The 61,065-nt window shown below is 40.7% G+C and overlaps 4 protein-coding genes and 1 pseudogene across 4 annotated transcripts; all 5 read left to right on the forward strand.

Annotated features, from left to right (window-relative positions):
- Window positions 1-1,161: 1,161 nt before the first annotated feature.
- Window positions 1,162-3,777, forward strand: LOC139464160 (uncharacterized). The gene is made up of 4 exons (XM_071245688.1): window positions 1,162-1,458; window positions 2,165-2,375; window positions 2,702-2,843; window positions 3,393-3,777. Exons 1-4 carry the CDS (start codon window positions 1,162-1,164, stop codon window positions 3,775-3,777), a joined length of 1,035 nt encoding a protein of 344 aa, XP_071101789.1.
- Window positions 3,778-3,867: 90 nt separating this feature from the next.
- LOC139464162 (uncharacterized) lies at window positions 3,868-6,647 on the forward strand. The gene is made up of 4 exons (XM_071245689.1): window positions 3,868-3,892; window positions 4,169-4,432; window positions 5,237-5,362; window positions 6,490-6,647. Exons 1-4 carry the CDS (start codon window positions 3,868-3,870, stop codon window positions 6,645-6,647), a joined length of 573 nt encoding a protein of 190 aa, XP_071101790.1.
- A 2,807-nt stretch (window positions 6,648-9,454) lies between these two features.
- On the forward strand, window positions 9,455-16,202 carry LOC139463394 (uncharacterized; annotated as a pseudogene).
- A 3,374-nt stretch (window positions 16,203-19,576) lies between these two features.
- LOC139464163 (uncharacterized) lies at window positions 19,577-29,386 on the forward strand. Its single transcript, XM_071245690.1, has 7 exons — window positions 19,577-19,846; window positions 24,795-25,011; window positions 25,385-25,528; window positions 25,956-26,324; window positions 26,801-27,031; window positions 27,718-27,843; window positions 29,037-29,386. Exons 1-7 carry the CDS (start codon window positions 19,577-19,579, stop codon window positions 29,384-29,386), a joined length of 1,707 nt encoding a protein of 568 aa, XP_071101791.1.
- Window positions 29,387-46,331: 16,945 nt separating this feature from the next.
- Window positions 46,332-55,877, forward strand: LOC139464164 (uncharacterized). The gene is made up of 7 exons (XM_071245691.1): window positions 46,332-46,622; window positions 51,872-52,076; window positions 52,454-52,597; window positions 53,106-53,432; window positions 53,902-54,129; window positions 54,715-54,840; window positions 55,525-55,877. The coding sequence occupies exons 1-7, from the start codon at window positions 46,332-46,334 to the stop codon at window positions 55,875-55,877; spliced, it is 1,674 nt and encodes a 557-aa protein (XP_071101792.1).
- Window positions 55,878-61,065: the final 5,188 nt, after the last annotated feature.

A 61,065-nucleotide genomic window follows, 5' to 3' on the forward strand; every position in this document is an offset into this window, starting at 1 on the left:
ACACTGTTGAAATGAAGTGACTTGTTTCATATCTGTAAATGCGTCCTCAATTTGTAGGCGGCAAATTCTTAGGTCAATATGTCAATCGTTATTTTTTACATTCAAAACCTTGTGACTGCATAGCCTGATTATTGAAACTGTATATTGAGATACATCGCGTAAGTTAGTTTTTTAGATATCGAGTGGCACTGGGCTAACTGAAGTTTAATGTCACACTGAATTATTCATGCACTTTTACAAACAAAATATGATACCGGAAGCAATTGCATCAAAACGTTTTACTAACGTATCGAGAGTACTTGTGGTGTTAATTCGTGTTTTATCTCAGTCCACAACTTGTAAACCTTGCTCATTGAAACTGTATATTGAGATCAATCCTGTCAGTTTGGGAAAACTAAAGCTATGAAAGCAACATTTTCTTGTTGCGCTAGGACTGAATCACTCTAGAGTGACCTGATCCTAGAACTGACATACCCTATTTACATATATACATAAATATATAGACATGTGCATATCTACAGTAAGTAATTTACAGTTAAACAAACGATAGACAATATTTTGAATAGCGGTATCTAGCGGTAAAATATTTCTTTGATACTATACTAGTTGTTGTACTGTCCTCAGTTGACAGGTCTTAGCTATATAGAAGTATATGGCGGCAATATTATAGATGCGAAGATTCACACGAATTGTCCGATCCTTGGGGTTGAGATTCTTTAACATTCAATTTGCTCAGTATACAAGAAGAAAAAGTAATTATTCAATTTCTATTTCCTGAAAAATCTTATCGAATTTGCAGGTGGGCCATCCGTTGACTCACTTAAATAGGATAGCATTGACTTTAATATTTCCTTAAAATAAACAACAACAAAAACAAAACTGGAATGAATACACATGAAATAATTCATTTGCATTTGGCTCATAATATTAGCAAACCTTTCCTTAGGGAAACCGAAGTCACACTACATCCGGGTACATTTTCGACAACGAAAAGAAACTATTCAGCAATGAAACATTCATATGAATATTCAACCAAAAACTAAATGAAACTTCCTCGAAACACACCATGGTGTAACGACTTCATTTTGTCGTTCATTGCCTCCAAGTAATCAACATACGGTCTGGCTACAAAGAACACATATTACACTGACGTTACCAAAAATGTCGTCTGAATTCAGATCAACTTCTCATCATGAACTCGGTCATCATGAAATTACCCGTACCCCTGACGGACAAGATATCCTGGATGAAAACAGTCCTGCTGAGCACGTATCCGTTGACGAAACGAAATCTACTACCGATAGTAATCCAGGTTCTGTTGAATATCACTACATTGACGACGTCAACCCAGCTTCTGCCTTTGAAGAAAGACAATCGGAAGTTGATGATGACTATGAATGCATTGCTGACACCAACCCTGCGTATGATTACCTTGAAGCAATAAACGAGCCACGTACGGTAAGAGTTGAAATCGCATGTTTTTATGGCACTGGTTACAAAGTTTATTTAAGGATTCACTGACTTTGTTTCGGTTCATTTGGGAGATCAACGTCAGAATTGTTTAGATTTGTGGGTTTCATTGAATATTCGATGGCAGGATATTTCATTTGAAACACTTGAATTGCCTTTGCATGTGTTTGTGACGGGTGCCGGTTTGTGTGCCAGTGATATTATCTGAATCAATCCATCATGACCTCTGCAGGGATTTCTTCTGTTTCATTCACCCTCTCATTGCATGTTCTTAATTAATCATGTTCTCGTGCATTTCTTCTTCGTATGTAACATAGCACTTCATTTATATTGCATACATAATACTAAAATACGAACAACTTCAATTCAATTTGTATGCGGAAACAACTACGTCATGAAAAGTGGTCATAAGAGATATTTCATTCATAAGCCCACATTTGCTAGCCAATCTAAACATAACCTATATTACAATATTAAAGAAGTTATTATCCATAAATTGTGTCTACTTTGTCATCCGTCAACTTCTAGGTAATGCTTATCAAACAATTCAATCTAAACATAACACAAATATAAGAAGAAATCCAGTTTGCTTTAAGAACGGAACCAAAACAGAGAAACAGAAGGAAACCAGTGTGTCGCAATGTCATCACTGACATAGTACAAATATTAATATGTTATTTCTTGGTTATTTCAGCCTGCATCGAGGAACAGTGCTGTAGATAAGTGTAAGAAGACCATGCTTTTTCTTGGTCCAATATTTGCCAGTGTGACAGTGAACATCATAGCTGGGTTCTTCTATTCCTTCCCGTTTCTTGTCCCTGTCATCTCAAGAAGAGCATTCAGTGAAGGGACGGACCCGGACGTTAAAATCCCAAACATATATTGGGCGTGTTCTGGACTGGCAGGTATATTAAGATGAATGAGTGGTTATGGCTGATGCCGCTTTATGCAATTGTTCAGCAATGCAATAGCACGGCGGGGGACATCTATCAGAAATGGGATACACACATTGTACCCGTGTGGGGGAATCGAACCCGGGACATTGGATTGACGAGTGAGCGCTTTATTCACCGTCCCAATTACGAATTGGTCCCTTTAAGCTAAATGAATCATGGTAACCAACCTCACATCTGTCTGTAATTTTCAATGTCAATAGACAGGGATTGTATATTGCCAAATGTTTACATATATATAGTGAAACTTTATATTGCACATATGTGGTGTATTTCAGCTGCTTCCTGTGCGCCGCTTATGATCAAATGCGGCTTTCGGAAGGTCGCTCTGGGCGGAAGTGTTCTACTCAACTTTTATAGTATCTTGTCGCCGTTGTCAACCACAGGCGATATCCTGACTATCATATTAAACGTCATGGGAGGATAGTCCAAATCCTTAAATGTTTTTCAAATGGAACCATGTAGAGCTTGTTTAACTTTCCAGATACAAACCTCACACAGCCAAGACAAAGGCTAAGAATAAATTCAACTTAACACACAAGCGATCTCTTCTTGAACATTTTGTTTTAGGCCTAACTTGAGAATGTTATATGAACCGTACGTGTCATATGTGGATTACACAGTGATTCCTTGTGTTCACGGGGCGGTCAGGGAGCCTAGTGGTTAAAGCGTTCGCTCGTCACGCCGAAGACCCGGGTTCGATTCCCGACATGGGTACAATGTGTGAAGCCCATTTCTGGTGTCCCCCGCCGTGATATTGCTGGAATCACTCACTCACTCACTCACTCACTCTTTTATCTTCTGTTACAGTAAGTTGTCTGTGTCGACAAATATTCTGAACCTATGGACGGCTTTGAAAAGTTTAAGATATATAATTATGTGATGTACTACAAAAGGGGTTCATAGCGCGATTGAAAAATTGTCTTAAACTATTTGACTTACGAGCGTATGTTTTATGAAATTTGTGTTAGGTTTTGCTGTTGGTCTTCTTCGGACGACTGGTGTCGTGGCTTCCTTGGACCATCTCTACACTCGCCCAGTTCTCGCTCTTATCACCAGCTACGCCAGCTTCCTCATTGGTGCTGTCAGCAGCAGCATCGTCTTGATTACTTGTAATTATCTAGACAGTAGACTGGATTGGTCTGACGCCATGTCTGTGTTTGCGATAACTGCTGTGATTGGACTTCTCGCTGGCAGCTTTCTGAAGAAGAATTTACAGACCCAGCAGAATGTGCCCAAGCTCTTCACATACCCACCGTTTTATTTTCTCATGTTGATAAGACTTGTGGCGTCTTTGGGTATGTTTAGTCAAATTTACAATGAATTTCTAAACTTTAATCAGGGTGCTGGGTGAACCTGTGCGTTTCAAATCGTCCCTTATCAGCCACAACCCACTCGTCGCTGGTTCGAAAAGCAGAATCCTCCCACCTTAAACCTTGAATGAATGTCTGATCTTGACATTGACCATGGTATTTGTAATGAATTTGACAAATAACAGGGGTTGATAAAAGCAAATATTATTTGTCCTTATTGAATAGAAAAGTGTTCATATTACATTAAAATCTTTATTTACAAGAAACTTATCGGTCCCTAATCTTGAGAAGACTTTACAGAAACGGGTCTAGTACATTTAGCTACTGCGTAATATGGCCTAGTCACGTAATTCACAGTAGTGTGTTATAAGCATATAGGACAGTTGTTCAGTGTAGGCTAAAAACACTGATGGATCTTTTTCTGTCTTACAGGGTTGTCATTCGCTCAACCACCATTCATAATCATACATTCTGCAAGGGTTTACCTGCCTCTCCTCACCTTCTTCGGTCAGTTTATCGCGCTGATTGTTCTGCTGATCATCCAAAAGTTCATGAAGGAATGTCCGAAAAAGTCAGCTCTTCTATTGATGGGGATACCGATCCTAGCTACTGGCCTTGTCACCATGGTCCACAAGTTGGTTTTTGGCAGTTTGGGGTTTGTTGCGGTCTTTTTCGTCATGCTTGGAGCTGTCAATGGTGGGTAAACCAGTGAGTGTACTCTATGCACGCACTAAGTTTTCATTAGTTTGAGGGGGCAGGGGTGGCACAGTTGTGTATGTCACCGTAATATGCCGTGCAGAATAGCGCCCAGAAAACTGTGATCATAGGTACGAATTCCAGATTCGCCTTCACTGTGGGTCTAGGTTTGTTAGCACCATCCAGAGCTTATGAGTTTCACCAAAGAGGAAAACATCTAACACCTGCATCACATCGGTGGTGAGTGAGTAAATGAGTGACTGATTGAGTTGGGTTGAACGCCGCTTTTAACAGTATTCCGGCTATATCACGGCGTGTCAGCTTAATGTGGGAGGAAAGCCCGAAGTGATGCAGGTCTCAGGCGTTTACCACTTCGGTGAAACCCACGAGCACGGGTATGGTGCTGACAAACCTAGAAACATAATCTGGGCGAACCGAGATTCGAACCCACATTCAAAGGGACGCAAGTCTGTACAGCGAATCACGGAGCCTTAGACGACTGGGCCACTCGTGCCCCCTCCTTTTACATGAAGCTGACACACTGTGAAATACTGTTCCCAACAACATTAAACCCATCTCGCTGTCCAGGCTGATAACCTGAGACCTGCATAACTTCTGTTATACCCCACATCACGCAGACTCGCCGTGATACATAAACTGTTTAAAGCGATGTAAACTGTAAATCACTCACTCGCACTTTAGTTCTATTGTGCGATGTCTCGTTTATACTGTCATGTGTTTGTCTAAAAATAATCACATAAGTAAATGAAGACTTACATCTTGAGATTTGTATAAATATTCCAGTACTCTCTAAAGTAATGATACACCTAGCGTTGGTCCACACCACGGGTAGAAGCAACTTGAAACTGGCCCTCCCAGTGCTTGGCTGCTTTGAGGAGATAGGGGGTCTTATCGGCAACTCCATCATTGGTAGGTAGTGTTCTGTGTTTCTTCAGCGTCAGTTACGTAAACTTGTAAAACATGAACCAGTGTCAAAATGACAGGGTCAACATAAAGCCAACACTGATACACTATCGACACACAATACTGTCTGTACTATATGAACAATGTATTGTATTTATTAACCTTCATGTGGATACTGTGGATAATACACACTTCTGAAAAGAAATGAGTTTAAGTTTCAATCATAGATGAACAGCCACAGAGAAAATTATATCTACAGTATCACTGCTTGATTTTGAAAAATGGTATATTTCCTGTGTCCATGTAGTCCATCATAAATACCATGACCCCTGCCACTGACAATGAAGGGCAGTAAGTAGAAAATCATTAGCAATCCTTTTTTGTTAACATGAATACTGATCCTTCCTTCGACCTTTTACAAAGTACTGGTACAGCATAACTCAACTGTGGATAGTGTGATTTCAGGCTTATTTAGAGATGTTACTTATTCATTATCTTAGTTTAAGATGTACGTATGATATTCAAAACTCTTTCAGAATTATCATCCTTTCTATCCAGCGTGTTGCAGGAGAGCTTCTGTAGGTGCTCCAGTAGAATAATACTGTAGACTTAACTTTACAGCTTACGGTACTTTCTCTTTCGAAGGACACTTATTCATGGTTTGTGTGCTATTTGTCTGGGAGACTTGTAAGTGTCACATCAGTCTTCCAGAGTTATTTAAGTGCATCCATTATGGAGCCGGCTCGGCACGTTATATTTCTGAAATATAGGCCATCGCTACGGCTCAATATGTATTTTAAAATCTATCTCTTTCTTTTACCATCCAAATCTTGATGTATATTTGACGTACAATGAAAATGGTAAAAGTTGCTGGGATTATTTTATTAAAATCAGAATAATATATTTTAATAATAATGTTAACACGTCACGCCTGGATAATACAAGCTACACATAGGTGATCCGCGAAATATATAAACTAACTCAATCCATAAAAGGTATGAAAGACCCAAAACGCTCACCACACCAAATCTGTAAGGTTCACTTACAGGAACAAATTATACATCTTTTTTTTGTTACATGGATCAAACATGACCACTTTTAGTTAAGGATTCTGGTTGTGTTTGTCATTTCAGCAAAATTCATACAAGGAACATCTTTAGCGAATGGAGGCATATATTTTGCTGGAGTGTCCATGGGCCTTACGGGAGTTGGTGCCATCGCTGCATGGGTGCTGATGAAACAATGGCCCAATCTGAGTGATGAGGCTGTCGAGAACACCGGCGAGGAGTGAGATCATCCTGGTGTGGAGGAGACAGATGACAGTGTGTGTGGAAGACATGGCACGAGGAATGCGGCAGAGGATCCTGGCAATTGATGCACCTGTAAAAGAATAACCTGGTGTTGCACGATTTGTTTTTCGATAGAAACACTGGTTCGCTCGTGAACTGCACAATTATTATAACTATATCACGGATCAAAAGAAAACAACACTGGTGACAGTGTCGAAAATAGCAACGCCAGTATTATTTTCCCATATACTTATAAAACTACAGTGAAAACGAGAAATTATGATATTGACCTTTCAATGCATTTTGTTGTTTTCCGGCTGCGTTGATGGTTGTGGCTGTAATAAACAAACATTATCTGCCAAAACTTGTTTGAAATGATTTGTAACTGTAAGCCCTATGAGTATCTAGAGCGCTTTTTGTGTACATATGCTCAACGTCACTGGTATTTTGTACTGTAAATACCACTTTGAATGTTTGAATATTATTACCACTTTTCTGGCTTGAAACTATTGTCGTCTTACTTTTTCAGAAGCTCTTTTGATACATTGTATCGGGAACGTAGTCATGCTATTTTGTACTTGAGTTCATGTCAGAAAGGAAAATATTCCGTGTTATAATTTTTGTCTGATGCTGAGCCACATTAGATATTTTGCCACCATATACTTTTAATCAGATGTTTTCTGTACTGGATATATCGCCTTGAATTAAAATGTTTTTCTTTCATATATGTAGATACTTATTTTCAGTTGACAAAGCACTTGGTATGATTGTGTTTGTTTGTTGTTTAACGCCGCACTCAGCAATATTCCAGCTATATGACGGCGGTCTGTAAATAATCAAGTCTGGACCAGACAATCCAGTGATTGACATCATGAGCATCGATCCACGCAATTCGGATACAATGACGTGCATCAACCAAGTCAGCGAGCCTGACCACCCGATCCCGTAAATCGCCTCTTACGACAAGCATAGTCGCTGTTTACGGCAAGCATTGGTTGCTGAAGACCTATTCTACCCCGGATCTTCACAGGTCTCTTGATATGACATACAATACCAATTACATTATACGTGAAACACATCACATCTAGAAATAACGCACTTCGCCACATTACCACGTGACCCGTGAAGATCCGGGTTAGAATATGTTGACGAGGTGTATGAAATCTGGTGTGTTCATGACGGCAGCTGGTGATGGTGTTATCCTTACGGAGTTCAGTCATGGCATGTCTCTCTTGGGTGGTGAGCTTTAGGTGTGGTTTGGGGGCTTTCTTGATGGTGTCTATAATCTGATGGCGGAGGTAGTCAATGTTGCCGTTTGGAGCCAGTTGTTGGAGGCGATGAAGTCATCTGTGTTGATCTTTGCACTGACTGACTTGAGGTGTTTGACGAGGAGGAAGGTTCGTGCGGATGTGAGGGTCTTGCTGCTCAAATTAACTACAGTCTTGTTGTTGGTTTTTCGCCCTGGGGCTGGCTTCTGGGACATGGTTGTGGAGTGGGCGTTGTAGTTGAGTGAGCTTGTTGATGTGAGTGGACTTGATTTTCTCGTTGAGCTGGTGACGGCTGGTCTTGGCTAGGGACTGGGTCTTGTGGTACAGGTCAGGTTTGTGGATATCTTCTAGCTGTGGCCTTGCTGTCTCAATCTGCGTGTGGACACGGCATGTCTCTCGTAAGAAATATTCGAGACAACAAGGTTGCCGGAAACGGCGCTTTCTCCACTTTGCTTTGTTTGGAGAATACAGCACGCCATGTAGTGCAGTCTCACGAAAGTTCCATAGCATGTACCTTTAAAGTTTGCGGAAGGACGAACGATGACCCGCTTAATGATGTTTAAATATTACCTGAAAGCATTTCTTTAAAATAAAATTCATAACTTGAATGATCAGAATACATAAGTTACATACGTGAGAACAGTACGCCGCTGCGGGTTATTTTTGGTGATGATTTAATTAAAACCCGGTTTAGTTTATATCGCTGGATATTTGTTCAAGATTTAAACATGATCAATATGAAGTAATGTGCGAGGCAACATGAGAAAAGAACCTTGGTTCGTATGGAATTTCAATCAGATCTAGTTTCAAATTTTATTCGTCAATATTGTCGAATTCAGTTATTGACCAATGAGAAACTTAGTTTTCTGTATTGCGAACATAATCTTCCTGCAAGATGTAAGGCCACTTATTATGTGGCCTGACACGAAGGACCGCCTCCGTTGTCTAATGGTAGAGCGTCCGCCCGTCATACCAAAAGACGTTAAAAGATGGTACTTGTTGTTACCCTGTCTGGCGCTCGGCATTAAGGGGCTAAAACAAGGACTGGTCGGCTCTGAGTGACTATACTGTGTCTGAGTGGGGTATTCATGTTAAACTGCGGCATAGTATCCCAGTGAGCTAGCACTATAAATCGGCATCAGTCCGGACTAGTACAAGCAGCCACGCACACGCACACACACACACACACACACACACACACACACACACACACACACACGCATATAAGTGCAATAATCTTGGACGCGACGTTAAACCCCATTTCACCTCACCTCACCCAGACACGAAAGGGAAAATGCTGCTCAGCTGTACAGGTTTGAAATGGTTGAATTGCTCCTTTGACCTAGGAAATGTGTCATTTGTCCTGTATACATATTCAATCCCAAGTTCAGTTCAAACTCTGTTTTAGCATCCGGTACAATTTCCGCAACCTAGGGTAATTCATATGATTATTCAACTAAAAACTTCCTGCTAATCTCGAAACACACCATGTTATCGTCCGTTGCCTTTAAGTAAAGCCAGCTATTTAAAGACTTGCTACAATGTCGGGTGAATTCAGACCAACTTCTCATGATGAATCCGGTGAGGAAATTTTCCCTATTCATGACGAACAAGAGACTCTACACTCAAACAAACCTACGGAGCACGAATCAATTCACGAAACCATGTCCACTACTGATAGTTACGCTAGCATTGACCACAGAAGTCCTGGTTTTGTTGAATATCACCTCATTGACGACGTCAACCCAGCCTCTGCCTATCAACAGGTGATTGAAGAAAGCCCGTCGGAAGCTGATGATGACTATGAATGCATTGCTGAAACCTACCCTGCGTATGATTACCTTGAAGCAATAAACGACTCACGCACGGTAAGAGTTGAAATATATGTTTTTAACGCATAGGTGTCAAAGTTTACTGTAGGATTGACTGTATATTTTCAGATTTGTTGAGTATTCGATACCCTGAATTATCAATTAGAACCGACGAAAATACACTCTTCAAAAAAAGAAAACGCACAGTTAAAAAATATGGATATGAATTAAGCGGATGTAAAAGTATCTACACAGAATATGCGTGAACACAATCAAATGAAATTAGACACAGTGATCAACCAAAGCATTGTCGTCATTGTCAGCATTAATTCAGGTCAGTCATTGCACATGTGTAGCCACAAGAGGTCGTCATGGTCAGTACCTGGTCACGCAACCTCTTGCAGCCGTCATTGATCGACACCTCCTTTTCACAGATTGCACAAGTCGTCGGATTTTTTCGTGGGGAATTCTTCGCCATGCCTCCTGTAGGTGTTGGCGAGTTGTGCCAGTGTGTTGGGGCGCTGGTGACGTTGACGGACGCGTCGAACAAAGTTCGTCCCACAAATGTTCAATCGGGTTGAGATCGGGCGATTTGGACGGCCATGAAAGGACATTGATGTTCTCATTAACAAGGAAATCAACTGTTGCACGTTCTTTGTGGGGCCGAGCGTTGTCATGTTGGAACAGCTCCCTCTGGCGGCCCAAAGTTGGGAGGAAGTGAGGACGCAGAATTTGGTCTATGTATCGGATTGCTGTAAGATCCCTGGACAACCACTAACTGTGATCTACCCTTGTAGGATATGGCTCCCCACACCATGATACTCCCTCCACCAAATCGGTCCACCGGTCGAACGCAATTCGGCGCAAAACGTTCATGTCGACGTCGGTATACACGTTGTCTTCCATCCTGTCGTTGAAGAAGAAAACGTGCCTGATTGATGAACCAAACGCGTCGCAAGTTCCTGAGATCCCATGCCTGTACTCTGTTGCAGTTGCACCACCGGACACGTCGTTGACGGTGTAGACGTCGCAAGAATGGTCCAACTTTTGGTCGTCTCGCTCGAATTCCCACTTCCCTCAGACGATTTCTGATGGTTTGGTCGGAAATTCTTCGCATACCACGCACTTGTCCTGCAGTGTCCGTTGGTGTAGCAAACCGATTCCGAAGGTGATGCAACCGGATGTACCGATCCTGAGCAGGGGTGGTCACTCTTGGTCTTCCACTTCTGGGATGATCTTGAGTCGAATTAGTGCGGGTATATCGATCCCATAGTCGAGATATGGTGTTTTGGTGAACGTTGAAGTGTCTTGCAACGACAGACTGGGACTCCCCTGCTTTCAAACGTCCAATGGCGATATTTCGGTCAGCTGCAGTTAATCTTGGCATTTTTCGATCTCCGTTCACGTCAGAAAATTCGTAATGAACTGATGAATTTTGTACGGTCTTTTATAGTCAGTGTCTCTACTCTTGTTTCCAGCAATTTGCACGTGCATTGTGCTGAAAACTTTTTCTGAAAGCAATTTCCGTGCATCCTTCGCATTTTTGCTGGTAAACGTTTACCAAAAACATTTTGAGATGGCGTTTGGGCGCAATGCACAAGAAACATGACATGATTAACGGGAATCAAACATAAGAATTGTCTTTATGACGATTGTTGAGGGAAAAAACTAAATGGAATTCTCAAAACACCTATGCGTTCCTTTTTTTGAAGAGTGTATAACACTTGACTTGCCTTTAGATGTGTTTGTAACGGCTGCCATCGGTGAGGCAGGATACGCTCACCGTTTTGTGAACACCTTTTGAAATCACTATTTTATATACACATGCTTATGATATATTCGGAATCGTACAATGGACTCTTTCTTATGGAGATTTCTTATGATTATGGAAAATTGTCGCTATTATTTCATATCTTCGTGTGTTTCCTTTGGTGACATGCCCGTTTTATGCAGGTACTTGATCTCAGGTCGTCTCTCAGTTTTCCCCATGTTCGCAGTACTAGTTTCTCTCACATCTGTCAAATTCTCAAAAACATATGCAGTTATCAATCTATAACTTCTCATGAAGCAATATGTATGAGGCCACGAAACTTTTCGATTTACTCGCGTATATGCACATATATATGTAGTTTTGGGCAGTATGTGTCTTCATCAAACGGTGAATTGTAACCAGTATAATATAATAATTAGCACTACATGCATTAGTACAAATGGCAATTGTGTCAGCAAAAGATTCTACTTTTCGGGGTTTCGTGATTTCTGCTTTGTATGAAACATAGATTTCATGAAGATTACATGTACAGCACACAAATACGAGAAACTGTAATTCTATTTGTATATATACGGAAGCAACGACGTAATAAACATTGCTTGCAATAGGGGAACGACCATTTGTGATCATGTGTGAAGGAGAGCTATCCTAAGAGATATGTCATACTTTCACACATGCGTTAACCAATCTAAACAGCAAAACACCATATAAGGGGAAATTGTTATTGCCTTTAGTAACCGGACTAAGTGAAAGGATGGAATCAGAGAAAAGAGAATGAGATGAGACAAGTGTGTTACAAAGTCGTTTGGACATCTCTGGCATTGTACAGATTTTCTCTTCGTTATTTCAGCTTACATCGAGGAAAAGAGCAGTAGCTAAGTGCAAGAAGTCCATTGTTTTTCTCGTTCCCATATTTGCCAGCGTGACAGTCAACATCATAGCTGGGTTCTTCTTCCGAACGTTCTTCCTGACTGTTGCTCATCTCACCTCAAACAGAGCAAGCAGTGAAGATGGAGGAATGCTACTAAACCTATTTTGTTTGTTCTCTGCACTTGCAGGTACACAGTACATTGTGTTTAAGATAACTGTGTGATCAAGATTTATGTCACATTGTGCAATTGTTCAGCAATAGCACGGCGGCGGACATTTGAAATGGGCTGAACACATTGTACAGGTGTGGGGAATTGAACCAATGACTTGAAATGTACGAGTTGCCGCTTTAACCACTGTCAACATAACTGGATTGGTCCATCTACTCTCTATCTGTTGTCGACTTATATTTACGCCAGACTTATATTTGAGTAACTTACCAATGCCCAACATGCGCTTAGACAGAACTACATATTGTCATATTTTGCATTTAGTCATAAATTACGAAAGTTTATATTGCACATATGTGTTTTTTCAGCTGCTTCCTGTGCACCGCTTTTGATCAGGTACGACTTCCGGAAGGTCGCCCTGGGCGGAAGTGTTCTACTCATCTTTTCCTGTATCTCGTCGTCATTGACAACCACAGGCCACGTCATGACTGTCTCATTCAGCATTATGGGAGGTCTGTCAAAGTCTTTATATGGTTTCCAAATGAAACCTTGTTGAGTTTGTTTTATTGTTCAGAAACAAACCTCATATAACCAAGACATAGGTAACTTAAAAATGCAACTAAACATACAAGCGACCTGTCCTTGAACGTTTTGCTGTACGCCTAATTGGTGAATGTTATATGGTTTATTATGTGGATTCCACTGTTATTTGTAATAAACAACACGTTTTAACAGAAATGATCCGTGTGTTCACGTGAAACTCAATATGACGAAAGGGCATTTTGTCAATCGATTAGTATTTGCTAAAGAGATGGCACATTTTAGTACACAATTTAGTACACATTTTAGTACACATTTGATTAGTGTATTAAAGGGAAGATACACCAATTTCTAAATGCTTATACAGAATGGTCTCTTCATTGGCATAAGGGGGCATGGTGGCCCAGTCGTCTAAGGCGCCGCAATTCGATGAGCAGAGTTGCGTCCCTTGGGCACACCAGAAACCTATGATTGTGGGTTCGAATCCCGGTTCGCCCCGATTATGTTTCTAGGTTTGTCAGCACCATACCCGTGCTCGTGGGTTTTACCGAAGTGGTAAACGTCTTAGACCTGCATTACTTCGGGCTTTCCTCCCACATTAAGCTGACACGCCGTGATATAACTGGAATACTGTTAAGAGCGGCGTTAAACCCAACTCACTCACACACTCATTGGCATAAGGGTGGCCTACCTACTCGCTGAAATGCAGTTAACTGTCTCATTCAGTTAGTGTAATGTGTGGAATGGAAACACTTGAAACTTTCACGATTTTTTAAAAGTTTAAGATCGGCTAGACTATTGTACATGACCGACTGCACGAGGTAGTCGTTACGTTATTGCTAAATTGTCTTAGAATATATTACCGTGATAAACGCCCTTCTAAATCCATTTCAGGTTTCACTGTGGTTTCTTCTTCGGACTATTTGTGTCGTGGCTATCGTCGACCATCTTAACTCTCGACCCGCTCTCGCTCTTATCATCAGCTACACCAGCTTCATCATTGGGAACGTCATTAGGATTATTTTCAGCAGCTTTGACTTGATTCAATATCAATACAATAGACGGGGTGGGTCTGATACATCCAGGCTGTTTGAGATAACCGCTGTGACAGGTCTTGTCGCTGGAAGGTTTCTACAGAAGAACTCACAGACCTAGCAAAATGTGCCCAGGCTGTTCAAACACCCACCGTTTTATTTCTTCATCTCGATAAGAGTTGTCGCGTCTATGGGTACGTTTTCAAATGAATTTAAAACCAGGGTCCTCTCGTGATCTGAGTTTCATCCCTTATCTGCCACTACCCAGTTGCCATTGGTTTGAAATGCAAAATCCTCTCGCATTAAATGGATGTTTGACCATGCATTGCCATCTTCACACTGACCTTGTCATTTGTAAAAAATAACAGGGGTTGATAAAAGCAAATATTAGGTTATTTATTGAATAGAAAAAACTCTTTTTCCTATAATTAAAACCTTTAGAAACTTTTAAAACCTTTGGTCGGTTGCTAATCTTTAGACAACTTAATACGAACGGGTCAGACACATTTAGTTACTTCGTCGTATTGGCCTGGTAATGTAATTCATAGTTGTAAGACATAAGCATATAGTAATGTTGTCCAGTGTCGGATAATGACCCTCATGGATTCTGCCTTACAGGTTTGTCAATCCTTCTACCTTCGATCAAAATCATCCGTTCTGAAGAATCGTCCATTTTATCTGCCGTCCTCTTCATCAGTCAGTTTATTGTGCTGATTGTTTTGCTGATCATCCGAAATTTCCATAAGGAAAGTCTGAAAGAGTCGGCTCTGTTATTGATGGGGATATCAGCCCTAGCTGTCGGCCTTGTCACCATGTTCCACCAGGCGACTTTTGGTAGTTTCTGGGTTGGCTTTTCCTTCGTGATTGGAGCAGTCATTGGTGGGTAAACTGATGAGCGTACGTCTTATACTCTGTGCACTCACTATATATTCTATAATTTTAGTTTTAAGGGTCAGAGGTGCCACAGTCGTGTGAGACACCGCAATTCGTTGTGCATTGTAGCCTCCCTTAGCTGCACCAGAAACCTGTGATCGGGGGTTCGAATCCCAGATTTATGTTTCTAGGTTAGTCAGTACCATCCATTTTTCGGGGGTTTCACAAAAGAGGTGAACGTCTAACGCCTACATAACTTCGGGCTCTCCTCCCATATCATGCTGACACAGTATGCTATAACTCATATTCGGCGTTTAACCCAACTCACTCATCCTAGTTTTGTTAGCACCATAACCTTTGTCGCAGGGTTCACCAAACTGATAAACGCCTACGTCCTGCATTACTTTTGGCTTCCTCCCACATCAAGCTGACGCGCCGGGATAAATTTAACTGAGCTTCTGTTCATAACCCACAAACTCTCTCACACTTATATTATAGTTTGGTGACAGCACTTTCCTACCATGTTTTGTGTCTAAATGCAATCACTGTGGTGGAGGTAAATGAAGACTTGCAGACATGTGAATTGTATTCATGTTCCAGTGTTCTCCCAAGTAATGATACCACTAGTGATGGGGTCCATACCACGGGTAGAACCAACTTGAAACTGACCCTACCAGTGCTGTGCTGCTTTGATCAGATGGGAGGACTTATCGGCAGCTCCATTATGGGTAGGTAGCGTTCTGTGTTTTTGCAATTGGATCCATTTACATCTGTAAGGTAGGATGCAGTGTAATAGTGACAGGGTCTACATGAAGCCAACACAGATACACTATCACAAATTACTACTGTTTGTGTTTGTTATTTCAGAAAACATCGTGACAGAAACATCCTCTGTAAATGGAGCCTTGTATTTTGCTGGTTTGTCTCTGACCACTGCTGGAATTGGTGCCATCATTGCACGGGTGCTGATAATGCGCTGGCGGCCTCTAAATCATGAGGCTGAGGAGACAAAGGACCCTGGTGATGAGGTGGCATGCGACCTTGGTGATGAGGAGACACAGGACCCTGGTGATGAGGAGACAAAGGACCCAGGTGATGAGAAGGCAGGGAACCCTGGTGATGAGGAGGCAGCGGGCCCTGGTGATGAGGAGGCAGGGGACCCTGGTGATGAGGAGGCAGCGGACCCTGGTGATGAGAAGACAAAGGATCCTGGTGATTGATGCATCCCTATAAGAGTAATCTAGTGTTACGATAGAAATGTCGATTCGCTCATGTATAACATAATCATTATAACTATATCATAGATATGGTAACATTGTCGAACATAGTCACCCGAGTAGTAGTGTTCCTACAGTTAACTACAATGAAAAGGACCATGATTTTGGTCTTGTAATGCTAGTGACATTTTGGGCTGCCTCGATGGTTATGGCTGTAACAAAAACAAACATATCTGCTGAAACGTTTCTGAAATTGTTAAAGACAATATGTATGTGGTGCTTTTGTGTTGCATTCATAATGAATATTCAAGACGTTTCAATGTCATGAAATACTGTACATGTAATCAAAAGTGGTCAGTATTAGTTATGTCATGAGGTGTTTGAGTTCGTGTCAGTAAATTCGAATATACTTAATTTTATATTTATTGTCTGTACCAAGGACGTGTCGCCCTGTCTTCTGTTACCAGATCTGGGTTATGTCAATGATTTTGTTATGATAAAACATTTATCACATGAATGACCAAATATCATGTTGTTATTTTCAATGACATAACATATAAACCACTTTATATGAGGCTCAGTTACTTTTCCCCTGCTCATTCCAAAACAGACGTTAATGTACATGCATCATTCTGTGCGGTCTGTACAAAAGGACTGTCTACAAAGAATATATACTACTCAGACATTACCAACAATATCGACTTAAAAACATTTATCATCCAAAACTGGCTCCCACAGGACATATCGCTTGGATGAGATCAAGCGATATCTACACTGTAGATATCGCTGCAATGAAATTACATCACAATGCTTTGCAGACCATTGTGACGTCACTGGTTACCATGACGTCACAATCAAATGACATCACTAATGGCTCTGCTACTGAAGCTGTTAGCAGTAGTTTTTTACACTGAAGACACTGCTTATTACTGTCTACAAATTGAAAAAGTTGGAAGAATGATATTGGATGATAAATAAAATCTCACCCTCGTGTCTCTTAATATCATATATATCAACACTGGTTGATATATTTGATATCAAAAGACACTCTGGTGAGATTCTCTATGTACAAGCTTGAAAATATTTACCCGTATTTAAATAATGATGACTCCATGAATACAATTCGAGCTGCTTTACCACATGTAAATATATACACGGCGCTAACATCAATAACCTTCCTTTGTATCCTGGTTCAGTTTCATTTTGGCCCTGGTTACAAGGACAAAACTTGATACTTTCTACATTCATATTTCCTGTTGACAGTGTTGACATGTAGTTACTTGTTTCATATTTGTAGTGAGTGAGTGAGAGTGGTTTTACGCCGCTTTTTGCAATATTCCAGCAATATCACGGCGATGGACACCAGAAATGGGCTTCACAAACGCTTTAACCACTAGGCCACCCGACCGCCCCTCATATTTGTAAATACGTCCTCATTTGTTTGAGGCAAATTCTTAAGTCAATATGTTAATCGTTATTTTTGACATTCAGAACCTTGTGACTGCATAACCAGATGAGATACAGTGCGTAAGTTAGTTATTTAGATCGCTCGAGGCGTTGGACTAAATGTAGTTTAATGTTGTACTGAATTATTCATGCGCTTTCACAAAACAAAAATGATACCGGAAGCAATTGCATAAAACCTTTTTACTAAAGTAGCGAGAGGACTTGAAATGTAAATTCATGTTTTATCTCAGACCACAAGTTTTAAACGTTTCTTGTTGAAACTGTATATTGAGATCAATCAGTGTTTGAAAATACCTTCCTGTTTAGCTTTGGAAAAGTAGTGCAATTAAAGCAACATGTTCTCAAAGGTTTCTGTAAGGTCGTAGTAGATCAGCGGCTGTAACACGTCATTGTAATGTAGGAAAAGATTTTACCTTTTGTCACTAACACTACATAAAAATAATACGATTGTCGATTTACTTACATGTATCCTCACAATCCGAAGCTGTTTCCTCTGATCATTAGATGTGGCACCCGTGCGGTCACGATGGTTGGGAACGTCCTATCCATCATTTCCTGCTCGACGTGACTTTGTTCAGTTGACAAACTCCTCACATCGATCGGAAATTAACATTCAAAACATTCCCCTCTCAGGACCAAAACAGACTTTGTGGGGAATGGGCCAAAGCCTTTCTCATTATCTTCCACCGCACGCCATTTTAAACACATGGTCTGCCAAAAACAAAATACTACTGACATACATGTATGGCAAGTTTTTTAGAAAAAACTTGAATCAATTTAGCCGTTTTTTCTAAAAAAATGAATCATCTCACCGAAAATTGTTCGACCCCCATTTTCGCTTGTGGAAAAAGCGATAAAGTAACAATTTCGGTAAAACAATATTGTATAACAAAAAAAAAGGAAAGGAAACACAGATCCAGAGAATGTACATACTATACCGCCCTGCACTCCATTAACACACTCTGTGTCATCATATTTTCTACATACATTGGTGATCGATGCCAAAAAATTGCTACTTGATTGTGATTACCATGGAAGTCACACATGTATGTAAATGGGTACGATTTGAGCAGAGACGAGAAAGACAAATTGTGAAAGATAGTTCAAAGTGCCTTTTGAGCCTCATTCTATCGGCCGAGTTCATGACAAATAAAGTGTAAATGCTTTATTTTAAAATTACTTGTCATAATGATTCCATTGAGAAAACATCTTAAAATTCACATGAATTGTCCGATCCTTATGGTTGAGAAATTTTGTCCATGATACAAGAAGAAATAGAAATTATTCAGCTTCTATTCCTCAAAACATCTTTCGAAGTTTGAAGCTGGATGATCAATTGATTCACCTTACTATGGTTACATCCATTTGGGGGCACGGGTGGCCCAGTCGTCTAAGGCGCCGCGATTCGCTGTGCAGAGTTGCGTCCCTTGAACACGCCAGAAACCTATGATTGTGTGTTCGAATCCCGGTTCGCCCCGATTATGTTTCTAGGTTTGTCAGCACCATACCCGTGCTCGTGGGTTTCATCGAAGTGGTAAACGTCTGAGACCTGCATCACTTCGGGCTTTCCTCCCACATTAAGCTGACATGCCGTGATAAAACTGGAATACTGTTCAAAGCGGCGTTTAAACCAACTCACTCACTCAATTACATCCATTTATTGAAAACTTCCTTAAAATAACCCAAAAATGAAACCGGAATGATTACTTCTATTCTTTTTGACAACTTAAAGTAACAATTGAACAAAGAAACGTCCGTATGAACATTCAACTTAACACGAAACAAGAGAGAAACTTCCTCCAAACACACCATAGTGTAACGACTTCGTTTTGACGTCACTTTTCTCTCATTGAGATCAAGTATATAAGGACTTGCTACAAAGAGCATATATTTCTCTCACATTACCAACAATGTCGGCTGCATTCAGACAATCTTCTCATCGGGAATCTGGGGATGAAATCATTCCTGTTCCTGGGGAACAAGAGACCCTACAGGAATTCAAGTCGACTACCGCCAGCACTGACCACAACAATCCTGGTTCTATGGAATACAGTGACGGCGTCAACCCAGCCCCTCCCTACCAACAAGCGATGGACGAACGGGAACCTGAAGCTAATGACTACGAAAGCCTTGGAGAAGGCAACCCTGCGTATGATTACATTGAAGCAGTGTCACATACGGTAAGAGATGAAATTGTATGTTTTTAACGCATAGGGTTATTTAATGATTAGCTGTGTGTTTCTCTTTCGGTTCATTCAGGAGATAAACACGTAACATGTTTTATTGATTATTTGAGTAAGTGAGTTGGGTTTAACGCCGCTTTCGATATTATTCCAGTAATATCACGGCGTGTCAGCTTAATGTGGGAGGAAAGCCCGAAGTGATGCAGGGCTCAGACGTTTACCACTTAGGTGAAACCCACGAGCACGGGTATGGTGCTGACAAACCTAGAAACATAATCGGGGCGAACCGGGATTCGAACCCACAATCATAGGTTTCTGGCGTGCCCAAGGGACGCAACTCTGCACAGCGAATCGCGGCGAATTAGACGACTGGGCCACCCGTGCCCCCTATTGAGTATTTGATGACAGGAAAATTCACTGGGAACCGATGGCATACTACATTTAGAACAATTTACTTGCGTTTGCCGGAAAGGCAGGATATTCCTTTGGTGACATTCCCTTCTTATGCAAGTTGGGTACAATGTGTGAAGCCCATTTCTGGTGTCCCCCGCCGTGATATTGCTGGAATATTGCTAAAAGCGGCGTAAAACCATAATCACTCACTCACTCACTCACTCTTATGCAAGTGCTTAAACACGAGCCATCTCTCAGTTTTCCCTTTTTTGCAGTTTCTCTCACATGTCAATGCTCTCGATGACTTCCCGGAAACAAATACTTATAAACTTAACACGAACCAAAGAAATATCTGTAGGACCACTTTGCGGTTTATCCTCGTAAATACACACACATGTAGGTTTCAGAAGTATGCATCTTTCGAAAACGTGGTGAAACTTACTTAAGAAATAAACGACGAGTGGGAGTTACAATCGTACAATGAATCAATTATGCAAAGAGAAGAAATATATATTCTACCTGCAGTGTTTTATTGTACGACAAGCAGCGACCACGAGTCGTTTCTTTCCCATATGAGACATCAACTGCCTTTTTCAGTATGTTAATAAAACTTACATGCTTGAAAAGTATTTACCGGTATTTAAATAATGATGACTCCCTGAATACAATCCGACCTTGGCAATGTCGGACAGGTCTATTTTATGAACCGGTAGATTATAATTACGTTTGGTATTTCCCAGATATTCTCACAATTACTCTCAATACCGATTCTCATATCTCTCCCACGTTTGGATGCGATCGTTCGGTCATAACGTTCATATGCTTTGCCCAGCGGCATCTAAGGGGAACAACTCACTAGACATTCAAAAACAAGGAAACAGCGTTATTACTATCCCCCGCACAAAAGAATTTGGTTTGTTTATATAGTAGTGAATAATATGTATTATAACGCTATTTATAAAAAACCGAGTCCTATTAACCCTTAAGAGATGAGCACTAGGGTCGCTTTATGTCATAAGAAAAAAATGATTAAGTGTGAATTTAATACACACAAAATAATTTATGGTACCAATTTGACACTCTGTCTCAATAAGTATCTCTTAGTTACGCTTGCAAATTTAAAGTTTCATTCAGTAGTTTCTGAGAAAACTTGTCAAGACACTATGCACTATATAGAAATATAAGATAGCTACGCGATAAATCGCAAAGAACAATGAAGAACGAAGCGTCCTATATGTCACGATTAAACATTATTCTAATCATGACGTCATTTCTGGGAATTCGAACATGTGCTCGCAACTTGATGACTTCGTATATATGACGACTTATTTTTGAGAGTTATTTGTGTCTAGTGAGGTGTTCCCCATAGATGTAGCACCCCCAAATGGTGAGATATATGGCAACCGGTGTTGGGAGGAAAGGTACAAGTTAACGAGGTGAGGATTGTGAGAAATACCCACCAGTGCATAAAATGGACTTGTCACACATTGCCGAGGTTTGGTTCTATTGAGGGGGTCATTATTATTTACGGTAAATATATTTAAAGCTTGTACATTTTTTTATCATCCTTAAACAGGCTGTACATAATGTTGATATCTCATATAAGAAACAACCGACTCGTTGACTTTGTTTAGTGTACAATAAAACACTGCACTGGGCCATCCATGGTTTATTCTCCGTGCAGTGTTTTATTGTACGATGAATAACCCTCACTAATAGTTCATTTCGTAAATAACATGGACCAAGGGCCACTACTGTGTAAAAACTTCATTTATGGCAACAATTTTCGAATCATTGAATGTGTGTGGTATCCGCAACTCAACTCTCTACATACGCACACAAACTTTGAACATAACGGACAGCGGACAAGAAGTGGTGCTTTCACAATAGTGTGTGAGTTGACGACACAATAAACGACAGTTTCAATGCCACTAGCGTTAAGTGAATGCGCTTTAGTGACTGACTGAATGAATGAATGAATGAATGGAGTTTACTGTCGTACCTGCGGACACTGAAACGTAGCCAAATACGGGAACCCCAGTTCCGCTCAGGACTTGGCTTTAGTTGAGACGGGCGCACCCCAGTCAGGAACCCCATCTCCGCGCGCACACTCGGCTCCACTCAGGTAGGCTTGGTGTGCTTGTACCAAGGCCGTCAAAATTTAGGCACCTCTTGCAGGCATCGCCGCTACGAAATTAGCGTGTACCGGAGCGCCCCAGGTTTTTCTTAACCAATATTTGAGATCCATGTTCGAATCCTGAAAGGGTTTGCTTGTGCAACGCCGTCAGATATGAGGCATCGTAGAAATTGGCAATTGGGAAACGAAGACATGCATCAACCAAGTCAGCAAGTCTGACCACCCGATACCGTTAGTGGCCTCTTACGACAAGCTTACTCGCCTCTTAAGACAAGTAAGGGTTGCTGGTCTTTACGGGTTACATACATAATGCTGAAGACATTTGCTACAAGACTGTTCATTGCTTTTGGGCCTCTTGAAAGCCAGTTAACGGGGATACTCGTTTATTTGTCGGGCGCCTCCTTCAGTATTTGTACTCAATTAGAATAGTAACTAAAATCAAATATAACCGCCAGGCAGTGTAACGTTTAACATGTAATCAAGAACAAAAACTGAGGTCACTATGGCAACATAACTTCATGCAAACTTTCAATATTGTCTGTGAAGAACCTCACAAGATATGATATTTAAAGTGTCATTTACGAGAGAAAATGGATCAAAAACTAAAAACGATATCCAATATATGTAACAGTCATGAAAGATGTAATTACGGGAAGAATTATGTTTTCTCGAGTTGATGTAATCGGTCATGCGTGACGAAAGCTCACGTGCCATGCATGGTATGCCCGTGCAGCATGCTACCCTCGAGTATCCCTAAAAGCAGTATATCCAAACGTAAAATTGCTGTCCTAAGCTCGGTTTTAAACAGTTATTCCATGACATTGTGTGGCCATGGTGGCGCATACAGGCACGAGATCCTCCTGTACAAGATTTACGCGAGTTATCCCATGTCTGATGATCCTCGTGTAAAGCATGTCAAGACTCATGATAAAAACAAGCCATTCCACAGTTTCCTTAAACGAGCCAAGGATGTGGGACATAATCTCAATGTCAGTGTTGATTTTGTTGATGGTTCTGTACTGCTGGACGGTACAGAAATGAGTGTCAACCAAACGAAGTGCCTTATCAAATCGGCCCAGACTTTTAAGGAGAGACTATCTGAACGACCACTGCATCGAGTTAATATGCAGTGTGTTGAGAAGATCAGGAACCCTGCAGAGTCCTTTGCTTGGATGAAGTCGGCCTGGCCTGAAAAGTCACTTGCCACTCGAAACCGTCAGTGTGTGATTATGCATCAAAACGTAAATATGAAATGTAGATTATGTAATGAATTTAATGAAACTGTCGAACACATTGTCATTGGATGTCCAGCTTTGGCACAAACACAGTACCTTATGCGGCATGATATAGTGGCTCGGTCATTTTATTACCCTCTTCGACATGCTTGTGGTTTGACACAGAGGTCCATCCATGGTACGACCCGGAATATGTAGAGGGAGTCATGGAAAATGATAAATACAAAATTCTTTGGAATATGACCATAAACAGCCTCAGACGTATCCAACAAACCTTTTTTTTATAAATCCGATGAAATCATTTATATTATTGGACTTTCTGTCCCTTTTGACACTAATGTGATTGACAAGATTCAGGAAAAACATGGCAAATATGCGGACCTCGCTTTCGAAATGTCACGCTTGCATCCCAAGTACCAAGTTGTCCAACTCCCCATTGTTCTCGGTGCCTTGGGTTTGGTACCGTCCAATCTGTTGACTGACATTGGGAAAGTGCCCGGGTTTGTTGCCAGGAATACATCCCTTCTGCCAATCTAGGTAATGCAGAAGGCTGCAGTGTTGGGGAGTTTTCACATTCTCTGAAACGTTCTGGGTGGGTTTCTCCTGGGAGAAGAGGGGGTAAAGGACCTGAGCTGATGATGATCACTACAATGGCACTACTTACAAATTCACATACAATCAACGAGTCTCGTGTTCAGGTTTTGTTGATTCCTATGAAACATGAAAATTCATGAAAAGTCATGAAAATTCATGAAAATTACATACGTAATACTATTATACTAACTATTTTAATTCATTTTGTGTGTAGAAACGCCTACGTAATAAACATTACTTGCAAAAGAGGAACAAATACGTGTAATCAGACTCAAGGAGAGCGCGGCCCACAATGGCTGATTTGGTCTGTTTGCTCTCCTTGCAGTGCTGAAAGGTTCTTATAAGGCCATTAAGAGATGTCCTTAGACCAACTGTATTCTTGAGGTCTCATGACTTTGTTATGTCTCAACATAACACATACAAAGATAAGAATAAAGTAACATGAATTATCAGTAATTTCAAATCCAAACAAACACTCAGCGAAAACATTGAATCGGAGAAACAGAATGGTACTGATGTGAAACAAAGTCGTTATGGCATCACTGACATTGTACAGATATTAACACTGTTTCCTAATTATTTTCAGCTTACACTGAGAAATAGAGCATGGGCCAAATGTAAGAAGACCATGCTTTTTCTCGTTCCCATATTTGCCAGTCAGATAGTGAACGTCTCAGCTGGGTTGTTCTACACGTCCTTCCTGTTCGTTGACAAGACCCGCTTTGGACAAAGATTCTATGAAAATTGGGGAGAAATGGTGGCCAAAGAACAAAGAATATTCAGGGTGTCCTTTGCACTGGCAGGTATATTATGTTTAAGATAGCTGAGTGATTATGGTTCATGTCGCTTTGTGCAATTGCTCAGCACTAGCACGGCGGGGGACATCAGAAATGGGCTGCACGCATTGTACCCGTGTTGGGAATCGAACTTCAGATCAACGAGTTACTGCTTTAACCATGTCACGATAACTGAATTGATTCATCTAAGCTAAATACACCATGGTCACCAACGTCATATCCGTCTGTTAATTACTTAAATTTGTAATTATCAATGCCTAAAATGCATATTATGTCACGTTATTGTAATGTATCAAGTACATATTGTCATATTTTGCATTAAGTCACAACTTTAGTCACAAAGCGTACCTTTATATCGCACAACTGTCGTGTATTTCAGCTGCTTCCTGTGCGCCGCTTATGGTCAGATTCAGCGCCCGGAAGATCGCCCAGTGGGGAAGTGTCCTACTCATGTTTTCTTGTATCCTGTTGTCATTGACAACCACGGGCGATGTCATGACAATCCTATTTAGCATTACGGGAGGTTTGTCGAACTCATGGAATGATTTTCATTTGTAACCTTATATAGTTTGGTTAAAGTTTCAGAATGGAACGGCCACACAGGCAACGAATGAATGCAACTTAAGATACAATTATCTTTCCTTGTAATAAACTAGGCACTTTTAAAAGGAACTATTCCGTGTGTCCACGTGGGACTGAATATGACAAAAAGAAATGCTGTCATACAGATAGTATTTGCAAAGCACTTTTGAGTAGCTTATTCCAGCGTAGATACATCCATGTCTTAATATTTATACACAATGCTACATTTTCAAAGTAGCACTCACTTCTGGACCTATGAGCGCTCTAGACGATGTGCAAATATTTAATGTGGTCGACTACACAAGCGATGCATAAGGTTATATGTAAAATTATTTTGGAGTATATGACTTTAATCAAACTTATTTAAGGTTTTACTGGGGGTCTTTTTCGGACGACTGGTGTCGTGAGTACCGTCGACCACCTCAACACTCGCCCAGCTCTCGCACTTATCATCAGTTACATCAGCTTCCTCATTGGGAAAGTCATCATTGCCAGCGGCTCCTTCTACATATATCAAGTCAAGGCGGTCTGGCGGATGACAAGTTATGATCCGGTAGGGTCTCTCGTCCACAGAGATTGGCCTCACGTTATGAGAGTGTTTGAGATAACGGGTGTCATAGGACTTCTCGCTGGTATATTTCTTCAGAAGAACTCACAGGCCCAGCATAATGTGACCAGGCTCGTCAAACATCCACCGATTTATTTCTTGATCCTGATAACAGTTCTCGCGTCTATGGGTAGGTTGTTGAAGGTTTTCAAATGACTTTATAAACTTGAATCTTGGTGCACGTGTGACTTAGTAGACCGAGGAGTTCCAAATCGGTGTGCAGAGTTACGTCCCTTATGTGCCATAACCAGCTTGTCCTTGATTCGAAATCTAGAATCCTCCCACATAAGACTGTCATAGTTTAAACCTTGAATGGATGTCTGACCTTGACATTGACCATGGTATTTTTAATGAATCTGACAGATAACAGGGGTTGACAAAACAAGTATTATGTGTCGTTATTGAAACGAAAATAGTTTATATGCCTTTAAAATAATTTGCAAGAACATGACCAGTTCTTGATCGTAAGATGACTTTACACAAATGGGCCAGACACATTTTGCAGCTGTGTGCTTCGTCGTGTTTGTCTTGTCATGATTCATAGTTGTGTGTTGTAACCGTAAAGGAATGTTGTTCAATGTCTGGTTATTGATTTCTGTCTTACAGGGTTGTCAATCCTTCTACTAAGTAACGCAGCCATCGATGAAGGTGTATTTAACATTTTCGTCAGTCAGTTTCTCGTGCTGTCTGTTTTGCTGATCATCCCAAAGAAGGAAAGTCTAAAAAAGTCAGCTCTTTTATCGATGGGGATATCAGTCCTAGCTGTGGGCCTCCTCACCATGGTCAAATCTAGATCTGCGCGAAAGATGGCTATTTTATACCTTGGAGCAGCCATTGGTAGGTAAACTAATGAGTGTACCTGATATACTCTGTGCACTCACTATGCATTCTTTATATATTCTTTACTTTTATGATATTTATCAGCCATTACCATCCAGAGTAGCGTCCCTTAGGTGTGACAGAAAGCAGTGACCGTGGGTTCAAATCCCAGATTCACCCTCATATTTCTAGGGACGTTAGCACCACCCAGTGCTCGAAGGTTCACCAAAGAGGTAACCGTCTAAGAGTTGCATTACTTTCGGTTTTCCGTCTACATCAAACTGACATGCCGTGAAGTGCATAAGTGTGACATAAACTGTAACTCACTCAATCACTCACTCACTCACTCACCCACCCACTCACCCACCCACCCTCTCACTCACTCACTCACTTACTCACTCACTCACTCACTCACACTTCAGTTATAGTTTTGTGATTGCACTTTTATGGTGTTATGTGTTTTGTCTGAATGCAATAACTGTGATAGAGGTACAGTAACACGCTTATACACGCTTATAACGAACTTACGGATATAACGAACTTTCATTTTTGGTCCCGACTATTTGCTGTAGTTATGCTGTATATATGCTTATAACGAACTACGGTTATAGCGAACTAAAATTAGTAGTCCCTTCGAGTTCGTTATAACTGTACTTTACTGTATCTGAAAGCTTACTGATTTGTGATTTGTATTAATGTTCCAGGGCTCCATCAAGTATTGATGCCACTAGTGTTGATCAACACTACGGGTAGAAGTAATATAAAACAGGCCCTCCCAGTGCTGGTTTGCTTCGGGGAAGTGGGAGGACTTATCGGAATCTCCATCATGGGTGGGTAAAATTCTGTGTTTCTGCTGTTTGAGTCCCGTAAACCTGTAAAACAGGAAACAGTGTCAAAGTGATAGGGTCGGCTCGGAGCCAACACTGACACACTACACACTGTCGTCAAATAATATTGTCTGTTTTACATGAATAACGTACTGTATTGTTTAAGCTGTGTATGGATAATTGTCTATAATGTCACCTTCTGAAAGAAGTAACATTGTAATTTTCTAAAATGCCTGCTTTAACCGCCCAGGCATCAGTCCTAACTGTGAGTGAATCAGTCATATAATATTCATCATCTGTTGCGAACAAATGTTAATTGGAACTTTACTGACAGCTCGACATCTTAACGTTTCAGGCTTTGTCAAAAATCTAATTGAATGATTGTCGGTTATTAAGACATAATTCCGCAGACGTTTCTCTGTTTGATTTTACTGAAATAACTGAGTCATGCACGTACATCTGCATAATTCATAAAACTAACATAATGCATAAGGATATTAAAACACAAAATCATTTATCAAATTAAATATGTCATGTTGAATCAAACTCATATTGATATTATTTATATGCACATATTTACAGGAATAAAATCCATATGGTTCTCTTTTGTCACATTATTTGTACATAATAATGTTTTAACCGAATATAACAACAATAATTTCGTGACAATACATAAATGTCCTATTCCATGCTATACCATATACAGATATTATTCCATGTACAAAATCAATAAATTCACATTTAGATCTTTATATCAATACTATCTACTAATCTACTATCTACAAATATATCTAATAATATCTACAGTCTAAGGCGCCTCGATTCTCTGTGCAGAGTTGCTTCCTTGGGCACGCCAGAAACCTATGATTGTGGGTTCGAATTCCGGTTCGCCCCGATTATGTTTCTAGGTTTGTCAGCACCATACCCGTGCTCGTGGGTTTCACCGAAGTGGTAAACGTCTGAGACCTGCATCACTTCGGGCTTTCTTCCCACATTAAGCTGTGATCTAACTGGAATACTGTTAAAAGCGGTGTTAAACCCAACTCACTCACACACTAATAATATCTACAAATACATATGCATCATGTGTCAAGTGGTTGTACGTTGTAACCACAAAAAATATTTTCGCAAATTGTTTCACACTAACACCATCAAACATGACCACTGTCAGTTAAGCATTCTGTTTGCCATTTCAGAAAAACAATCCGATCGTGTAGCCTTGTATTTTGCTGGAGTGTCCCTGATCATTGCCGGAGTTGGTGCCATCATAGTATGTGTGCTGATAAAACGCTGGCCCCCTCTCAATGATGACAATTTCTCCCGGGCTATTGCGATATGCGCGGAGACTACCGGCGAGGAGGAGGCGGAGAACGTTGTCGTGGAATGTGTCGAGGACCGTGTCGAGGAGGAGGAGGAGGCAGATAACCCTGGTGATGAAGAGGCGGAAGAGCCTGGTGAGGAGGAGGCAGAGGTCCCTGTCGAGGACCTTCGTGAGGAGGAGAGCGAGAACTCTGGGTTAACTGGTGTTGCTCCGGTAGATTGCTAAACGATTGATTCGCAAAAATGAACTGTACTTTTTATTGTTTGTTTTGCCAGCAGGCACATTTGAATATATTTCTTCTGTACTGAATAAAAACTGTTGATAATTACATTTCGTTGACAACAATTTATATGACACACCATAACAATTTCATGTTGTGAAAGAAATAAGCTAATACTAAATATACAGTCTCGGTGATAACAGTCAATGACACAAAATATTGATGATCGACACCAAATCACATTGAAGTCCAATGTCAATGGTACTGACAACGTAATTATATAAAATCAACGCCAGAGAATAACCCATCTCAATTATACAAGGGGCGGTCGGGTAGCCTAGTGATTAAAGCGTTCGCTCGTCACGCCGAAGACCCGGGTTTGGGAAGCGGGGTTGGGGGTTGGGGGTTGGGGTCGGGGAGAGAGATAGTTTTAATGTCTCGGTCCCAACATTTTCATGCACTCGAACCTGTTAATCAAAGATCCACCCAAACCGTGTTGTAGTATAGGCGGATCTCTCGTTTGGAATAGGGAAACTGTAACATATTTCAAACATTGACATCGTTATTTGTAATGAAGTTAACAAATAGAAGTGGTTGGTCAAAGCAAATTTTATTTGTCGTTAAAAAATGGATTGTATTCCTTCAAAGTCTTTTGCAAACAAATGGTCGGTCCTTAATTTTAATTCGACCTCATGCAAACGGGTCAGACACCTGCTGTGTCGTTTTTACCCCGTCATGTAATCCATTGTTGTGTGCTATAAGCATATACAAGAAAACATTGATGCAAAGCATCAAAGTCCCCCGCCTAAGGTGATGCCTCACAAACGCATATTTATGATGTTACTGAAAGGCATGAAGGAGCATAATTATATTAACCACAAATAACACAACACATATTGTTGTGGAAAATATATTATTTATTTTGAGTATTGGGCAATACAGTTGATACATTTGCATAGGGTAGGTCTATTTAAAAATAGTTTCTTGTTTAACGCCGCACTCAACAGTATTCCAGTCATATGACGGCGGTCTGTAAATAATCCAGTCTGGACCAGATCATCCAGTGATTGACACCAAGAGCATCGAACTATGCAATTGGAATATGATGTTATGCATCGACCAAATCGGCGAGCCTGACTACCCAATCCTGTTCGCCGCCTCTTGCGGCAAGCATGGGTTGCTGAAGACCTATTCTAACCTGGGTCTTTACTTAAAAAGTAGATCGAAGGAAATGGAAGAAATTTCTGGCACAAATGTAAACATGTGGAAATAGTATCAAAACTGCCAACAACATTGGCAGATGCACATACTCAAATAATAGATCACATTCTTTTTACACTTGACATTTGATTATAATAATGTAAATGAAAATACAAAGGGCTCCATATGGCAAAAAAGTCATACTAGATAAGTTTTTTTTGTCACAACCACAGATGCACACACTCAAAATATCACGTAGTTGGAGAACATTTCAATACTGGGACTAATCAATAACGGAGATTCCTAGTCTCTTGTTTTATTTTTTTGGGTAAGTTTCTTTTAGTATTTCTTCCTTCCAAAGAATAGTAATTGTGATCATGATGAGTTGAGTTACTTGGTTTTTTTCTATGTACTGTTTTTTTTATCCAGTGTCTGTAACTGTTGTGGAATGTGGTTTACTTGTAACAATGACTGGTTTGAGTTCATATGATGATGATTGATTGGTTTGTCGTTTAACGCCACACTCAGCAATATTCCAGCTATATGACGGGGTTCTGTAAATAATCGAGTCTGGACCAGACACTCCAGTGCTTAATATCATGAGCATCGATCCACGCAATTGGGATCGATGCCATGCAGCAACCAAAGCCTGACCACCCGATCCCGTTTGTCGCCTCTTACGACATAGTCGCCTGATATACTGTTAAGATGTAACATAACAATTCATCCATTCTACTAAACAGAAGTAAAACCGCTTGTTCATTCGGATCAATCTGACCCAAACCATTCCGCTGATGAGAGTCAAATAATGCATACGAATCAAAATCCGTAAAAATGGAGACATCATTAAAAGTTACCAAAAGTGATGGGGATATCAATATTGATTGTAGAAATGATTCTTTGAATTTTTTTTCCCTGCTTCAATATTTGGAGCACCTATGACGGAGCCATAAAACTGATCTGTTTTGTAGACAATATCACTTGAGGCAGTGGCTGCTGGGAGCTTATTATGACCTAAATACCCCTCATAGCCTTCGGTGTTAACTATGTGACTGTAGAGAGCTGTGCCTTCATCCAACAGATTATTGAGGTCAGTGGAACACCGTACAGACGCAAATAGATTTGAGCCATGGGACACAAAACATATGAATGACCAGAGCTACGGCTGTACGCTGAATTCCATTAAACGGTTGAAAAATACTACAGCCTTAATGCAAATTTGCCGACACACTACTCCGATTTTGCATTGACTTTGCTACCAAACGTGTCACATGTGGCTGTGTGCGGTGCACTGATTAAAAAAACACACGGGGGACTGGGTTAATTCAAAATACGGAATATAACTATTCCAAATATTCCCAGTGAACATGAGCATCCAAACAATCAAAAGTGTGGTATGTCTAATGTGGAATTCAGCCATATTACATTTAAATTGAGTATCGTCGTTGTTCATGAATAAGCATATTCAGAACATAGTTTATGTTATGCTGTTATATACGATCTCCGCAGTACAGTTGTTCTTTTGTATACACCGTGAAAATCAGAAAATTAGTCCTTGAGGAAAAAAGGACATCGGATTACACATGAATGGTTTAATAATGTCAGATAATGACCAAAAACGGTCAGATGCACCAATTAACTACATAAAGACGATTTTGAAGTATCTCTTATTGCTGGAAAAGAATAGCATCAATATTCCAAGCACATGATTTGCATGTTTCGTTTCCGTAAATGCGTGGCTTGAAATTTCAAATAAACCAACATGTCGATAAAGACTTTACAGCAGAATAAAATTTATCATTCATTCCTAACTTCATCAGTTTGTACCATAAGCAGTCTCGATTAACACGGTCAAAGGCCTTCATGGCATCGATATAACAGACAAATGCAGAGGACTTAAATGTAGATTTCCTGTTATTAATTACTGAAAACAAAGTGTATATGTGCTCAATAGTATTACGCATACTTCGAAATCCATTTAGCTCCTCAGCCAATATGTCATTATCTTCTAGCCAACTTGTGAAACGAGAGTTTAGTATATCTGAATATATCTTACAGGGAAAGTAGTGATATACCACGATAGCCAAGGGGATCTCTGGGGTCACTACCCGGTTTCATAATAGGCGTAATTATACTTTCATGCCAAATATCTGGACAAACATTATTCTCGAAGCAGTAAGTAAAAATCCGGTGCAGAATGTCAACACAAGTATCATTCTTAAGTGCCTCTGCAGGTATAAGGTCACAGCCAACGGCCTTACCACACTTAGAGCGGCTAACAGAGCGTACTACCTCATCGCGTGATATAGGGGCCTGCAGACTGTTTACATCTACATCTACCTGATGGGTGTCAACATCCATGTTGCTTAACTCGTCCTTGATCTGATCGTAGAAAGATTCATCAAATACACCCACTGGATCAGTGTTAAACAACAAGCTATACTCACATTTCCATGCATCTAAAACCCGCGACTTATCGGCGACAACCGTGTCTCCCTGGATTATCTCCCATGGAATGACAGAATCCCAATCGGAGGTTAAGCCAATCTTACCAATAAGTTTCCAAAAAACTCTGCTATTACTATTCTTGTATCTATGCAACAGTCGCTGCTGACGTACTAACTGAAAGGAGAGTTTGACTTTTCTATGCAGCTTATCAAAAGATTTACGATTAGAGACAAAGACGTGTTTTAATGCCCGTTTCTGAGAAACATTCTTACATCTGAGCCATAGACGTTCACTACTAGGTCCCAGGCAGACTGAAGCTCTGCACACAAATAAGGTTTATGGAGGGATTTCTTGTTAGACGTTTTCGTTTTATTTTCATACGTGCCAACTTTACTGTCTAGCTCAGAGTATAAACAAGTTAAGAACTCCTCATATGCAGCATTAACATCTTGTTGTACTGATAAATTAAACTCAATTCTACGGATAGTATCAGAGACAAGTGTTGTACTCGTATCGTCAAAAAGATTGTCATCAATCCCACTTTGTTTATATCTCTTACGGCTATAGTAATCAGGTAAAGGTTCATCACACCGAGGAATACTGATCTCACCAGGTATCCTCACATCACAAGTAATAACAGAGTGATCAGGGATGACATCAGGGACAGACGAGGCGTCAACAAAGCGTGTCATTCTCGTGACATTAAAATTAGTAAATAAAGGTAAGTTCTCATGTGGGGTCACAATATAGTCTACGACCAAACATCCATTTTTAACATATAGTCATGATTTCCAATACGGTCATTTAACATACACAGATTGCAGTTAATGAGAAAATCTAAAAATAGAAAACCATGAGAATTATCGGTATGTTCTATGACATCTCTGTCGGGCACCTCGTCTACCCCGGCTATATAGTCTCTTTGTGACCCCACCCGTGCATTAAAGTCCCCACAAATAATTGTGTAACCTTCTTTTTGATACAAATAATACTTTTCAAGCAATGTTTCGAAAAAACTTTAAGCATCGCATAGCCTGGATGAACTAGTGATGGTAAATAACACACACACAACACTAAAATAAAATCTTTCACAGACTTATGCGATAGTCTAAACCAGATAATATCATCCGTATCATCATCTAAAATGTGCATATTAAAACATTGTAAAAGTGATTTTTTTTAAAAGGCACCGACTCCTCCCGAGCCCCGTTTCGCCCTAGGGTCGCACTGGCCTCTGTTTTTACCAAACCAGGAATATCCCTTCACAGAGATATTATTCTGATCCTTCCTGCGACATAGCACTGTCAATATACACACGGGGGAAGTCCTTACTGCTCTTCAGGCTTTTCTTCGCCTTCAGGAGTTTATGTTTCTGTTCCGTTTAGCAATGACCACGCCTGGTTTGTTGTCACTCCTGCGTTTGCGCCCTGCACGAACTGCACGTACATCTGTAAGTTTCAGACGGTTCACCAACTGACAGGTCACCCTGGAGTTGTCCATTTCACGGTCATCTAGTGACAGATTTCTGATTGCGACACTACATTCCATTTCACTGCCTTTATGCGCTCGTTTCACAACATCAGCATATTTACCGTCTAAACGGTTAATCTTATAACCCATCAACTGGATATCTTTCCTCACTTCATCTCTGAGACTCTTCTGAAAGTTTTCCAGAAGCATAATTTTGTCATGTAGCTTATTGATTTGCCCATCAAAGTCACGTCTCATTTCTCCGTCTCTTCACGTAATACTACTCTCATACGGTTAATAACTCTATCTTCATTTTGTGAGAGTTGTGTACTGAACCACATTTTCATATTGTCAATGGCTTGCATAATATCACCGTTAGTAGTGTTTTTATCACTCTCACCGGCAGGCACACTCATATTGTCATCGGTAGAATTACACGTTCTCGCTTTTTTGGCCGACGAGGATCCACATTTGTCGCTTAAAGGCACATTCACAGGTGATTGAACCGTCACAGCTTCAACAAAACTATCCGCTGCTTAGTATGACTGAGCCATTTTCGATACACGTTATCATGAGGCGAGATTTCAGAGAGTCGGGTGAAATTTCATAAAAGTCAGAATATTCAAAATTCCCAAATCAATTCTTCACAGGGTGTATATGTAGTGTTAATTCCCAATATTTTCATGTATTTACCCGTGGATGGCGTTCCTGTTGGCCGATAATGTTGGATTTTCTTTTCAGGTTCTCAGGAGCCGGCATGAGCACGTCCGTTCTAGGCAGGGGCAGATAACTCTAATCTATTACATCTCATCTGCCAATGTGGATCTAGTCAAGCAATAGATTGTTTTGATAAGGATCCAATCAGTTTGTCACTACTGTTTAATCTTTTAATCCAGCTGTACATCACTTGTATTCTCTATCTAAATAGTATCTTTAGCGTGTATGCCGCTTAACAGCTCACACGCAAAAACACTAGTAGAGGGAACCATTCGGAGCCATATTTTAAAACATACAACATCCTACAGACTTGACTGAGCTTACTGTGCGTCTTGCGTTTTGGCAACATCGCGCCATCACATTTTTACATGTGACTGCATTCGTCTGTTGCCAACGTTGCCATAAACACCAAATGGTGTTTCTGTGGACGTTAAATTGTCTTGCAACATCACGTTGACTCGATCCTGCTTCAAGCATACCAATGGCTCACAGACGCTCATTTTCTGACAGGCGTGGCATTTCGTAATGTTGAAAAATTTCGTAATTTTGTGGTTTTTCTGAGTGTTTGTGGTCAGCACGATGCTAAACAATGCATATGGAATCCCCTTATTGCACATGTTTTTATACCCATTCTTGGCCAGTGAAATGCGTGGGGCTTGCATAAAAGTCAACTTTTGCACGGAATGCATACTTTTCTGTAACAGTTGCGTTTTTGTGACTTGATTCCATACATGTATTGAAAACCAAACTTTACTTGTTTGAAAAATTCAGTAAAATATTGGTGTCACAGGAACTTTTCTTGTTGAGTAGGTAGATGATTTCATTGGATTTATAAAGAAAAGGTTTGCTGGATACGTCTGAAGCTGTTTACGGGGATATTCCAAAGAATTTTGTATTTATCATTTTCCATGACGCCCTCTACATATTCCGGGTCAAACCACAAGCATGTGGAATACGGTAATACAATAACCGTTTTCACTACATCATGCCGCTTAAGATACTGTGTTTGTGCCAAAGCTGGACATTCACTGACAATGTGTTCGACAGTTTCATAATCTACAGACATAATCTACATTTCATATTTACATTTCGAAACAAAATCACACACTGACGGTTTCGAGTGGCAAGTGACTGGCCCTGAGCAGCAAACAGAAAGCCTTCTGTTTCACTTTTCAGTTCAGGCCGACTTCATCCAAGCGAATGACGCTGCAGGGTTGCCGACCTTCTCAACACACTGCATATAAATCCGACGCAGTGGTCGTTCAGATAGCATTTCCTTCAAAGTCTGGACCTATTTGATAAGACACTTTGCTTGGTTCACACTCATTTCTGTACCGCCCAGTAGTACAGAACCATCAGCAAAATCAACATTGACAATGAAATGAGGTCCCACATCCTTGGCTCGTTTACGAAAACAGTGGAGTGCCTTGTTTTCATCATGAGTCTTGACATGCTTCACAAGAGGATCATCAGACAAATATACAAAAAAAGTTAAGCACACCCCTTTTTCTTAACCATGACAAATGGCAAAAATCATGGCATGGGATGACTGACCATAGGAGCTGGGCGATACCAATGTCATCGGACAGAAGAAACATTTGACAACAAATATAGAATATATTGGTGAGTTGTGATTGAAATTTACTGACAAAAACATCATGTAACACAGGTGCTGTTTTTGACTTTAGGTAATACCTAAAAAAAAGTATGGAGCTGCAGGATTAAGTAAACGAGTTACGTTTGATGTTTCACATGAAAATGTTCCTTACAGTCTCTATTTGACATGACACGTGAAACAGATCAGTAGCGGGTATGGCCGCCACATGCCCGGATGACGCATTCCACCCTATGTCTCATGCCTCCAGTCAGACGTTGGATCTATTGATGGGTCAACAACAACCACTCCTGATGCAATGCTTCTTCCATTTGGCGTAAATCTTGTACAGGTGAATTTCGTGCCTGTATGCACCGTCCAAGAATATCCCAAACATGTTCAAGAGGGTTCAAATCTGGGCTCAGGGTAGAGTCGTTATTGCATTGGCCCTCATGTAATCCACAACTGCATGCGAACGATGAGGCCGGCATTGTCATCCATGTTCTGAGGTCGAGATGCAATAGGGTGGTTGTCAAAATGAGGAACGACGACTCGCCTCTTATCGTCCCGGATGTACTGAGCCCCTGTTAAGTTGCCCCTTATAGTGACCAAATCCAACCTGCAATCATGAGAGATACTCCCCCAAACCATTACCGAGCCCCCGCCGTATGCGACAGTCAGTTCCTTGGGATGTAGGCCGTGTTCCGGTGCCTCCAAACTCCCGTTCTTCCACCAGTGACGTGGACCAGAGAGCAACTTTCGTCTGACCAATGGATCCGTCTCCAAGTTCTCAGATTCCAGTTATGTCGGGCAATACATCATGCTAAACGAGCAGCTTTGTGGTGATCTCTTAACAAGGGACGCTTTATGACTCGTCTAGCCCTCAGTCCTGCTGCTTTCAGCCAGTTCCTGACGGTCTTCCGGATCTGGGACGGTCCTGTACATCACCGGCCTGGGCATGTTTCTCGACTCAACGGCTTACGACAGTGTGATGATACCCCAAATTCCGACCAATGGCATTACAAGACATTCCTGCGTTATTCATGCCGATTATTTGCCATCTTGTGGCGTTTGACAATCGCCTTCGTGCCATGGTCACACAATGTCATGGAATAACTGTTTAAAACCGAGCTTAAGAAAGCTATTTTAACGTTTGGATATACTACTTTTAGAGATACTCGAGGGTAGCATGCATGGCACGTGAGCTTCTTCACGCATGACTGATTACAACATCTCGAGAAAACAATTCTTCCGTTATTATATCTGTCATGACTGTTACCAAACAATGCTGAAATATATTAGGGTGTGCTTAACCTTTTTCTTTGTGTTTATATGTGTGCAAAAGTGCACAAGACAATTCTATCAGGAAGAGCCCCATCGTTAATCAGAAGGCGCCCTCCCATTATGATTGGTAAATATAAGGGAATGATTGAGTGAAGAGCGAGGGTGGTGGGATCTATTGTCTGAGAGTATTATTATTATTATTATTATTATTATTATTATTATTATTATTATTATTATCATTATTATAATTGCTCCAAGCCTGAGAGGCAATAACATGTTTTTTTCAAAGATATATTTCGCCCTATTGCTCCACAACAGCTTGTCAGATTACTTTTAAATTTTGCTCCTTGTGGTGCTTGACATTGTTTGTCCTTTGTCTTTGATCATTGGTCACGTGGTTTGGCAGCCATATTGAATAAAATCTTTTCACGGTGTGTTTGGGCTACATATCTTCAAATCCATACTCCTCTGAATCTGCAAAATAAAATCCTTCTAAACTTTCTGAGAATTGTCTCCATATACAACACATCAAACTTGTTAGCCGTTTTTGGATATCGTTTTTAGTAGCGGCCATATTGGATTTAGTTTTTCATAATTTTTCTCTCGTAAATGACATTCTTCACAGACAATATTGAAAGTTTGTATGAAGTTATTTTGCCATAGTGACCTCAGTTTTTGTTATTGATTACATGTTAAACGTAACACTGCGTGGCGGTTATGTTTTATTTTAGTTAGTATTGTAATTGAGTACAAATACTGAATGAAGCGCCCGACAAATATACGATTACCCCCATTAACGGGCTTTCAAGAGACCCAAAAACAATGAACAGTCTTGTAGCAAATGCCTTCAGCATAATGTATGTTACCCGAAAGACCAGGGTTAGAATTGGTCTTCAGCAACCCATACTTGTCCTAAGAGGCGAGTAAGCTTGTCGTAAGAGGCCACTAACGGGATCGGGTGGTCAGACTTGCTGACTTGGTTGATGCATGTCTTCGTTTCCCAATTCCATATTTCTACGATGCATTATATCTGACGGTGTTGCACAAGCAAACCCTTTTCAGGATTCGAACATGCACCTCAAATATGGGTTTAGAACACCCTGGGGCGCTCCGGTACACGCTAATTTCGTAGCGGCAATGCTTGCAAGCGGTGCCTAAATGTTGACGGCGTTGGTACAAGCACACCAAGCCTACCTGAGTGGAGCCGAGTGTGCGCGCGGAGATGGGGTTCCTGACTGGGGTGCGCCCGTCTCAACTAAAGCCAAGTCCTGAGCGGAACTGGGGTTCCCGTATTTGGCTACGTTTCAGTGTCCGCAGGTACGTCAGTAAACTCCATTCATTCATTCAGTCAGTCAGTCACTAAAGCGCATTCGCTTAACGCTAGTGGCATTGAAACTGTCGTTTATTGTGTCGTCATCTCCCACACTATTATGAAAGCACCACTTCTCGTCCGCTGTCCGTGATGTTCAAATTTTGTGTGCGTATGTAGAGAGTTGAGGATACCACACACATTCCAAGGCCGTGCGTTTGTGTGTGCGTGTCACTTGGAGACCGGCATTGCTGTTTGCATCATCTTCTTCTTCTCATTATTATTATATAAGATAGCTGCGCGATAAATTACAAAGAACAATGAAAAACGGGGAGTGGTCGTTTTCACAATAAAACATTGTTCTATTTAAGTTAGAGAAATGAAATTTTAAACACTGATGTTACTGGTCTTAATTCTTAATTGGTGTCTTAAATCAATTTCCTACAGAGTTATGGCCCTTGCTCCATACTTTACAACATAGTGCATGCTGCATGGGAACAAACTTTCTTAGAATTTACTGAAGGGGCGCAGTGTAGTGTTTTATTGTACGATAAACAAAGACAACGAGTCATTTATTTCTTATATGAGATATCAACATTATGTGCAGCCTGTTTAAGGATGATGATAAAATGTACAAGCTTTAAAAATGTTTACCCGTATTTAAATGATAATGATTCTCTCAAGAGAATCCCACCTCGGCAATGTCGGACAAGTCCATTTCATGCACCGGTGGGTATTTCTCACAATCCTCACCTCGATAACCTGTACCTTTCCTCCCAACACCGATTGCCTCACTAGACACAAATAACTCTCAAAAATAACGTCGTCATATATACGAAGTCATCAAGTTGCGAGCACATGTTCGAATCTCCAGAAATGACGTCATGATTAGAACAATGTTTAATCGTGAAATATAGGACGCTTCGTTCTTCATTGTTCTTTGCGATTCATGGTTAGTGATTATGCTGTTTCCTTGTTTTTCTGAGTTGTTCCCTTTAGATGCAGCTGGGCAAAGCATATAAACGTAATTATAATGCTCGAACGATCGCCTCCAAACGTGGGAGAGATATGACAATGGGTACTGGGAGTAATTGTGAGAATATCTGGGAAATACCAAACGTAATTATAATCTACCGGTTTATAAAATCGACTTGTCCGACATTGCCAAGGTCGGTTTGTATTCAGGGAGTCATCATTATTTAAAAACTGGTAAATACTTTTCAAGCATGTGAGTTTTATTAACAAACTAAAAAAAGGCAGTTGATATCTCATATGAGAAAGAAACGACTCGTGGTCGTATATAAACTAAGCGGCAAAAGAAAGTATAGGTTGGCAATTTGCAATTTGACTAGTGGAAAGTGGGTATTGGGAATATGACTGCCCAGGAACAGGTACCAAAAAACATCTCACCCGAACGCGCCACCTTTGACGGCGCTCGTGCAGTGACAAAAAAATGGTGAAACAGGTTTCCCGCCTATGGCATAAACTGCATGTGCATGTTAGCTGTATAAATGCGTTCGTCTGCAGGGAATAACCACACGTGATGAAAGCACGCAAAAGAAATGCCACGACTGTAACAGGAGCAGATAGAGAGAGCCATCGGTATGGCCGAAATGGGGGCAACACAGGTCCAAATTGCCAGAAGGTTTGGTTGTACACCATTGACAGTAGCCAGGCTGATTCAACGGTACAGGCAGACAGGGCTAGAACCGGACGACCCCGAGTGGACAAAACCAATGGAAGACGGTCAGATACGGCTCATTCACCTGCGAAACAGATTCGTAACGGCGACGGCAGCAACAGCGTTGGGACATCCCATTAGCCAACGTACAGTACTACGACGATTTCGTGCTGCTGGAATTCGAGCGTAACGTCCTTTCCGAGGAATGGTACTGACTGCTCAAAATCGACGCCTGAGACTGCGATGGGCGAGGCAGGTTCGACGCTGGCAAGTGAGAAATTGGCGTCGAGTGCAGTGTACTGATGAAAGTCGGGTTAACTTGTTTCGAAATGACGGCAGAGAACGAGTCTATCAACGCAGAGGGGAACGTTTGGCTCCGGCGTATATTCGAGAGGTCCATCCATTCGGCGGGGGAGGTGTCATGTGGGGCGGTATTTGTGGAGATCAGAAGACTGATTTGGTGATTATACATGGACACCTGAACGCTGTGCAGTACAGAGACCAAGTGTTGAAGTCAGTTGTGCCTCCGTTCTTACAAAACCAAAAGCAGGGGACATTTTTTCAACACAATGCCAGGCCCCATACGGCAAGACTGACTCGGAACTTTCAAAACCAGCAGAACGTTGACGTTTTGCCCTGGCCTGCCAACTCACCCGATATGAATCCTATTGAACATCTGTGGAACCATCTTGACGGACAGATTAGAGCACGCCATCAGCCTCCCGTCAACAGACAAGAACTGCAGCAGGCCCTGAGAGACGAGTGGCAACGGATTCCATTCCACGTCATCAGAAGATTGACGTCATCGATGAGGCGGCGTATTTCAACATGCATTGAGGCAGCTGGAGGTCATACACGCTATTGAAGGCAACTGTGTCGACAATGAACTTGTAGTGTGTCTGAACTTTTGAAAATGAAATTCTTTACCCCACCATTGTTTACCTTGTGCTTACATTACCTGTGATTGCATAATTTCATTCACAACAAAACCTCTTCTTGTTATTTTTTTTATCGATCTTGCAACTCGGCCTATACTTTCTTTTGCCGCCTAGTTTACATTTATTTGCAAGTATTGATACAGTATAAGATCAGATATCTTACCAAATGTTACGCCATTCAAAATACAGTAAACTACGGTTATAACGAACACGCTTATAACGAACTGACGGATATAACAAACACACTTTTTAGTCCCAACTATTTGCTGTAGTTATGCTGTATGTATGCTTATAACGAACTACGGTTGTAATGAACTAAAAATAGTAGTCCCCTTGAGTTAGTTATAACTGTAGTTTACTGTATTTATTTAAAAAATATACCGAGAACTCTACTTTACTGCTAATTCTAAGGGGCTATCAGTAGCCCAGTCGTCCAAGGCGCCTCAATTAACTGTGCAGAGTTGCGTCCTTTTGGCATCCCAGAAACCTTTGATCGTAGGTTCGAATCCCAGTTCAACTGAATTATGTTTTTTGGTTGGTCAGCACCATACCCGTAGTCATGGGTTTCATCAGAGTGGTAAACGTCTGAAGCCTTCATCACTTCGGGGGTTCCTGTCACATTACGCTGAAACGCGGTGATATAACGGGAATACTCTGTGTTCAAAGTGGCGTTAAACCAAACACGCCCACCGACCACTTACCCTTAAAGTTTGGATTACTAAATGCCTATTGATATTTGCAGAAATTTTCACTGCCTAAAATCGAAACATGCAAAGGAAGTTATGAAAAAATGTGATATGATTTTGTTCTTAAGCTACATATTTCGTTCATAAAAACTAGGTTGAGAATTGCGGCCATTTTGTAAAATACCAATAGGTATTGGGTCTTGACTTTATGTACTTCAAGGTATCATTAGACGACACTAATACACTAAGTATACTTAGTCTTTTGCGCTAATAAAACATATTGAAGCAATCACTGGTCATAATAGGTATGTACCATGCTGTTTTGGCCATTTTGAAAACAAATGGCTGACATGACTGCCATTGGCTTGTTTAATATAAACTCTACAACTAAAGATCTTTGTTGGCCTTGTTACATAGCAACTGTTCACGGAAATCTGTTTAAAATTTTCTGCTCGTCTTGGCAAATTCAAAACGAGGATAATTGGGCTTAACTTAAGTTTCAGGTATGTCGGTGATCTGATAGCATTCATTGTGGCTTTATTGAAAATGTCATTTTTGACAATATTTCCTCCACTGCATGTATCATTATGAAATTTAATATGATCCAATAATATATCATACGTTTCGTGGCATATTAAGCTGATCCTGCTTCGACTACTGACTTTCCTGTACCCGCATTTTATGTTGTTACTGCATTTCAACATTTGGAAAACCATATGTTAGACCCTACCACACATTAGCCTGCCACAATGCTTCATCAAATTATCTTCATATATTGGGGAGCATTGGCAAAAAGTAGGTTTTCGCATATGGGTGCCATGGAAACCAAACTTGACTTAAAAAACAAATGGTTCGATCACCATTAGGAGAGGTAGAAGGGTGGTAGAAGGATGGTACTGGCATTGTTCAGATTTAGAAGAAAATTGCGTAATAACTTCAAGCTCCATTATAATACCAAACAATATACCAACTGTCAGCTGCAAATGCTGGGAATATTCAGCCACTGCTGGAATCAGATCAATATGTAGATGATGAGTCATTATAATTGTTTGCGTTGTAAATACACTCTGTCGGTTCAGGCAGAACGCTACAATCAGTAGCCTTCCATGTTATTTCAGTGACATCAGACACAATCATAGGTTTCTGGCGTGCCCAAGGGACGCAACTCTGCACAGCGAATCGCGGCGACTGGGCCACCCGTGCCCCCACAACGTTTCCACGTACATGCTTACTCCTTCATCGGGTGAATGGATGCCATGAGGCAGAGAGCATATATGTGTACATGTAAGGGCAACAAATTGAATAAGATAACAAAAGGTTATCATTCATTCACCTGATGAAGGAGTAAGCATATACTGCGAAACGCTGTGTTCCTCATAATACAGAAGTTGACATCCATATATTCCCTTCCTTAATAATATTTTGTACCTGTGAAACCGGAATAATTAGCAGCAAGGAAGCAAACCCACGTCAGTAATACTTTCTACATTCATATTTCCAGTTGACATGTAGTTACGTATTTCATATGTGTAGTGAGTGAGTGAGAGTGGTTTTACGCCGCTTTTTGCAATATTCCAGCAATATCATGGCGGGGGACACCAGAAATGGGCTTCACACAAGCTTTAACCACTAGGCTACCCGACCGCCCCTCATATTTGTAAATACGTCCTCATTTGTATGCGGTAAATTCTTAGGTCAATATGTTAATCGTTATTTTTGACATTCAGAACCTTGTGACTGCATAGCCAGATGAGATACAGTGCGTAAGTTAGTTATTTAGATCGCTCGAGGCGTTAGACTAAATGTAGTTTAATGTTGTACTGAATTATTCATGCGCTTTCACAAAACAAAAATCATACCGGACGCAATTGCATAAAACCTTTTTACTAAAGTAGCGAGAGGATTTGAAATGTAAATTCGTGTTTTATCTCAGACCACAAGTTTTAAACGTTTCTTGTTGAAACTGTGTATTGAGATCAGTGTTTGAAAATACTTACCTGTTTAGCTTTGGAAAAGTAGTGCTATTAAAGCAACATGTTCTTAAAGGTTTCTGTAAGGTCGTAGTAGATCAGCGGCTGTAACACGTCATTGTAATGTAGGAAAAGATTTTACCTTTTGTCACTAACACTACATAACAATAATACGATTATCGATATACTTACATGTATCCTCTCAATCCGAAGCTGTTTCCTCTGATCATTAGACTTGGCACCCGTGCGGTCGCGATGGCTGGGAACGCCTTATCCATCATTTCCTGCTCGACGTGACTTTGTTCAGTTGACTGTAATGCTCCTCACATCGATCGGAAATTAACATTCAAAACATTCCCCTCTCAGGACCAAAACAGACTTTGTGGGGAATGGGCCAAAGTCTTTCTCATTATCTTCCACCGCACATGGTCTGACAAAAACTAAATACTACTGACATACATGTATGGCATGTTTGTTTTAGAAAAAAACTTGAATCAGTTTAGCCGTTTTTCTAATAAAATGAATCATCTCACCGAAAATTGTTCGACCCCCATTTTCGCATGTGGACAAAGCGATAAAGTAACAATTTCGGTAAAAAATATTGTATAATAAAAAAAGGGAAAGGAAACACAGATCCAGAGAATGTACATACTATACCGCCCTGCACTCCATTCACACACCCTGTGTCATCAGATTATCTACATACATTGGTGATCGATGCCAAAAAATTGCTACTTCATCGTGGTAACCATGGAAGTCACACATGTATGTATGTATATGGGTACGATTTGAGCAGACGAGAAAGACAAATTGTGAAAGATAGTTCAAAGTGCCTTTTGAGCCTCATTCCATCGTCCGAGTTCATGAGAAATAAAGTGTAAATGCTTTATTTTAAAATTACTTGTCATAATGATTCCATTGAGAAAACATCTTAAAATTCACATGAATTGTCCCATCCTTATGGTTGAGAACATTTATCCATCATACAAGGAAAATTAGAAATTATTCAATTTCTATTCCTCAAAACATCTTTAGAAGTTTGAAGCTGGATGATCCATTGATTCACCTAAATATGGTTAAATCCATTTGGGGGCATGGGTGGCCCAGTCGTCTAAGGCGCCGCGATTCGCTGTGCAGAGTTGCGTACCTTGAACACGACAGAAACCTATGATTGTGGGTTCGAATTCCGGTTCGCCCCGATTATGTTTCCAGGTTTGCCAGCACCATACCCGTGCTCGTGGGTTTCACCGAAGTGGTAAACGTCTGAGACCTGCATCACTTCGGGCTTTCCTCCCACATTAAGCTGATAAAACTGGAATACTGTATAAAGCGGCGTTTAACCCAACTCACTCACTCAATTACATCAATTTATTGAAAACTTCCTTAAAATAACCCAAAAATGAAACCGGAATGATTACTTCTAGAATAATTAATTTGCGTGTGGGACATGCATATTTCTTTTGGACAACTTAAAGTAACTATTGAACAAAGAAACGTCCGTGTGAATATTCAACTTAACACGAAACAAGAGAGAAACTTCCTCCAAACACACCATAGTGTCAAGACTTCGTTTTGACGTCAGTTTTCTCTTATTGAGATCAAGTTTATAAGGACTTGCTACAGAGAACATATATAACTCTGACATTACCAACAATGTCGGCTGCATTCACACAATCTTCTCATCGGGAATCTGGGGATGAAATCATTCCTGTTCCTGGGGAACAAGAGACCCTACAGGAAAACAATCTTCCTGAGCATGAATTCAAGTCGACTACCGCCAGCACTGACCACAACAATCCCGGTTCTATGGAATATAGTGACGGCGTCAACCCAGCCCCTCCCTACCAACAAGCGATGGACGAACGGGAACCTGAAGCTAATGACTACGAAAGCCTTGAAGAAGGCAACCCTGCGTATGATTACATTGAAGCAGTGTCACATACGGTAAGAGATGAAATTGTATGTTTTTAACGCATAGGGTTATTTAATGATTAGCTGTGTGTTTCTCTTTCGGTTCATTCAGGAGATAAACACGTAACATGTTTTATTGATTATTTGAGTAAGTGAGTTGGGTTTAACGCCGCTTTCGATATTATTCCAGTAATATCACGGCGTGTCAGCTTAATGTGGGAGGAAAGCCCGAACTGATGCAGGTCTCAGACGTTTGCCACTGCGGTGAAACCCACGAGCACGGGTATGGTGCTGACAAACCTAGAAACATAATCGGGGCGAACCGGGATTCGAACCAACAATCATAGGTTTCTGGCGTGCCCAAGGGACGCCACTCTGCACAGCGAATCGCGGCGCCTTAGACGACTGGGCCACCCGTGCCCCCTATTGAGAATTTGATGACAGGAAAATTCACTGGGAACCGATGCCATACTTCATTTAGAACAATTTACTTGCTTTTGCCGGAAAGGCAGGATATTCCTTTGGTGACATTCCCTTCTTATGCAAGTGCTTAAACACGAGCCATCTCTCAGTTTTCCCTTTTTTGCAGTTTCTCTCACATGTCAATGCTCTCGATTACTTCCCGGAAACAAATACTTATAACTTAACACGAACCAAAGAAATATCTGTACGACCACTTTGCGGTTTATCCTCGTAAATACACACACATGTAGGTTTCAGAAGTATGCATTTTTCGAAAACGTGGTGAAACTTACTTAAGAAATAAACGACGAGTGGGAGTTACAATCATACAATGAATCAATTATGCAAAGAGAAGAAATATATATTCTCTCTGCAGTGTTTTATTGTACGACAAACAGCGACCACGAGTCGTTTCTTTCCCATATGAGACATCAACTGCCTTTTTCAGTATGTTAATAAAACTTACATGCTTGAAAAGTATTTACCGGTATTTAAATAATGATGACTCCCTGAACAAAATCCGACCTTGGCAATGTCGGAAAAGTCGATTTAATAAACCGGTAGATTAAAATAATTATTACGTTTGGTATTTCCCAGATATTCTCACAATTACTCCCAGTACCGATTGTCATATCTCTCCCACGTTTGGAGGCGATCGTTCGAGCATTATAATTACGTTTATATGCTTTGCCCAGCTGCATCTAAGGGGAACAACTCACTAGACATTCAAAAACAAGGAAACAGCGTTATTACTACCCCCCGCACAAAAGAATTTGGTTTGTTTATATAGTAGTGAATAATATGTATTATAACGCTGTTTAAAAAAACCAAGTCCTATAAACCCTTAAAAGATGAGCACTAGGGTCGCTTTATGTCATAAGAAAGAAATGATTAAGTGTGAAATTAATACACAAAAAATAATTTATGGTACCAATTTGACACTCTGTCTCAATAAGTATCTCTTAGTTACGCTTGCAAAGTTTCATTCAGTAGTTTCCGAGAAAATTTGTCAAGACACTATGCACTATATAGAAATATAAGATAGCTACGCGATAAATCGCAAAGAACAATGAAGAAGGAAGCGTCCTATATGTCACGATTAAACATTATTCTAATCATGACGCCATTTCTGGGGATTCGAACATGTGCTTGCAACTTGATGACTTCGTATATATGACTACGTTATTTTTGAGAGTTATTTGTGTCTAGTGAGGTGTTCCCCATAGATGTAGCACCCCCAAAGGGTGAGATATATTGCAACCGGTGTTGGGAGGAAAGGTACAAGTTAACGAGGTGAGGATTGTGAGAAATACCCACCTGTGCATAAAATAGACTTGTCCGACATTGCCGAGGTGGGATTCTATTGAGGGGGTCATTATTATTTACGGGTAAATATATTTAAAGCTTGTACATTTTTTTATCATCCTTAAACAGGCTGTACATAATGTTGATATCTCATATAAGAAACAACCGACTCGTTGACTTTGTTTATCGTACAATAAAACACTGCACTGGGTCCCCCATGGTTTATTCCCCCTGCAGTGTTTTGTTGTACGATAAACAACCCTCACTAATAGTTCATTTCGTAAATAACATGGATCTAGGGCCACTACTGTGTAAAAACTTCATTTATGGCAACACTTTTCGAATCATGGAATGTGTGTGGTATCTGCAACTCAACTCTCTACATACGCAAACAAAATGTGAACATAACGGACAGCGGACGAGAAGTGGTGCTTTCACAATAGTGTGGGAGTTGACGACACAATAAACGACATTTTCAATGCCACTGGCGCTAAGCGAAAGAGCTTTAGTGACTGACTGACTGACTGAATGAATGGAGTTTACTGCCGTACCTGCGGACACTGAAGCGTAGACAAATACGGGAACCCCAGTTCCGCTCAGGACTTGGCTTTAGTTGAGACGGGCGCACCCCAGTCAGGAACCCCATCTCCGCGCGCACACTCGGCTCCACTCAGGCAGGCTTGGTGTGCTTGTACCAACGCTGTCAAAATTTAGGCACCGCTTGCAGGCATCGCCGCTACGAAATTAGCGTGTACCGGAGCGCCCCAGTGTGTTCTAAACCCATATTTGAGATCCATGTTCGAATCCTGAAAAGGGTTTGCTTGTGCAACGCCGTCAGATATGAGGCATCGTAGAAATTGGCAATTGGGAAACGTAGACATGCATCAACCAAGTCAGCAAGTCTGACCACCCGATACCGTTAGTGGCCTCTTACGACAAGCATACTCGCCTCTTAAGACAAGTATGGGTTGCTGAAGACCAATTCTAACCCTGGTCTTTAAGGGTTACATACATAATGCTGAAGACATTTGCTACAAGACTCTGCATTGCTTTGGGGTCTCTTGAAAGCCAGTTAACGGGGGTAATCGTTTATTTTTGGGGCGCTTCATTCAGTATTTGTACTCAATTAGAATACTAACTAAAATCAAATATAACCGTCACGCAGTGTTACGTTTAACATGTAATCAAGAACAAAAACTGAGGTCACTGTGGCAACATAACTTCATGCAAACTTTCATTATTGTCTGTGAAGAACCTCACAAGATATGATATTTAAAGTGTCATTTACGAAAGAAAATGGATCAAAAGCTAAAAACGATATCCAATATATGTAACAGTCATGAAAGATGTAATTACGGGAAGAATTATGTTTTCTCCAGATAAAATCGGTCATGCGTGACGAAAGATCACGTGCCATGCATGGTATGCACGTGCAGCGTGCTACCCTCGAGTATCCCTAAAAGCAGTGTATCTTAACGTAAAATTGCTTTCCTAAGCTCGGTTTTAAACACTTATTCCATGACATTGTGTGACCATGGCAAATAATCAGCATGCATAACGCAGGAATGTCTTGTAATGCCATTGGTCGGAATTTGGGGTATCATCACACTGTCGTAAGCCGTTTAGTCGAGAAACATGCTCAGACCGGTGATGTACAGGACCCGGCCAGATCCGGAAGACCTCCTGTGACGACACATCGCGAAGACAGGGACATTCTTCGTCTCATATGCCGAGAATCCTTTTTAACAAGTACTCGTCTGAAACAGCTGTGGTTGCCCAATCGCCGTTTCAGCACCAGAACAGTCAGGAACCGACTGAAAGCAGCAGGACTGAGGGTTAGACGACCCATAAAGCATCCCTTGTTGAGTGATCACCACAAAGCTGCTCGTTTAGCATGATGTATTGCGCGACAGAACTGGAATATGAGAATCAGACGAAAGTCGCTTTCTGATCCACGTCACTGGTGGAAGAACGAGATTTTGGAGGCACTGGGACACGATCTACACCCCCAGGAACATTTAACCGACTGTTGCATACGTCGGAGGCTCGGTTATGGTTTGGGGGTGTATCTCTCATCATTGCAGGTTGGATTTGGTCACCATAGGGGCAAGTTAACAGGGGCAAAGTACATCCGGGCCGTCGTCATGCCTTATTTTGACAACCACCCTCTTGCTACTCGATCTCAGTACATGGATGACAATGCCAGGCCTCATCGTTCGCATGCATTCTTGGATTACATGAGGGTCAATGCAATAATGACTCTACCCTGGCCAGCAATGAACCCAGATTTGAACCCCCTTGAACATGTTTGGGATATTCTTGGGCGGCGCATACAGGCACGAGATCCCGCTGTACAAGATTTACGCCAGTTATCCCATGCCATGATTTTTGCCATTTGTCATGGTTCAGAAATAGGGGTGTGTCTAATTTTTTATCTTAAGCGGCAGGATGTAGTGGCTCGGTCATTTTATTACCGCCTTTGACAGGCTTGTGGTTTGAGACAGAGGTCCATCCATGGTACGCCCCGGAATATGTAGAGTTCGTCATGGAAAATGATAAATACAAAATTCTTTGGAATATGTCCATAAACAGCCTCAGACGTATCCAACAAACCTTTTTTTATAAATCCAATGAAATCATATATATTATTGGATTTTCTGTCCCTTTTGACACCAATATGATTGACAAGATTCAGGAAAAACATGGCAAATATGCGGACCTCGCTTTCGAAATGTCACGCTTGCATCCCAAGTACCAAGTTGTCGGACTCCCCATTGTCCTCGGTGCCTAAGGTTTCGTACCGTCCAATCTGTTGAATGACATTGGGAGAGTGCCCGGGTTTGCTGCCAGGAATACAGCCCATCTGCCAATCAAGGTAATGCAGAAGGCTGCAGTCTGGGGGATGGGGTTGGGTGTCACATTCTCTGTTTGACTTGGCAGTGCTTCCTGAGAGAAGAGGGGGTAAGGGCCCTCAGCTGATGATGATCACAACAATAGCACTACTTACAAATTCACATACAATCAGCGAAAGAGTTTCGTGTTCAGGTTCTCTTGATTCCTTCTTTATATGAAACATGACATTTCATGAAAATTACATACGTAATACTATAATATTAACTAATTTAATTAATTCTGTGTGTAGAAACAACTACGTAATAAACATTACTTGCAAAAGAGGAACAAATACGTGTAATCAGACTCAAGGAGAGCGCGGCCAACAAAAGGCTGATTTGGTCTGTTTGCTCTCCTTGCAGTGCTGAAAGGTTCGTATAAGGCCATTAAGAGATGTCCTCATACCAATTGTATTCTTGAGGTCTCATGTTTTTGTTATGTCTCAACATAACACATACAAATATAAGAATAAAGTAACATGAATTATCAGTAATTTCAAATCAAACCAAACACTCAGCGAAAACATGGAATCAGAGAAACAGAATGTTACAAATGTGAAACAAAGTCGTTATGGCATCACTGAGATTGTACAGATTTTAACACTGTTTCCTAATTATTTTCAGCTTACACTGAGAAATAGAGCATGGGCCAAATGTAAGAAGACCATGCTTTTTCTCGTCCCCATATTTGCCAGTCAGATAGTGAACGTCTTAGCCGGGTTGCTCTACACGTCCTTCCTCTTCGTTGACAAGACCGACTTGGGAACAACATTCTATGAAAATGGAGCGATGGTGGCTAAAGAACAAAGAGTGTCCTTTGCACTGGCAGGTATATTATGTTAAAGATAACTGAGTGATTATGGTTCATGTCGCTTTGTGCAATTGTTCAACACTAGCACGGCGGGGGACATCAGAAATGGGCTGCTCGCATTGTACCCGTGTGGGGAATCGAACCTGGAACTTCAGATTAACGAGTTCCTGCTTTAACCAATGTCACGATAACTGAATTGATTCATCTAGGCTAAATACACCATGGTCACCAACGTCATATCCGTTGTCGACTTAAATTTGTAATTATCAATGCCTAAAATGCATATTATGTCACGATATTGTAATGTATCAAGTACATATTGTCATATTTTTCATTTAGTCACAACTTTAGTCACAAAGCGTAACTTTATATTGCATAACTGTTGTGTATTTCAGCTGCTTCCTGTGCGCCGCTTCTGGTCAGATTCAGCGCCCGGAAGATCGCCCAGTGGGGAAGTGTCCTACTCATTTTTTCTTGTATCCTGTTGTCATTGACAACCACGGGCGATGTCATGACAATCCTATTTAGCATTACGGCAGGTTTGTCGAACTCATGGAATGATTTTCATTTGTAACCTTGTATAGTTTGGTTAAAGTTTCAGAATGGAACGGCCACACAGGCAACGAATGAATGCAACTTAAGATACAATTATCTTTCCTTGAAAGTTGTTTAATGCCTTAATTGGGAATGTTATATAAACTCTACGTCTCATACGTGGATTCCACTGTTATTGGTAATAAACTAGGCACTTTTAAAAGGAACTATTCCGTGTGTCCACGTGGGACTGAATATGACAAAAAGAAATGTTGTCATACAGATAGTATTTGCAAAGAACTTTTGAGTAGCTTTTTCCAGCGCAGATACATCCATGCCTTAATAATAATACACAATGCTGCATTTTCAAAGTAGCACTCACTCACTCACTTCTGGACCTATGAGCGCTCTAGACGATGTGCAAATATTTAATGTGGTCGACTACACAAGCGATGCATAAGGTTATATGTCAAATTATTTTGGAGTATATGACTTTAATCAATCTTATTTAAGGTTATACTGAGGGTCTTCTTCGGACGACTGGTGTCGTGAGTACCGTCGACCACCTCAACACTCGCCCAGCCCTTGCACTTATCATCAGCTACATTAGCTTCCTCATTGGGAAAGTCATCATTGTCATCTGCTCCTTCTACATATATCCAGTCAACAGAGGACGAGCTTGGCCTCACGATATGAGAGTGTTTGAGATAACGGGTGTCATAGGACTTCTCGCTGGTATATGTCTTCAGAAGAACTCACAGGCCCAGCATAATGTGAAAAGGCTCTTCAAACATCCACCGATTTATTTCTTGATCCTGATAACAGTTGTCGCGTCTATGGGTAGGTTGTTGAAGGTTTTCAAATGACTTTAGAACCTTGAATCTGGGTGCTCGTGTGGCTCAGTAAATCGATGAGTTCCAAACCGGTGTGCAGAGTTACGTCCCTTATGTGCCACCACCAGGTCGTCCTTGATTCGAAAACTAGAATTCTCCCACATAAGAGCTTTCAACCTTGAATGGATGTCTGATCTTGACACTGACCATGGTATTTTTAATGAATTTGACAGATAACAGGAGTTGACAAAACAAGTATAATGTGTCCTTATTGAAACGAAAATGGTTTATATGCCTTTAAAATCATATGCAAGAACATGACCAGTCCCTGATCTTAAGATGACTTTACACAAACGGGTGAGACACATTTTGTAGCTGTGTGCTTCGTCGTGTTTGCCCTGTCATGATTCATAGTTGTGTGTTTTAACCATGTGGGAATGTTGTTCAATGTTCAATTATTAATTTGTGTCTTAAAGGGTTGTCAATCCTAACGAACGCATCCAACGTTACATCCTTAATTGGCATCTTCGGGAGTCTTCTCGTGCTGTATGTTCTGCCGATCATCCCAGGGAAGGAAAGTCTAAATAAAAAGTCAGCGCTTTTATCGATGGGGATATCGTTCCTAGCTGTGGGTCTCGTCACCATGGTCCAATCTAGATTTGCGGAAATGGTGGTTTTGATCTTCCTGCTTGGAACTGCCACTGGTAGGTAAACTAATGAGTGTACCTCATATGCTCTGTACACTCACTGTGCATTCTCTATATATTCTTTACTTTTATAAGGCAAATCAGCTATTGCCGTCCAGAGTAGCGTCCCTTAGGTGTGACAGAAACCAGTGACCGTGAGTTCAAATCCCATATTCACCCTCATTCACCACATAAACCGTAACTCACTCACTCACTAACTCACTCACCCACCCACCCACTCACTCACTCACTGCCTCACTCACTCACTCACTCACTCACTCAATCACCCACTCACTCACTCACTCACACTTCAGTTCTAGTTTTGTGATTGCACTTTTATGGTGTTATGTGTTTTGTCTGAATGCAATCACTGTGATAGAGGTACAGTAAACTACGGTTATAACGAACACGCTTATAACGAAGTTACGGATATAACAAACTTACTTTTTTGGTCCCGACTATTTGCTGTAGTTATGCTGTACATATGGTTATAACGAACTACGGTTATAATGAACTAAAATTAGTAGTCCCTTTGAGTTCGTTATAACTGTACTTTACTGTATCTGAAGACTTACTGATTTGTGATTTGTATTAATGTTCCAGTGCTCTATCAAGTATTGATGCCACTAGTGTTGATGAACACTACGGGTAGAAGTAATATAAAACTGGCCCTCCCAGTGCTGGTTTGCTTCGGGGAGGTGGGAGGACTTATCGGAATGTCCATCATGGGTGGGTAAAATTCTGTGTTTCTGCTGGTCCCGTAAACCTGTAAAACAGGAAACAGTGTCAAAGTGACGGGGTCGGCTTGGAGCCAACACTGACACACTACAAACTGTCGTCAAATAATATTGTCTGTTTTACATGAACAATGTACTGTATTGATTAAGCTGTGTATTGATATTTGTCTATAATGTCACCTTCTGAAAAGAAGTAACATTGTAATTTTCTAAAAGGTTTACTTTAACCGCCCAGGCATCAGTCATAAAAATATGTGTAACTGTGAGTGAATCAGTCATATAATATTCATCATCTGTTGCGAACAAATGTTAATTGGAAGTTTACTGACAGCTCGACATCTTAACGTTTTAGGCTTTGTCAAAAATCTAATTGAATGATTGTCGGTTATTAAGACATAATTCCGCAGACGTTTCATCGAAGTGGTAAACGTCTGAGACCTGCATCACTTCGGGCTTTCTTCCCACATTAATCTGACACGCCGTGATCTAACTGGAATACTGTTAAAAGCGTCGTTAAACCCAACTCACTCACACACTAATAATATCTACAAATACATATGCATCATGTGTCAAGTGGATGTACGTTGTAACCACAGAAAATATTTTCGCAAGGTGTTTCACACTAACACCATCAAACATGACCGCTGTCAGTTAAGCATTCTGTTTGCCATTTCAGAAAAACAATCACATCGTGGAGCCTTGTATTTTGCTGGAGTGTCCCTGATCATTGCCGGAGTTGGTGCCATCATAGTATGCGTGCTGATAAAACGCTGGCCCCCTCTCAGTGATGACAATTTCTCCCGGGCTATTGCGATATGCGCGGAGACTACCGGCGAGGAGGAGGAGGAGGAGAACGTTGTCGTGGAATGTGTCGAGGACCGTGTCGAGGAGGAGGAGGAGGCAGATGACCCTGGTGATGAAGAGGCGGAAGAGCCTGGTGAGGAGGAGGCAGAGGTCCCTGTCGAGGACCTTCGTGAGGAGGAGAGCGAGAACTCTGGGTTAACTGGTGTTGCTCCGGTAGATTGCTAAACGATTGATTCGCAAAAATGAACTGCACTTTTATTGTTTGTTTTGCCAGCAGGCACATTTGAATATATTTCTTCTGTACTGAATAAAAACTGTTGATAATTACTTTTCGTTGACAACAATTTATATGACACACCATAACAATTTCATGTTGTGAAAGAAATAAGCTAATACTAAATATACAGTCTCGGTGATAACAGTCAATGACACAAAATATTGATGATGGACACCAAATCACATTGAAGTCCAATGCCAATGGTACTGACAACGTAAATATATAAAATCAACGCCAGAGAATAACCCATCTCAGTTATACTAGGGGCGGTCGGGTAGCCTAGTGATAAAAGCGTTCGCTCGTCACGCCGAAGACCCGGGTTTGGGAAGCGGGGTTGGGGGTTGGGGGTTCGGGTCGGGGAGAGGAATAGTTTTAATGTCTCGGTCCCAACATTTTCATGCACTCGAACCTGTTAATCAAAGATGCATCCAAACCGTGTTGTAGTATAGACGGATCTCTCGTTTGGAAGTGGGAAACTGTAACATATTTCAAACATTGACATCGTTATTTGTAATGAAGTTAACAAATAGAAGTGGTTGGTCAAAGCAAATTTTATTTGTCGTTAAAAAATGGATTGTATTCCTTCAAAGTCTTTTGCAAACAAATGGTCGGTCCTTAATTTTAATTCGACCTCATGCAAACGGGTCAGACTACTGCTGTGTCGTTTTAAACCCGTCATGTAATCCATAGTTGTGTGCTATAAGCATATACAAGAAAACAGTTATGCAAAGCATCAAAGTTCCCCGCCATATGTGATGCCTCACAAACGCATAATTATGATGTTACTGAAAGGCATGAAGGAGCATACTTATATTAACCACAAATAACACAACACTGTTGTGGAATAAATATTATTTATTTTGAGCATTGGGCAATACAGTTGATACATTTGCATAGGGTAGGTCTATTTAAAAATAGTTTCTTGTTCTTGCAGATGCACATACTCAAATAATAGTTCATATTCTTTTTACACTTGACATTTGATTATAATAATGTAAATGAAAAAACTAAGGGCTCCATATGGCAAAAAAGTCATACTAGATAAGTTTTCTTTGGTCACAACCACAGATGCACATACTCAAAATATCACGTAGTTGGAGAACATTTCAATACTGGGACTAATCAATAACGGAGATTCCTAGTCTCTTGTTTTACGTTTTTTGGTCAGTTTCTTTTCTGTATTTCTTCCTTTCAAAGAATAGTAATTGTGATCATGATGAGTTGAGTTACTTTGGTATTTTTCTATGTACTGTTTTTTTTATCCAGTGTCTGTAACTGTTGTGGAATGTGGTTTACTTGTAACAATGACTGGTTTGAGTTCATATGATGATGATTGATTGGTTTGTCGTTTAACGCCACACTCAGCAATATTCCAGCTATATGACGGCGTTCTGTAAATAATCGAGTCTGGACCAGACACTCCAGTGCTTAATATCATGAGCATCGATCCACGCAAAAGGGATCAATGCCAGGAAGCAACCAAAGCCTGAACACCCGATCCCGTTTGTCGCCTCTTACGACATAGTCGCCTGATATACTGTTAAGATGTAACATAACAATTTATCCATTCTACTAAACAGAAGTAAAACCGCTGGTTCATTCGGATCAATCTGACCCAAACCATTCCGCTAATGAGAGTCAAATAATGCATACGAATCAAAATCCGTAAAAATGGAGACATCATTAAAAGTTACCAAAAGTGATGGGGATATCAATATTGATTGTAGAAATGATTCTTTGAAAACTTTTTCCCTGCTTCAATATTTGGAGCACCTATGACGGAGCCATAAAACTTATCTGTTTTGTAGACAATATCGCTTGAGGCAGTGGCTGCTGGGAGCTGATTATGACCTAAATACCCCACATAGCCTTCGGTGTTAACTATGTGACTGTAGAGAGCTGTGCCTTCATCCAACAGATTATTGAGGTCAGTGGAACACTGTACAGACGCAAATAGATTTGAGCCATGGGACACAAAATATATGAGTGACCAGAGCTACGGCTGTACGCTGAAATCCACGAAACGGTTGAAAAATACTACAGCCTTAATGCAAATTTACCGACACACTACTCCGATTTTGCATTGACTTTGCTACCAAACGTGTCACATGTGGCTGTGTGCGGTGCACTGATTAAAAAAAACACGGGGGACTGGGTTAATTCAAAATACGGAATATAACTATTCCAAATATTTCCAGTGAACATGAGCATCCAAAAAAACAAAAGTGTGGTATGTCTAATGTGGAATTCAGCCATATTACATTTAAATTGAGTATCGTCATTGTTCATGAATAAGCATATTCAGAACATATTTTATGTTATACTGTTATATACGATCTCCGGAGTACAGTTGTTCTTTTGTATACATCGTGAAAATCAGAAAATTAGTCCTTGAGGAAAAAAGGACATCGGATTACACATGAATGGTTTAATAATGTCAGCTAATGACCAGAAACGGTCAGATGCATCAATTAACTACATAAAGACGATTTTGAAGTATCTCTTATTGCTGGAAAAGAATAGCATCAACATTCCAAGCACATGATTTGTATGTTTCGTTTCCGTTAATGTGTGGCTTGAAATTTAAAAAAACAACACATGTCGATAAAGACTTTACAGCAGAATAAAATTTAATATTCATTCCTAACTTCATCAGTTTGTACCATAAGCAGTATCGATTAACACGGTCAAAGGCCTTCATGGCAGCGATATAACAGACAAATGCAGAGGACTTAGATGTAGATTTCCTGTTATTAATTACTGAAAACAAAGTGTATATGTGCTCAATAGTATTACGCATACTTCGAAATCCATTTAGCTACTCAGCCAATATGTCATTATCTTCTAGCCAACTTGTGAAACGAGAGTTTAGTATATCTGAATATATCTTACAAGGAATGGAAAGTAGTGATATACCACGATAGCCAAGGGGATCTCTGGGGTCACTACCCGGTTTCATAATAGGCGTTATTATACTTTCATGCCAAATATCTGGACAAACATTATTCTCGAAGCAGCAAGTACAAATCCGGTGCAGAATGTCAACACAAGTATCATTCTTAAGTGCCTCTGCAGGTATATGGTCACAGCCTACGGCCTTTCCACAATTAGAGCGGCTAACAGAGCGTACTACCTCATCGCGTGATAAAGGGGCCTGCAGACTGTTTACATCTACATCTACCAGAGTGGGGTCAACAACCATGTTGCTTAACTCGTCCTTGATCTGATCATAGAAAGATTCATCAAATACACCCACTGGATCAGTGTTAAAAAACGAGCTATACTCACATTTCCATGCATCTAAAACCCGCGACTTATCGGTGACAACCGTGTCTCCCTGGATTATCTCCCATGGAATGACAGAATCCCAATCAGAAGCTAAGCCAATCTTACCAATAAGTTTCAAAAAATCTCTGCTATTACTATTTTTGTATCTATGCAACAGTCGCTGCTGACGTTCTAACTGAAAGGGGAGTTTGACTTTTCTATGCAGCTTATCAAAAGATTTACGATTAGAGACAAAGGCGTGTTTTAATGCCCGTTTCTGAGAGACATTCTTACATCTGAGCCATAGACGTTCACTATTAGGTCCCAGGCAGACTGAAACTCTGCACACCAATAAGGTTTATGGAGGGATTTCTTGTTAGACGTTTTCGTTTTATTTTCATACGTGCCAACTTTACTGTCTAGCTCAGAGCATAAACAAGTTAAGAACTCCTCATATGCAGTATTAACATCTTGTTGTACTGATAAATTAAACTCAATTCTACGGATAGTATCAGAGACAAGTGTTGTACTCGTATCGTCAAAAAGATTGTCATCAATCCCACTTTGTTTATATCTCTTACAGCTATAGTAATCAGGTAAAGGTTCATCACACCGAGGAATACTGACCTCACTAGGTATCCTCACATCACAAGTAATAACAGAGTGATCAGGGATGACATCAGGGACAGACGAGGCGTCAACAAAGCGTGTCATTCTCGTGACATTAAAATTAGTAAACAAAGGTAAGTTCTCATGTGGGGTCACAATATAGCCTACGAACGAACATCCATTTTTAACATATGTATAGTCATGATTTACAATTCGGCCATTTAACATACACAGATTGCAGTTAATGAGAAAATCTACAAATAGAGAACCATGAGAATTATCGGTATGGTCTATGACATCTCTGTCGGGCACCTCGTCTACCCCGGCTATATAGTCTCTTTGTGACCCAACCCGTGCATTAAAGTCCCCACAAATAATTGTGAAACCCTCATTTTGATACAAATAATACTTTTCCAGCAATGTTTCGATAAAAACTTTCAACATCACATAGCCTTGATGAACTAGTGGGTGGTAAATAACACACACACAACACCAAAATAAAATCTTTCACAGACTTATGCGATAGTCTAAACCAGATAATATCATCCGTATCATCATCTAAAATGTGCACATTAAAATATTGTAAAAGTGATTTTTTTAAAAAGGCACCGACTCCTCCCGAGCCCCGTTTCGCCCTAGGGTCGCACTGGCCTCTGTTTTTACCAAACCAGGAATATCCCTTCACAGAGATACTATTCTCATCCTTTAAGAAAGTTTCACAGACCCCGAACATATTGCGGTTACTTTTCTCCAGCACAGATTCCCTAAACTGTTTATTTACAGAGTCATTTAACGACCACCCACAACTGTTCCATAGCCCGAGTCGCAGTCTGTCCTATTCTCGGATATTCACCAGCCTCTTACCCTGGAATCTCAGCTTCTTGTCCACCCCAATCTCTTTGATAACCGCCTGAAGGTTCGACCACTCGATGAGATCTTCCTACGACATAGCACTGTCAATATACACACGGGGGAAGTCTTTACTGCTCTTCAGGCTTTTCTTCGCCTTCAGGAGTTTATGTTTCTGTTCCGTTTAGCAATGACCACGCCTGGTTTGTTTTCATTCCTGCGTTTGCGCTCTGCACGAACTGCACATACATCTTGAAGTTTCAGCCCATCACGAATGAAACGGTTCACCAATTGACAGGTCACCCTGGAGTTGTCCATTTCACGGACAGATTTCTGATTGCGACACTACATTCAGTTTCACTGCCTTTACGCGCTCGTTTCACAACATCAGCATATTTACCGTCTAAACTT

This window comes from Haliotis cracherodii, unplaced genomic scaffold, assembly GCF_022045235.1.
Source record: "Haliotis cracherodii isolate W230 unplaced genomic scaffold, xgHalCrac1.p SCAF_16, whole genome shotgun sequence".
In the NCBI taxonomy this organism is placed as follows: Eukaryota; Metazoa; Mollusca; class Gastropoda; order Lepetellida; family Haliotidae; genus Haliotis; species Haliotis cracherodii.

Coding starts and splice junctions, on each gene's coding strand:
- LOC139464162 (XM_071245689.1), top strand. CDS start 3,868: ATGTCTGATCTTGACATTGACCATG. Junction 3,893..4,168: donor TGATCTTGACATTGACCATG/GTATTTGTAATG, acceptor TCTGTCTTACAG/GGTTGTCATTCGCTCAACCA. Junction 4,433..5,236: donor CATGCTTGGAGCTGTCAATG/GTGGGTAAACCA, acceptor TAAATATTCCAG/TACTCTCTAAAGTAATGATA.
- LOC139464163 (XM_071245690.1), top strand. CDS start 19,577: ATGTCGGCTGCATTCAGACAATCTTCTCATCGGGAATCTGGGGATGAA. Junction 26,325..26,800: donor AACAGTTCTCGCGTCTATGG/GTAGGTTGTTGA, acceptor TCTGTCTTACAG/GGTTGTCAATCCTTCTACTA. Junction 27,032..27,717: donor ATACCTTGGAGCAGCCATTG/GTAGGTAAACTA, acceptor TTAATGTTCCAG/GGCTCCATCAAGTATTGATG.
- LOC139464164 (XM_071245691.1), top strand. CDS start 46,332: ATGTCGGCTGCATTCACACAATCTTCTCATCGGGAATCTGGGGATGAA. Junction 46,623..51,871: donor TTGAAGCAGTGTCACATACG/GTAAGAGATGAA, acceptor AATTATTTTCAG/CTTACACTGAGAAATAGAGC. Junction 54,130..54,714: donor CCTGCTTGGAACTGCCACTG/GTAGGTAAACTA, acceptor TTAATGTTCCAG/TGCTCTATCAAGTATTGATG.
- LOC139464160 (XM_071245688.1), top strand. CDS start 1,162: ATGTCGTCTGAATTCAGATCAACTTCTCATCATGAACTCGGTCATCAT. Junction 1,459..2,164: donor CAATAAACGAGCCACGTACG/GTAAGAGTTGAA, acceptor TGGTTATTTCAG/CCTGCATCGAGGAACAGTGC. Junction 2,376..2,701: donor GGCGTGTTCTGGACTGGCAG/GTATATTAAGAT, acceptor GGTGTATTTCAG/CTGCTTCCTGTGCGCCGCTT.